The sequence below is a fragment of the Hevea brasiliensis genome, chromosome 15 (genome assembly GCF_030052815.1).
Source record: "Hevea brasiliensis isolate MT/VB/25A 57/8 chromosome 15, ASM3005281v1, whole genome shotgun sequence".
Taxonomy (NCBI): Eukaryota; Viridiplantae; Streptophyta; class Magnoliopsida; order Malpighiales; family Euphorbiaceae; genus Hevea; species Hevea brasiliensis.
In genome coordinates, this window is record NC_079507.1 from 57,085,543 (window position 1) to 57,157,631 (window position 72,089).

Below are 72,089 nucleotides of genomic sequence, written 5' to 3' on the forward strand. Positions count from 1 at the left end.
AAGATGTTGCCTACTTGGCTTCGACCTCTATAATAATTCAACTTCATTATAAATTTACCAATTACAATTAAGCTCTTTTCTTAAGAACTCAAGTGTAAGTCCCGTTTAATTTGAAAGAGTGCCCTTACCATGCAAATACATCCAATACAAAATACTTTGGATTAATTATAGTTAATTGCATTAATCAATATGACACCGAAAGGTGATTGTAATTATTTATCCTCAATTGCATGATCTGATGGAATATAATTAAGAAATATCATCCCATTTTGAAGTAATTCATATCCTCTTTTGACTTACTTTTTAATAGTTACTTTAAATAAATAGGTCGTTAGTCTACTACCCCTGATAAATAAGTTAGGTTGACCAATCATTTAAGCATGCAAATTTCTATGATTAAGACAGCCTACTTGGTGTATCTTTATATTTGTATATTCGTTATTAGTTCTCTTATAATATAAATAGGTATCAACCATTATACGTAACTTAACTTGATAATACTATTTATTCTATCTGTTACCCTCCTCTTATTTGGGTACCAAAGTGAAAAGTTTACTTCAATTATCCACTCTTACTAAGCTACTAGAAGTTAGGTTTGATACCCACTCCCTAGTGCCACTTGTAAGTGTTAAAAGTTTTCCTTACCCACATTGTAATACACAAAAGCAATCGTGCTCCCCAGAGAAGCAATTGGAAGTATACAAACACACTTTAAAAGTAATCAAGCTTTTGCATTTCCTGTAATAGTACCTAATCCACGTGTCCTTTATTTAGATTCCCCTAGTTATCAGTTGGAACTAAATTTTTTTTCATAAGAAATATAATGATTAACTTGTAATTTGTCTTATTTATTTTATAAAAACTTATTGAATTGCGGGTCCGAGAAGTGTGAGAATAAACAAACCAGCCTGCTACTGGGATTGGATCAATTGAGGTGACCTTTTTTTTTCCGAAAATTAGATGAAATTTCATTAATTAAAAGACGTGACCCAATTACAAAACATTCCACAAGGCAGATCTCTCATCTTAAACCTATTAAGGCTTGGGCAAAACAATAAAAACTCAAATCTGCAATTGGGTCAACTACTCGGATCCCTTGACCCGACAGAAAATAAGAAACTGCTTTATATTCGCCGTCGATTACACCCCTGCCTAAGAAGACGCATAAACCCATATTGGCGAAGAGAAGTAGATCTCCCAACTTGATGCCAAAGATGACAAATGGGCCGGCCTGCTGTTGGAATTGGGCTGGCTGAAAGGGACTCTGCATCATCAAAATAGGCTCTGTAAAGCCTGAATCACTTGACGTTTCTTTCTTTCTAGTCGTTTGAAATGCAAGGTTAGGACATTTGCTTCACGATTACCAAATAGGTTGAGCTTGTATGATAAAGTCGTAAGTTTTCAAAATGTCTCGATACCCTATCCTCTATTTTGGTAAACAAAAATGCTTCTTTGATCAAATTGAACCAGATCAATAGGGTAAATTAGTATTTTCTTCGTTTTAGTTATGTTTACATATCCATGAAATGATGAACACTACAAATTGTGCTTAGTCGCGTTTTAATTTTCATTGAAATTGATTTGATTTTGGTTTCGATTTTTCAACACATAAATTAAAAAAAAAATATATATATACATAAGTAGTAACTATTATTGTTATTTAATTTCTTTCAATACTCTTCATTTGTTCATATCATCTCCATATGAAAATTAAGAATAAAAAATTCATTTTTTTTTTTAAAATCTTAAGTATGCTTATAAGCTGTAGATCTTAAAATTGAGCATAAAAAAATTTGTCATCTCTAATATATTTAATTAAGTCATGTGTGATAATTAAAATATGTTATGTATACCTTAACTCCATATAATTAATATATAACACTCGTGTGCTTAGATCTTGCATCAATTATTTTTTATAATTCAATTAGTAATTAAATCAATAATAAATTTGATTTGTATATTGAATTAAACATTAGATAGTGTATGAATTAAAGCATACATTGTATTTATATGTGCTATGCAAGACGTAGTTTCACATAATTAGTGCATAGGACATGTGATAATTATAATTCAATTAATACTTAATTCAATTATGAAATATATTATAATTAAATTTACCATACAAATTTTAATTCCATATAATTAATATATAGTACTATAATATGTGCTAAATATTTCATCAATTGTTTCTTATAATTTAATTAGTACTTAAATCAATTATAAAACATATTATAATTAAGTGTATTATGCATACCTTAGCTCCATCTAATTAATATATAATCTTTATTAGTCTTTTTTTATAATTTAATTAGATATTAAATAGTACAAAACAATTTTGTTTTTTTAGAAATTTATTTTTTAAAATTTAAAAATAAAATAAAATTATTCAAAATGACTAAGGTTTCTCATGAGCAATTTTTTTAAATTAAAAAAGAAATATAAAAAGGATCAGCATGACTGTGTTTCCTGGGAAAATTTTAATATTTAAATATCACCCTACCAATCAAACATGTCTGAGGTGACAACTCTTCATCTTCAAAAAGATATGTTTCATTCTCTGCAAACCAAAGGAAATCATCTATGGCAAGGATAGTTTTTTTTTTTCTTTTTATTTTTTTATTTATTTTACAAATCTACATTATAACCTTGATGCAATTTGGGGAAAAAGTAAGAATTTCAAATTCAATTTGACTTATAAATCAGTAAATATAGATGGTTATAGGTTTAAAATTCAACTGGCCTCAATCATGATTTAATTAAATAAATATTATATATTAGTTTTAATATATGGTATAAGTAATTTTAGTAAAAAATTATAAATTTATATTAAAATATATAGATTTTATTAAATATTATAAGAAAATTATAAAATAATAGTAGAAAATTTGAATATAATATATTTATTTTCATATAAATTAGTTAAATACTTTATTAAAATTTAAAATTATAATGTGTATATAATAAAATATTATTATTTTATTTTATTTTATTTTCATAAAAATGAAATTATATATTTTATATATCATAATTTAATTGGTAAAATAATTTTATGCAGCGTCTTATTCTCTAAAAAAAAAATCTTATAAAAAATGAAAGATAATTCTATTTGTCTTCTTGACCTGCATCATAGCTCTGATGCTTGCATTATAGAAATTCTATAAGTAAAAATAATCATACTCAATTAATATAATAAAGAATATTATGTGATTGGACGCATTATAGTGAAAGAAGTTAACCCATTTAGGCACGATCAACCATAGAAAAAAAAAAGAAGGTAAATATTAAATTATTATTAAGGTTATGAGGTTAATTTCATCTATTTACTAATGTATTAATAAGACTTTGAAAATTACACTTTATAAAATTCTAATAATGACCCATTTGATTTCGATCAATTTGACCCATTTACCATCACTAAAAGAAAATGATCTTTCCTAAATCCTAACTATCTTTTCAACGGGAAACAGCCCTGCATTTTCCAGTGACGGTTCAGAGAACTGCCTCACGGTCACTTGTGTAATCATTGACTTTACGCCATTAGTGGCACTTTCGATAATCGCTGAGATGTGTTATGTCATAGGCGCAATTGGCCAAGGACTTCTTCATGACCCAATTTGTTCATGAAACAGTTGGCTAGGTAATCTGATCCATCATGATTAATTGTAATAGAAACAGTTATTAGTGCGTGCATTTAGGTCTCCATTAAAATATTTGATTTTAGTTTTAAATTTTCAATAATTTTTCTACAAATGATAATAATAGCTTGCAAGTTTATTTGTATTCCTGTAATTTTTTTTTCTTTCCAGAAGTTTAATAGCAATTAGAGGGCAAATCAACTGAAACCACCACCTGATAATCATGATCCATTTCCACGTTTATTATTTCTATATCCATTAGTTTAATCAATGTTTTCTCATACATAATTAAATTATATTAGAATAAGTTTTTATTTAATTTTTATATTTTAATAAAATTAATTATTTAATTTTTATATTTTAAAAAATATATTATTTAGTCATTATATTTTACTTTTATTAAACTATTTAGTTCTAATATCAATTTTTTTCATTAGTCAATACTGATCAAACTACTGTTCAATCCATATATTTTAATGAAACTAATTAGTTAGTCTCTATATTTTGAAAAAATACATTAATTAATTTTTACAATTTGACCTTGTTAACTAGTCTCATAATTATTATTTATACTTCAACTATTCTAATTTTTTCCTTCTTATTTCTCTCTTATTTTTCGTTATTTATCTTTCTTTATGTTTCTTTTCCTCTATGCCTGCACTCTTCTCCTATTTCATTCTCTCTTTGTTTTTATTTATTGATAAAAATGGTACGAGCTATCTACATAAAAAGTTAATCAATTTTTTTAAATTTCTAAGTAATTGAGAAAAATTATTTCATAATAAAGAAAATATAAAAATGTCTAAGAAATTAGAAATTTTAAAAAATATAAATATAAATTTACTCTCTACATAGTAAAATTTTTATTTTTATTTGATAATATATTTTTCAAAATATATTGATTAATTAATTAATTTTACTAAAATAAAAAATAAATAATATTTATTTCAAAATATAAAAATCAATTAATTAGATTCCTTAAAATAGAAAAATTAAATAGTAATTTTAATAGAATGAATAATGAAAAATTTAACGAAATAACTAAATGATTTAACAAAAGTAAAATATAAAGACTAAATAATATATTTTTTAAAATATAAAAATTAAATAATTAATTTCGATAAAATAAGTGGCTAAATAGTAATTTTTTTCATATATATACATATATATACAGAGAGAGAGAGAGAGAGAGAGAGAGAGAGAGAGAGAGAGAGAGAGAGAGAGAGAGAGAGAGAGAGAGAGAGAGAGAGAGAGGTGCATAATTTAAATATTTTTAAATCATGCAAGCCTTATCAGAGTATCTTGAATAAATATATTGTCACTTACTAATCCCAAAAAAATAAATAAAATCTAAATAACAAAATACTGAATAAACATCATAAATATCTCATAAGTAAACTGTGGAGTCTCTACAGATTTCAAACAAAAACTTAAACTGGTAATAAATTAAACTAATTATTAGTCCGAGGAAACATGAATTCGGGCATACCATGAGAACAAATCAAATATTGTCCCTCTCCAGAAAATGGACTGAATATTTGAATCAACTGCAGAATTCTACTGATCTAAAATAGATAACAGATACAGAAAACATGGTTTGAGCTAATACTCAGTGAATGATAATTATAGCACACAACAAAACAGGAGCAGACAGACGCTTGATTAATTTCGTAATAAATTTTTTATCTAATAAAATCATGCTCATGCTATCAAAATCATTAATAAAATAATTTCATAAATATATAAATAAAAGAAATTCATTTAATAAAAATTTTATGGTACGGTGTATCAGGGTGATGATAGCCCACATCACCAAATGTTAGATGGTAAGCGCGCTGCCAGATGGTAAGCGCTACAAGATATTAGATACATTCCTCTTCCTTAACAGATATCAATGCATATGATACTAATACAAACCATAAACTGCATGATGCATGACTCGAAAATGCAACCTAATACAGTGATAGTCCACACAGTGGTGCCAGATAACAGAAACAGATACTGGGCATAGGTACCAATTCAAAACAGAAAATCAATTTGTACAAATCAATTAAAATCAACAAAAAATTTCAGATAATAAATAATAACTGATAGTGTAATTCCAATAGTTTATTTCAATAATTTCAGAGAGTTAATATGATCAAATTAATCTCAAATAAATTCAGTGTAACACATCAGTAAATTTTGTAGTCAGATATCAATCAATATAAAGACACTAAAAGCCTGTTCCCGGAATCTTAATGGCTCTAATGCAGAGATAATTGACAAAATCAATTATTTAATCAAAATCGAAATAAAATTCAATAATAAAATAAAATTCTAGAAAATCACATCTAAAATAATTGTTAAAATACTGATTTAAAATTTCATTTAATAACAAATTTAATGCTAAAAAATTTTAAAATGGACTAAAACGGTGCCATGTACTATAATTATCACTCAAGTGGAACCTCCAAGACAATGGTTATTTTCAATGGATGAGAGACAATTTCAACTGACATATTGAATATTTGAATCTCCTACACACCCAAAATATAAAAGGGAAATATTAAATAACAATAAATAATCTAAATTCAAAGTTATTGTCTCACAGTAATTATGATCAACCCAATTCAATACCAATAGTCAAAGAGAAGAAAAATAAATTTATAGAATAGTTGTAACGATTTAAAGAGAGAAAATAAAATCAAATTCACCTATTATTGAACAAAGAACGAGAATTTTTACTTTGAAAACAGAATCGAAGGTGATGAATAGAGAAATAAGAATTTATGAATTCTCTGCGCACATTAAATTATAAATTGTAAATTATATATATATATATATATAAACGATAATGAAAATATATGTTGAGAGTATTTGGTAAAAAAAATAGGTGATAAACAGGCTTGAGAGCAAAGTTTAGCAGAAAGAGATGATTAGGGTATATATATTTGAAGAGTTCTATTAGGTATAGAATGGGATAAGAGTTATTATTGAACTGGATTGTTCAGATTGCAGATATATATTTAATTTCAAAAATAATATATATATAAAAATAAGTAAGCAGGCCATTCAATAAAATATTTTTTTATAAATATATTAAATTATTGTTAGCTAATTAAAATAAAATAATAATAAATAATAAATATATATGGGTTTCTACATACTTCCCTCCTTAAAAAAAATTTAGTCCCCGAATTTGAATAGACAAAATTCTAACCTGAATAATCAAATAATTGAGGATATTTGGCTCGCATTTCAGATTCTGCCTCCCATGTGGCCTCACTACTTAAGTGATTATGCTACAAGACTTTGACCAAAGCCACTTTCTTATATCGGAGTTTCCTAATTTGTCGATCTAAAATCTTTACTGGTTGTTCCTCATATGACATATCATCCCTAAATTGTATGGTTTGAGGTTGCAAAATGTAAGATGAATCTGGTACATACTTCCTAAGCATAGAAATATGGAAAACTGGATGTACATGTGCAAAACCAGGTGGAAGAGCTAAACGGTAAGTAACTGCTCCAATTCTCTCCAAATTTTCTAATAGACCAACAAAACGAGGGCTAAGCTTTCCTTTTTTCTCAAACCTCATGATTCATTTCATAGGTGAAACTCTCAGATATACATGATCACCAATCATAAACTCTACATCTTTACACTTAGGGTCAGCATAACTTCTCTGTCGACTTTGGACAGTCAAAAGTCTATCACGAATTAGTCGAACCTTCTCTAAAGTTAACTGTATCAACTCTGGTCTAGTAAGCCTTCTTTCTCCAACTTCATCCCAACAAATTGGTGACCTACACCTTCGACCATATAATGCCTCATATGGAGCCATCTCTATACTTGCCTGATAACTATTATTATAAGCAAACTCCACTAAAGGCAAATGATGATCCCAACAGCCACCAAAATCCATAACACATGCACGAAACATGTCCTCCAATGTCAGTATGGTCCTTTCTGACTGTCAATCTTTCTGAGGGTGAAAAGTAGTACTAAAGTCTACCCGTGTTCCTAAAGCTTCTTAGAATTTCTTCCAAAATCGAGAAGTAAACTGAGTACCACGATCAAAGATAATGGAAATTGAAACACCATGAAGACTAATAATCTTGTCTATATACAATTATGCAAGTTTAGCAAAGTCATATGTAGTCTTCACAGGAAGAAAATGAGCAGATTTTTGTTAGTAGTATGCCCTAGAGCATATCATTTAGTATGTATCTTGTACATATTTTTATTAATAAAAGACATTTTCATTTTTCCGTTTACATAATATATTTATGTGTAATAGAAAAGGTCCATTGATATTTTGTTACAAATTCTATTCTTAAGTTGTTAAGAATATGAGTGACAGTATTTCTAGTATAAAGTATCATAAATAGGTTCACAATCGAGGATACTTCACAATAAGGATATGACTTATCCAGAAAGATTGTAATCATGTTTGTTCCCAAGTTATTTATATGAGATGTAAATAAGATGGAATGGTGAGTCTCATACCATATAACAAACATGATAGGCACTTATACATGATAAGTAGGCCGAACTAGTGACATTTATGACAAGCACATGGAGTTTACTCTTATTAATGTATTGTCATAAATCATATCAGTGCATATAATCTTTGGACCTGAGATAGCATAGTTATCTTGTATATAGGTGGTTTGAGTTTGATACTGCTTTCATACTTGTACTGTGTATGGGTATATGGACATGTGTTGGCTCCTATTAGTTATATATGGAGGTAGGTGTTGATCAAGATGGAATCTGTTCCTCTAAGTAAATAGGGATAAAATCCTATGTTCATTTAATTATTCTTGATGTTTCAAGTTCCTGGCCAGGACAGATAGATTTAATCAGAAAAGAGTTTCTGATGAGAAAATCTTTTTAATCAAGAACTGGAATTAAAAGAAAATATAATATTCATAGCAAATGGATTTGATATAAACTATAACTCCAGCTCGAATTGGAATTTTGTAACAGAGAGATTTTAGTGTATAGTAACATATGATTATAGGTTCATTTAAGGTAAACCTTATTACTAATTGGGTAGCCATGGCATGCTATGCTAGGTGTTAACCATGGTCTATAAGGTGCATAAAATGATTTAGAGAAATCATTTATGGTAAGAAAGAGTTCTGATGATATTAAGAGTTGATATCATGTCTTATTGCCAATTAGTGATGAGCCAAGTAAGTCACACACATACAAAAGTAATCACCAAATTAAATATGATTTAATTAATTAATTAAAGAGTTTAATTGATTAATTAAATAGGTTTGGTTTGTAATTAAATTGCAAAGTCCCTAGCATGGCTTGAAACCAAATCTAGGTTATTGGATGTATAGTATAAGTTAAATTTATATTTAAAGTGTTCAAATATGAATTTAATTATGAGAAATTAATTAATAGAGATTAATTAATTTATTTATATTTGATATAAATTGATTAGAAGAAGAGAAATAATTATTTTGGGTTGAGAACTCAAAATTAAGACACATGGGTATTTTGGTCATTTCACAGGGTGACATGTGACACCATGAGATGGTGACATGTGTCACCATCATATGTCTTTTAATCATGTAAGATGATCAAAGTCAAGATTAAATATAGGTTTGACACTTGGCACAATGTGATTGGATCAATTAAACCTAGAACCAATCAGAGGGTGACATGTGGCAAGGGTTTTAAGTAGTGACCTAGCTATATAAGTGTAAGGATGAAAGAATAAAAATACAAGCTGCCATTCATCTCTTTGTGCCGCCACCCTTGGCTGCCATTCTCTTCTCTTCTTCTTCTTCTCTCATCAATTCAAAGAGATTAGCAAACAATCTCTTGAATTAAAAATACTAGAAATTGTTTCTAGTGTCCTGTTTACATCTATAATCTCTCAAAAGGCAAAACTTGATTTTCTAATTCATAGAAAAATCTTTAGAAGCTGTTCAAGGGCTGCCATAAGTGATCTTGGTGGGGACAAGCTAGAGGGACAACATCTGATGTCCTAGACGAATCCCAAAGGTGTTAAACACATTGTAGTGCATCAAGAGGTCAGTGCACTTGTTCTTGATCTAATCTAGGGTTCTAATGAATTAATCTGATTAATTCTAAAATCTTAAATGGCAAATGTAGAAAGTTTTAATATATTGTTTATCATTGAAATCAAATAAATAAAAATGAATCTTGCATGATGCATGTGACCCTAGATGAAAAATTTTGAATTTCAATTATCTAAACTTGTGTTTTTCATGCTTCCGCTTCTTCAATTTTGTCAATCTATCCACTATCACCCAAATTGCATTGTAACCACCTCGTGTACTAGGTAAACCCACAATAAAGTCCATAGTAATGTGCTTCCACTTCCACTCGGGAATAGGTAACGGCTGAAGTAACCCAGATGGTCTCTGATGTTCTACCTTAACTGTTGACAAGTCAAACATTTAGCAACAAAGTTTGCAACATCCCTCTTCTTGCCACCCCACCAATAATACTCTTTTAAATCATGGTACATCTTAGTTAAACCTGGGTGTACTGTGTAAGCAGAATGGTGTGCCTCCTCTACGATTTCTCTTCTCAACTCATCAATATTGGAGACATAAAGTCTAGTGCCATAACGAAGAACTCCATCATCATTTAACATGAACCCTTGAGCTTGGCCTTGATGAATATTATCTATAATCTCACATAACTGAGAATCCCTCTTCTGAGCAGCCTTAATTCGATCAATCAAGATAGACTTAACTCAAAAATGTGCTAAGAATGATGCAGCTACGATTTCAAACTCTACTCCCTGATCTAACAACTCATGTAATTCACCAATCAGAGGCCTCCTCTTGGTAGATATATGGGCTAAACTACCAGAAGGCTTCCTGCTTAGAGCATCAGCCACCACATTAGCTTTTCCAGGGTGATACTGTATGGTGCAATCATAATCTTTCAGCAATTCTACCTATCTCCTTTGCCTAAGATTAAGATCACGTTGGTCAAAGATGTATTTGAGACTTTTGTGGTCAATGAAAATTTCACAAGTCTCACCATACAGATAGTGCCTCCAGATTTTTAAAGCAAAAATTACTGAAGCCATTTCCAAATCATGAGTTGGATAATTCTGCTCGTGCCTTTTCAATTGACGAGAAGCATATGTAATAAACCATCCATGCTACATCAAAACACATCCTAAACCAATCCTAGAAGCATCACAATACACTACATAACTCCCTGATCCAAACGGAAGGGCTAACACTGTTGCTGTAGTTAAACGAGTCTTAAGCTCCTGAAAATTTTTTTCACAAGCCTCAGACCACTGAAATTTCACATTCTTCTATGTCAACTTAGTTAAAGGTGTTGTAATACAAGAGAAGTCTTGAACAAATCGTTTATAATACCTTGCTAAACCCAAAAAACTACGAATCTCTGATACAGTTGTGGGTCTAGGCCAATGAAGCACTATCTCAACTTTCTTCTTACCAACACAGACCCCATCCTTAGATACTGTATGGCCTAGGAAAGCCACACTATCTAACCAGAACTCACATTTTGAGAACTTGGCATATAGCTTATGTTCTCGTAAGGTCTGAAGGATAATTCTCAAATGCTGCTCATGCTCCTCTTTACTCTTTGAGTACACTAGAATGTCATCGATGAACACTATAACAAATTGATCTAAGAAAGGCTTGAAAACTCTACTCATGAGATCCATAAAAGCGGCTGGAGCATTGGTAAGACCAAAAGACATTATAAGAAATTCATAGTGTTTATACCTAGTCCTAAAGGCTGTCTTAAGTATGTCTTCTTTCTTGACCCACAATTGATGATATCCAGATCGAATATCAATCTTGGAAAAATACTTTGCACCTTGAAATTGGTCAAACAGGTCATCTATGAGTGGAAGAGGATACTTATTACGCACAGTCACCTTATTCAATTGCCTATAATCAATGCACATTCTCAAAGACCCATCCTTCTTCCACACAAACAACACAGGAGAACCCCATGGAGAAATACTAGGGCGAATAAACCCCTTATCTAGTAGGTCCTGTAGTTGTTCCTTCAACTCTTTAAGTTTTGTGGGTGCCATACAATAAGGTAGCATAGATATGGGCTCAGTTCCAGAAACTAAGTCTATACTAAACTCTATCTCTCGCTCCGGGGGTAAACCTGATAAATCTTCTGGAAACATAGCAGGAAACTCCTTAACCACTGCAACATTCTCCAAACCTGCACCTTCTACCTGAACGTCTCTAACATAAGCTAGATACCCCTTACACCTCTTTTGCACTAATCAGCTAGCACTCACTACTGAGATAAGATAACTAGAGGCTATACTGCGATCTCCCTGAAATTGAAATTTTGTTTCCCGAGGAATTTAAAAGAGTACAATTTTATTATGACAATCCAATGAAATGTGATAAGTGGCTAACCAATCCCTGCCAAAAATCACATCAAACTCAAACATATCCAAAGAAACAAGATCTGCAGCTAATTCTCTATCTCCAATGTGAACTATACATCCCCTATGCACTATATGTGTCAATTGCATTACCCATAGTTGTTGATACAGATAAATAATACTCTAACAAAGTAGGTGGCGTACTAAATATCATGAAAAAGTATGGAGAAACAAATGAATGGTTGTGCCCCAGTCTTAGCCATAGGCGTCTGTTCAAATGTCTGATTAATAGTTTGAGGTGGTATTTCCCTTGTTGGATCAAGGTTTGCACCATTAAGACCCTTGGCCCTAGCTCTCCTGTTACGTTTAACAGACTCAGGCACCTGTTCATTTTAATAAACAAGTATTAAATCTGAAAATGTGAGCCAAATTAAGACAGGTGAAAAAGTACGAAGAACGCAGATATCTAAAGCAATGATAAACTGAAAAGACGTTAAGGATCCTATGCTCTGCAAGTTAACTAGACCTCAACCGGGCTCTGATACCAACTTTGTCACAACCCAAAATTTTGTGTCGTTACGGGCTCATAATTTAAGTATTATTAAATCATGTAAGCCTTATCAAAGTATTTTAAATAAATATATTGTCACTTACTAATCCCAAAAAAATAAATAAAATCTAAATAACAAAATAGTGAATAAACATCATAAATATCCCATAAGTAAACTGCGAAGTCTCTACAAATTTCAAATGAAAACTTAAACTATTCAATAAACTAAACTAATTATTAGCCTGAGGAAACATGAATTCGGGCATACCATGAGAACAAATCAAAGATTGTCCTTCTCTAGAAAATGGATTGAATATTTGAATCAGCTACAGAATTCTACTGATCTGAAATAGATAACAGACAGAGAAAACGTGGTTTGAGCTAATGCTCAATGAATGATAATTATAGCACACAGCAGAACAAGAACAGACAGACGCTTGATTAATTTCACAATAAATTTTCTATCCAATAAAATCATGCTTATGCTATCAAAATTATTAATAAAATAATTTCATAAAACATATAAATAAAAGAAATTCATTCAATAAAAATTTTATGATACGGTGCACCAGGGTGATGATACCCTACATCACCAAAGGCCAGATGGTAAGATGCTACCAGTTATTAGATACATTCCTCTTCCTTCACAGATATCAATGCATATGATACTAATACAAATCATAAACTGCAATGATGCATGACTCGGCAATGCAACCTAATACCGTGATAGTCCACACGATGGGGCCAGATAACAAAAATAGATACTAGGTACAGGTACCAATTCAAAACAGAAAATCAATTTGTACAAATCAATCAAAATCAACAAAAAATTTTAGATAGCAAATAATAACTGATAGTGCAATTCCAATAGTTTATTTCAATAATTTCAAAGAGTCAATAAGATCAAATCAATCTCAAATAAATTCAGTGTAACACATCAGTAAATTTTGTAGTCAGATATCAATCAATATAAAGACACTAAAGGCCTGTTTCCGGAATCCTAATGGCTCTAATGCAGAAATAATTGATAAAATCAATTATTTAATCAAAATCGAAATAAAATTCAATAATAAAATAAAATTCTAGAAAATTACATGTAAAATAATTATTAAAATACTGATTTAAAATTTCATTTAATAACAAATTTAATGCTAAGAATTTTTAAAAAGAACTAAAATAGTGTCATGTACTATAATTACCACTCACGTGGAACCTCCAAGACAATGGTTATTTTCAATGGACGAAAGACAATTTCAACTGACAGATTGAATATTCTAATCTTCTACACACCAAAAATATAAAGAGAAATATCAAATAATAATAAAATAAAATAATTTTAATATATATATATATATATATATACAGGAACGAATAGGGATGCAGGACGCATGGAAACCAAAGAATGAGAATTTTTATCTTGGAAACAGAATCGAAGGTGATGAATAGAAAAGTAAGAATTTATGAATTCTCTGCGCACATCAGATTATAAATTGTAAATTATATATATATATATATATATATATATATATATATATATATATATATATATATATAATAATAATAATAATAATAAATAAGATGATGAAAATACCTGTTGAGAGTATTTAGTAGAAAAAAGAGGTGATAAACAGGTTTGAGAGCAAAGTTTAGCAGAAAGAGATGATTATGGTATATATATTTGAAGAGTTCTATTAGGTATAAAATGTAATAAGAGTTATTATTGAACTGAGTTGTTCAGATTGTAGATATATATTTAATTTCAAAAATAATATATATATAAAAATAAATAAACATATCATCCAACAAAATATTTTTTTTATATAAATATATTAAATTATTATTAATTAATTAAAATAAAATAATTATAAATAATAAAAATATATATGAATTACCACATAGTCCAAGTGAAAGAATCTCTGAAGGGGTGGCCATCGATTTGTAGGTCCAATCGAATTGGTGGAGGTATGCCAAGTTGAAGTCCCAATGTTATGGCAGCTAAAAGTCTCCTCCGTCCCCATTGGACCCAAACGGAAATATTAAATAAAAATACATATGTATATTTTGTCTCCTTCTGCCCGAGTTTGACCACCACTTCTCATATGATTTGAATGCAAGGACGTGTTATGTGTTAGAATTGTCATTGTAATTGACTAATAATATACTAAGAAGACCTTACAAGACTCAGAGATGTATTTTCTGATTTTTCTTTAGTAAAGCGTTGGTATACGACCTTAATTATAAATGATTAGTATTTATGTCGTTTCATTAATTTCTAATAAAAAAATAATGTGTTACTTTTAAAACAAAATTTACGTGGATATCAATCTTGAGTTGCAGTAATACAACTAAAGCGTGCAGATCCTTAAAGAGACAGGTTACCAGACACAATCGCTATCAATTTTCATAATGCTCGGATTTTCTCCAGTTTCGGATAAGAGAAATTGTGATTTCTTTCAAACTGCAAACCGACAAAACAGAGGAAGATGCAAATTTGCAAAATTTGCTTCCATTAAACCATGGTGCTTACAGACCGAGTCCAGGAGCTACATTCTTGAAAGCAGCACTGGAAAAACAAGAATACAGAAAGCGACCCAAGCAACATTACTAAAACTATTTTAAGTTTCAACTATCAAGTTCTCTTTGGGTTGAAAAAACAAAAAGTGAGAGGAAAGAGAGACTCTTTTCTATCTATAAAGACACCCATTGTTAGTTTACAATTCTATCTCATTGAGACAGAATCATGAACCAAATCAACAAGTGTAAAAAGACTTGAAGAAAATGACTAAATTGAAGAACTGGGTCTCCTAAAAATCTGAAGAAATGATCCAAGTTGAGGCATGCCAGACGTTAACCATGTCAAGGAGGGAAAACCTTTGAAGTGCTTCTCATTTTGCCAAAGCAGCGACCAACTAAAGAAAACATTTGCTTGATAGACCTCTTGAGCACTCGGCCTCGTTTAGGAATCCAGCGAGGAGCCAGCCCTGGACGAGGTAGTGGTTTACCATTTTGGATAGGTGCAGCAGCAGCCATGTGAAGCGGCGGCTGCGGAGGTGGCGGCGAACGAAAATAACAGAACTTGAAGAATCGCTACTTGCGTTGTATGATGAAAGTGGGAGGAAAGAGAACACCGACGTGTTATACAAATGGAAGAGCGTGGTTACCGCGTGAACCGAGTAAATCTACAAGCCGTGTGGCTTAGATCCTTGATTATATAGAGACTCGTTCTTGGCATTACCAACCTATAAAGAACTGTTTTGAAGATCAATATTGGACAAACCCAAGTCTCCTGCTCCTGTCTACTTCTTAAAGTCTCCGTCTCTCCCCGCCCTTTTCCTTTCTTTACTTTTGTTTTGAATGGGTCCTCGTTTTGCACACGCTTCGGCCTTCAGCTCTTTCATTTTTCCACATTTCCTTCTGGCGAGTGGCCACCATTTAAGCCTGACGTACTACTTGTCAACGACCCAGGTTAGGCCCAACTCCAGACCGTACAATCATTCCGTTATGTGTTGGATAGCGTTTTATTTAGAAAATTACAAACAGCTTTACTCGGTAGTCTGATTACAACAGCATAGTTTTCAGTCATGAAATATTTAAATTTATGTGATAAAAAACAGCTAATTGATAATGAATCTTACAGCACATTTCTGTACAATCCAGTAAATATGAATTTATTACACCTTGCTTTCAGGGGCTGTTTGTCCGGTAATGCTAATGCTCATTTGTACCACAATATTACTGATAATATCGTTATCAACAAATTGGGCCTCAAAAGGAGTTTATAGGTGTCTGATTCATTGTGGTTATGCAGATTCTCTAAATCTTAAAGGAAATGACTTTGTACGTCAAGTTACTGACAGCTTGTGGGAGCATGTACAAAGCTGCTCAGGGTCTTTACCATCTGATCCTCAAGAAGTTCAGAAGAGATTTCCGCCTTTGAAGAGGCAGAGATGGCTGGTGTGGTTCACATTCGAGGGAAGACGAGATTTTACATAGGAGACAACTGTGACTGCAGGTCTGCACTGCCAATTCTTGGTGTGCCACAACCACAATGATATGTAACTAAACATACATCCTCCTTTCTTATGCTTACTATCAAAATTTTCAGCATACGGTTCAAAGAATTAGATGCGGAGACGTGAGAACTAAGAAGCATTTGTTTTTTGGTAAAACACTGTACAAAACGCTTGCATCATAATGAGTTTACGCTTCATATCGATCAGTTTTTCTTTCTCTATTCCTTAGTGGTTTCACTAGGTCTGCTAGATTTCCAATGGCAGTTGAAAAGGAAGATTTGGCCAAGTTTTCAATTGCTTAAAAGAATTAAGAGTGTTTTAACTGACAAAGTGAAAAAGCTACACAAACAATAGTAAAATAGAAGCATCTCAATTTGACCCTAAACGCCATTTCTCAATAACATCAAAGTCTCTTGGCCTCCCTCCTGAGAACTTGATTTATTTGCATGTTGTACTAGGACTTCCCTAATTTATTTACTGAATGCTAGATCAAGAATAAGTGCAAATCTACAAATATCACGAACATTGAGTCCAGAAATCCAATACAACATGATTTTTTGATGCATAAATATATTCTAGTAGGAAAATCTATTCTCATGAAAATTAAGTAAACTGCTTTGTTTTTTTGCTAATTTTGGTGGATGAACTGCTCCATAAATTCCTCAACATTCTCCAATTATGCCTCAACTAAACAATCAAAACAAGGTTACTGGTTCTATCATAGATGATGGAAGCAAAGGTACAAAATTGAATCTCATGCTCAGCACCAATTGAGCTACTTTTCCTAAATCAGACGGCTTGAGGAGCCATCTTATTTATTCAGATGCCTTTGTACAAACAAATTTTTAAAGTAGGAACACAAAAATTCATGTAAACACAAATATCTACGATGGGGATAACAGGGAATGCAAATTTAGGTAGCCAGGCGGAAAGAAAGCCTACTTGGTGAGTCGATTCTTATTATGTGATCATCTTCGGCACCAGATTCGTCACTAGAATAATCCAAGACATGGCTCTCATTTGTGTCTGCCCTCTGCTGTGGGAGAGCAGTAACATTCCGCGAAAACCTTTTCACATGAAGGTTCTTCCTTAAAGTATTAGATCCTTCTGATCTAACAGAAACTAGCGGACGGCCACGAAGTGATGCAGCTCGTGAGAACATGCTATGTGATCGCTGGTATAGACTGCTTGAAGAACAATGGGCACGCCGTTGCACGTCAACCTTGAGAAATGAAAGAAATTGCAGTAAATTCAAAAGAACCAAGATGTACAAAAGAAAATTATTTTGCGATATTTTGGTTTGACAAAAGTAAATTATTTTGTGATAGCCATGAGAAATGATTTCTATTTCCATCTTTCATAGGTTCACCTCAAGGGGGGTACTTAAATGACATTTAGCAAACTGATATCAATGGGTTGACTTCCATCAATATTTCAGTGACTAGAGAAGGCCTTTTTAACTTACCCACAAGTAAAAACCAATAATTTATTGAAGCCAAACAAAAAGTCTATGTACCCAATAACTATAAAGTTGAATTGAAAACCCCCAAAATAGTTCATTGCGTGTAAACAAGTCTATGTAGAGTAATTATCCTAAAAGGGCACTTCTAAACAAATCCCAGCAAACAGAAGTAAATCAACCATACCATGCTGCCAAAAATGCTCAGCTGCATTGCTCTTGCAGGCAAACTATTTGCTCGTTCGTTTTCAAGATTCTGCTTGTGCAGTTTTGCCTTGTAGAAGTTTTCAGGCCAACTCATAAGACCATGTTCTCTGCTTAGAGGTCTATGGGGATGATCACCTGTATGCGGTATGAAAGAAGATGACCTTCTCAGCAGAGCGGTAGCAGTTTCAAAAGCTGCAATGTCAAAAATTATCACTCTTGCTCTCGTCTCAACTTGATACCGGGATCTTTCATGAGAGAAACTGGCTGTCCTGGCACCTGCATTTATAAATGTTAATGACCTGACTTCGATCTTTCATTCACCGTGGTTCACTGCCAATCAAAGAACTTAGTTGATAGCTCAATATATTAAATCAAAATGCATCTGATAAGTAGTTGCTTTGCTCCTTCGTCAAAATAGCAACAAGTAATTAAATGATTCTAAATTTATTTTTTTTTATCTATATGTTTCCAAAGGAGTTACCTCAGAGCATGTGCAGATTGTGCTTTTTAATAGTCATACTGCTAGCCATATATCCTTTGTTTTACTTCCAACATCTATGAGTCCATGACTTCAACAATTCTGGAATTTGGAATTACAAGCTTAATCTGCCCAAAAGATACGATTAAAGCATGATCCTAACTCACTCTAAATCCAATTGGTCCAAAAATTTTAAAGATTGGATGGGCTGTAACTTGGGAAACCCAGGTGACCCATATTATTTTGAGTATTAGCTGAAAAATTCCAAAAATTACAAAAACCAAGGAATCCAAACCAACTGGGTGACCTTAACACAACCTGAATTTGATTGGGTTAGGTGTTGGGATTTAACCCGAAACAGTCCAATGTGGCCTACTGCCACCACTAGGACCCAATCTAATTTGGTAGTGCTTTTAAATTTAGCCATCTTATTCTACTCTTCCTCGTTTTATTTTTTGAATTCAGTTGCCAAATGCAAATTTGAAAAGATAAACAACATATAATCTTTACCAGTAATCATCCATTAGGTAACATAAACTTAGATGTATATGATAACAAAGTATGCAGAAGCAGCACGTATAAACATCATACGACCCTGCCAAGACACTGCTTCAATCCAGTAGTAGAATAATGTACCGTAATTATTAGACATGGTGAAATAAAGGAGTACGAGACCAAAAATAAAATGAAATAAAATAAAATTATATTCAGCCTCCTCTTTCTTTTTTTGGTTTCTTCCTTTAAGTTCAGCATTTAAATTACCATTTATTTCTTCATTTTGAATGTTTTGATTTCCATGTGCATTTCCAAAGCTCTGATTTCCGTGCCGAGGTAAGAGCGCTGCAGGAGATGTAATCAATTCTTCTTGAAAGCCATGGGATCTCACAAATCCTTCTAAGAGAAAACCAATGGAATGGTGAGGTATTTCAATTGATTCTCCACTTAAGTGTATATTTATCATTGACCAGTCTGAAACAAGAGCTCTCAAATCTTGCATCGCCATTTTCTCAAATATTTGAGGAAGCAAAATTTTGGCGAGTATGATAGCACTTTCCTGAAAGAGAAAACAGTGCACTCAAAATAGCTTGAATCTGTTTAACAATAGAACAATAATCATGTCCTATACATATTTGGTCATTTTACCTAGACATGTTAACCAGACAATAAAAAGCAACCAACAGCATACACTGGGGAAACTTTAGAGCCTTTGGATATTCAGAAATGTCATAAGTAGTTTGATCAACAAAGAAATATATGCGCATATATCCAATGTTATCACACCTGAAGGAATGCCCTTCTTGTTTATTCATCTCATGACCACTCTAATTTTTCATATAATAAAGTTTGGAAAACTATGGTAACACTAGAAGTTAGCATTTTTGTTCAAACAGCAGTTTCTAGCAAGGTGAATAGTCATGAATTGCTTAGAAAAGGAGTCATAGTAAGCTTTATCCCCTTATTGGTTTGTCATTATAAGCATAGTGAGTCTTATTCCCATTAGCATTGCAAGATGGCATGGGTAACTTGCAACGACCTTTCTTGTCTTTTAAGGAGAACTGGGTTTCTTTAAAGACTTTTGTAGGCTTAAAGTGGCAAGGAATTGGTGGTAGAACAGATGCAAACGTTATTATGCTTTCCGTGCAGTAATATGAAGATTTAGATGGAAAGAAATGCTCACTTTTTCAAAAACCAGTTTTTGTCCTTTAATTTGATGTGGAAGAAGGTGGTTTTTTGACTTCTCCATCGGCTTCAGCTTCAGGGGCCTTTCAAGGGATGTCTTGAAAAGTTATTCAGTTTAGTTGGATAGAGCTGCAGTTTTAGCAATGTCTTTTAAGGAATGTTTCTGTTTTTTGTCCTTGTTTGCTGATTTAGGAATCCTCATCAACGTTGTATTTCCTCTCTTTCTTTACTCAAAAAAGATTATTTTTGCCATCCAAAAAAAAACAAAAATTACCTTCCACAGGAAATCTTCTATTTTGGCATCTGACCTTCCTGCTGAAAGTATTTTGTCACTTTCAACAAAAAAACAGAGTACCACAGAATCTGTTATCATGTCACAGATGTAAGGCTTCCCAACTAGTACTTCGTATATGCCTAGTGTGCTCCCATGTGTAAAAGTTGGATGCAAAGAGTGCCTGTTCCTTATGCTGTTGTTCCTCCACTGCCAAACAACAATTCACATTTATGACATGCTCCAATGCAATCAAACTGTTCTGTTTTTAACTAAAAAAAGAGAGAGAAAAAAAAGAAAGAAACATATTTCTTGTAGCCTAACTTGCTCATTTACCTTGACAATACCATTAGAAATAAGCCAAACTCCATTTGGCTTGGAGCCCTCTTTGTAAAGCAGCGCACCACGTGGTTTCATTGTTCCTTTGGTGGAACCTTCAAGTGGTTCACGTACTGTAGGAGGAAGGGCCCCTAACAAAGGATGGATGCTAATCAGATCAGTTATTTTGGGAATCTTTACTAAAGGAGGATTCCTTAGAAGCCTTTTCAAGTCAGTCTGCAACAAAAAGTATGATAAATTTTCTGTTAAATGTCAAGAAGTACAATCAAACACAATGGCTAAAGACTATAGATTATAATTACAAAACACAAGTACCTGGACAGCATCATGAAGATGAAGCATTTCCTTTTCCTCCAGCAAGCCAACCATCTCAAGATTTTGGACATAATTGATTAAATGGTTCAGCACCGAATAAGTTACTTGTCTGGTTTTCACGACACGCAAAACCTGAAAATTTGCTTAATAATAAATTCATATTCTAAATAATAACAATATTATTAAAAAATGAAAGTGCACCAATTAGCTAAAATGTAGGGACAAAACAACATATGAACATCATATTCCACACAGACCTCAACCAACTTATCCAAGAACAATTTAGTCTCACTGAACAGTGAACACAATACAGGAGTAGTTAGATTCACAAACCTCAGGAAATGAAACACGAACATCTTCCAAGAATTCTCTCGCTTCTTCTCCTTCTGCCTCACTTTCATTAATGACTATAGAAGCAAGATCACTGTCACCTAAAAGTGCATGAAAGAAGTCAAGCATCTCATAAAATTGTTAAAAACAATAAATCCGATGTTTCAGTAAAGAGGAAAAAAAAAATATCACATCAAAAGCATATTAAATTATCATCATCACCATTACTACAAAAGTATTTTAAGTTATTGACAAGAAGAACATTTTTGATAGATAAGAGGATGCTTTCCGGGGCCAAATAGTTATTGTAGATTAAGTGTAAGAGAAAAGCAGGAATCTTCAAGCCAAACCAATTATATGATCAGATTCAATTAGATCACAGGTTTATCAAAGATAGAAACTGTCTAAAAGGAATGATTAGACCTAACTTAAAATCTGTGAAGAATTACTACATAGAGAGACTTCTAACTGTGGAAGAATTACTACATAGAGAGACTTCTAAAATACCTGAAAGCCAACTTACATTAAAAAATACACCTATTTAGACTGCAACTTAAATGATCTGCAGCATATCTAGAAAACTACAATCTTGTCACTTAACAAAAACAAAAAAACTTCAGATCATTGAATCTTTTTGCCCACAACAGGTGTAGGGATAGCATATTCAACTGAAGAATAAAGACCCACACCCACCATCAGCAACAATAAGAGCCAGGTTTCAGAGATAACCACCCAAGGTTGGGGTATCTTTTCCCCCATAAAACAGAAATTGAATCATCCCACCACACTGCCTGCTCTTACAAGATTAAACTTTTCCTGTAAATTTCATTCCATAGTTACTGATTCGTACCCTAAAATTCTCTCTAAGAGGAGATTCAATTGTGAATTTCAATCAGAGTTCCTCTATTTTTTTTCTCATAGACTCGATGCATTACCTTCTTGCAAACTTCATAGATGCTCAGTCTTAAATCTGGAACTGCCATCTCCCTCTCCTTTAACCCACACGACCCTCACACATACTTTGCAACTGTCAACAGACTATGCTTGAACTCTCTCTTCCAATTTTTCAATAGTCAAAGAAAAAATAATTTTTCCCCGGATAGCTGGATCTCGAAAGATGATAACCACAGAACTTTCATGACACAGGGATAGAAGGTCTGATGGACCTAATCAAATATCATATTTGGACACCAGAAGAAAACAGTGAAACAGTTTCCTTCTGTCTTCATCAGCTGATGTATGCGAAAAAATTTGAAAATCCAGGAGAGTTTTAAGTTCCATAATCACATTTAGCAATGGCCAAAGGCACCACACAGCTACCACTATTACAAATACATGGTCAGAAAAATCTATAAAGGCGCCTTAGTGAAAAGAAATGACCACAAAATTCCGATAGCACCTCTGGTAACAAAAACTCTTACCACAGTAGCAGTGAGTTGGATGCGATTGCTATACTAGAATCATCTAAATTTGAAGCATAATAAGTCCCTAAAAGGAAAAGTATCATAATGTGACCATAATAATTGTGGGAGGTCCAATTTCCTTGCAGCAATTTAGTTTTGTAAGCAGTGGCAGTATAAGAATTAAATGCATGCTGAACACACATACAATACATCATAACAGCATATTCATTTCATAGTTCCCAGTTGCAAGAAATGTTTCAGAACTATATCTTGTGAATGATACAGAAATCTGCAGAATCCATCTAAAGGAGAAACCAGAACTAATAATTTTGTTCGTTGGAAAAGAAACTAATAGCCTAAACCAAAGCTATACTTACCTATAAAGTCATGCAGTTGTCGTCGTGCAATTCTGTGGGCACGTAGAAATGCAGCACAAATGTAGCAAGCAGATTCCAATCTCCCTACAATAAAATAAGTAACCAGTTTTCGGGGGCAAATGCTTGATTGAAGCAACCTGTAGTAACTCGGGAAATGAACATTAGCTTTTAAGCCCTTCCAATCACATAAAGGCCCAATAGAGGCCATGTCAATTGCTTCATCTACAGATTGCATCAAAATATTTGCAGTCATTTGTGTTATCCTTCCCTCATCAAGCATTCCCCAGTAAGCAGCTTGGACACCTAGTACAATAACATATCTCCCCATCAGCAAATTGGCCTTTTACAGATCGAGAAAGTTTCAAATTCCAAAAAACAAAGCACTTGAAAAGTGGAGGCTTTCGGTCTTTAATTATAAGAGATATTTTAGCTGCTACTGTCATTTGAAGAAAACACTTGATGACATAGAAGTTACAGACTGTTAGTGAAACATCAAATTCCAAACAGATATTTGCCCAATAAAGGAAAAAAGCGAGAGAGAGAGAGAGAGAGAGAGAGAGAGAGTTCTGTGGCAGCAGTGTTGGGGGCAGTAGCAGTGCATTTGTTACAGATATTAGGTCCACGTATTTTAGAAAGAAATTTAGGAAATAGTTTATTTGGGTATGTCAATTATTTATGATGTTTTTGGTAGTTGACGTAGGTCCACGTTCAAAATCTGCCCAGCTAACATTAAAGAATCCAAAAATAATGCTTATACAGAGAAATAACCCAAACCCTAATAATAAAGTCAAATACCAAAAATACCTGAATGAATTAAATACCCAAATGCAAGTTATTTCCTAAATTTCATTATATTGAGGAATCACAGGACCATAAACCATGAACTTGATTACACACGAATACAAATTACTTTTGTATCAACCTTAAACTCATTGATCTTGCCAAATATCGCAGCCATAGACGGAGGACAAGTATGAGAGAGAGAGAGAGAGAGAGAGAGAGAGAGAGAGAGGAAGAAGAAGAAGAAAGAAAGAAAGTACAGAAGCAACAAAACAACGGACTTACCATTTAGAAGGCGTACACGAATATCCTTCAAATTTGTTGGGTCCAGATTAGTGTCAGGTTCGGTTGCGTTTTGAGGTCCTTCCAAATTATTTAAGCTTGCAATATATCTTTTAACAGTTGGCCAGTCAGCAGGTCCAAGTTCCTCATCATCTCCAAGGTCACCAAAAGCCGCCAATGCTTTGTTCAACATTTCATACTTCGTGTATTCCAATATACGTTTCTGTAGAAGAAAAAAGCAAATCTCACAATTATTGAATGAAGTAGATAGTGCTATGAAAGATAATGCAGATAGCACAATTTAAGTGGTAAATTATAAGCAAAGATATTCTTATTTACAATGTAAGAGATGTCCGCAACTTTTGATACCACAATTACTTGCATAATTATCATAGTAAATGTTCTCAGTAAAATATACACAGTTATGAAAAAATGTCAGATATTTTTCACATGACTAATGCCACTGTGCAATTTTTCAAGTAAAACAAAACCAAACATGCCACCAAAAATTTCTGCAAAGTAAAATGCTTCATCTAAAGAATTGGAAAAAAAAAATGTTATGTGGATGCCACCATAAACCTCACCTTGGCAGCCGACAGCTTATCCATATCTAGAAGATGCAAAACAAACTGCGTAGTTGATCCATTCACAATAAGTGTCAGAAATACGATTCCACCGGTGAAGAAAACAAACTGTGAAAATGGTGAAGAAAACATCAATTAATTAACAAGCATATGATAATTGGAAGGTATATGATGTAATCCCATTTAATTGGAAATTGTTATATCATCATCAGAACTTTAAAATATTTAGAATGCAATTAATATGTATATTCCAAGTGGGAAAAAATTTTTAAAAAAATAGTATACGTTGCTAGAACTCACCAGAGTTCCGGTTTCCGGAGTGAGATATGTTGAGCTGTCACTAGTGCGCTGACACAAAAAATTTTAGTAAAATAATTGAGAGGCAGGAAATATGCATAAACATATTAAATATTTTAAGCAAAGAAAATGACTTCAGGTGGCTTTGGATAAAAATTATTGTTCTAGCATGCTTGTCTTATAGGTCACCTTTTGCCTTCAGATCCATAAAGATCATTTTTTCTCCACAACTAGCCACATATGATCTCACGGCCACAAAGAAAATACTCAACCATATAACAAAGGCCCAACAAAAAAAGTAAATAGTGTAGGCACAAATATGATGTTGTAGTTACATTTATATGGGGAAAAGAAAAAATCTAACCACTCAAAACAACCTCAGAAAAGTGAATAATCTCAACCTATGGACTACCAAATCCATGATTACTTGCCTTAACAGATAGTGAGAGTGATAGTGCAACAGCTCCGCGCAAACCTGACCATATGAGAATAGCAGCTTCCTTCCAATCTAAACCATAGCCAAAATATCGTAAAAATGGATACAATACTCCAACAACTATAAACCGGGATACTTGCACAAAAACATATAGAAGAAATAGGTAGCCCCATGAATTTCCTGAAACAGAAACAACAAGTGTCATAGAGAAACTTTAAGAAAGCAAGATTTAAACATTTAGTAAACAGAAAGAAGCCATGGTAATCAGAGAACTTTCATGACTTCAATGGTAAGGCAAAAGAAAATTCAAAATATGAATCAAACCATTAGTCCAGAATATTTGTTACTTTCTTTCCACATGAAGCACAAGGAAAAAAAAAATAAGGCACTACTAAAGGTCAAAATATAAATCATAGTTAAGACTACCAAATTCAAATTTCAGAAATAATTTCCAATGAGTACATTTGATGAAGATATTCAGGCACATTCTCGTTTGGCATTTTCTTATAATTAGTGGATTTCATGACGATAATGCCTATCCGTAAAACATGACTTGAGGATCTTTAACTATCACCAAAAATCTTTTTAAACCAAATAATTATTGATCAGAAAATTGCTAAAAGCCTCAATCTTGGATTCATGTACACTGTAGAGACTAAACTAGAATGTCAAGTAGATTCCTTAACATCAACCACACTTTTGGTCACAAACTACAAAAGACTAAATTACATTCTCATAAAATCCATTAACGCCTTGTACATACATATATTCACCAATTTTAACTAAGCCCAATAATTTTAATCAAATATCATATCATTTATGGTGTTTCACAATTCAGCACTTCTTTCCTTTGTAGCTAGAAGGATTAAGAGGATCATGCGAGGTTTCCTTTGATTTGTTTGGAATGAGGAGAACAAGAGAAATTACCAAGTTGTATACTTGTTGCAAGCTTAAAGCTCAAGTGTTGGAATCACATTAAAATCCTTGCATTATAGGGATTATTTTCTTTCCTCCTTGTTTGTATTTGTTTCCTATTGTAATAGCTTCCTCATTAGTTAGTATCTATGTATAAATAGGAACATGTGTAAAGTCATCAAACATACTGAAACATACAAAAAATTTCCCAAATTTGTATGTTCTAACATGGTATCATAGCCTTGCCAGTATTTCAGGTCAAACTTCTAGGCGATTTCCAAAAGGGAGCTGGTTGACATAGCCTGCTCCAAGAGGAAGCCTAGCGGCCAATCGGCCTACCGCTAGAAATCCATCCCTGTTCGGCGAAGCGCATGGTTTCATGCATCAGCGCATGTACAGCTTTTCCGACATCTTTTCCCAGTCATTCCTTTTTCGACGACATACCTTGTGACTCATGCCTCTAACCTGCACTTGTTCCTACCTTGGTTTGCCACTTGTTCCTACGTTGGCTTGCCTCTTTTCTTCCTAACAGTATTTTTTTAGTTTTTGGGTCTATTTTGGGTATTTATTTTTCTGTTTTTTGAACCATGAATGATGGGAAAAAAACTATAGCTAAAGGGAAGATAGGTTTCGTCAATGAAAACCCCTCTTTCTAAGTAAGTCCCGTAAAACTTGATAGGACCAATTATCTGGCTTGGTCCAAATCTTGTTTGTTATTCATCCAAGCTAGAGGACTACATGGGCATATTATTGGAGATAACCAGAAAGCAGAAACTACCAGTCTACCTACAATCAATGGGAATCCAAAAACTCACTTGTGATTTCCTATCTCATCAATTCTATGCAACCCCAACTTGCCTGTGGGTAATTATTGTTGTATAGTGCATCCTCAATTTGAAATGCAGTCTCTCAAACTTATTTTCAAATGGGCAATGATGCACAAATTTATGAACTATGGAATGAGGTTCACAATACAAAGTAAGGTGAGATGACCATTGCACTGTACTTTGCTGAGTTGAGTGCACTATGGTAGGAATTGGACTATTATCAGGATTTTCAAGCTACATGCACTAGTGATGCTGTTAAGTTCTAGAAATTGATTGAGAAGGAGCAGATCTATGATTTTCTTGCTTGGCTAAACATAGGAAAACTTACTCTTATGTCCAACAGGAGGAAAGTAGAAGAAGTGTTATGGTTCATGCTACACCCATTGATAAGTAGGGATTTATTTTTGCTGAACATCACTTAGCTCTGGTCCATCAAACAAAGATCATTTGCACTGTGACTATTGTGGGAAATCTAGCCACACGAAATAACATTGTTGGAAACTTCATGTCTGCCCTACCAAGGAGTGAGGAGGGAAAAGAGGGGGCTCAGCAAGACCATAAGCTGATGTGTCTGCAACAATAGAATTTTCTGAGGACAACTATTACTGGAATTCTTTCCAATGAGGAAGTCCAATCCCTAAAATGTTTGCTATTATAGTTGGAATCTCAATCCACTACAGTTACCTCTTTCAACTTTGTCAAATCAGGTAATGCTCTTCTAGCCAATCTTGAAAAAACCTTTTGAGTTATGGATTCTGAAGTAAACAAACACATGACAAGATCTTCAAACAAATTCACAACATATAACCATTCTCAGGAAAATAAAAAGTCCGCATAGAAGATGAATTCCAAGCTAGTAACTTAGGAACAGATTCTATTAACTGCACCCCCTACTTTGAATCTCACCTCAGTTTTGCATATGTCTAACTTTCCTATTAACCTCTTATCTGTTAACTCTAGCACAAAAGTTATTAATCATAAAATCTCATTTTTTTTTCCTACTCATTGTATTTTTAAGAACTAAAAACAGGAAAAACGATTGACAGTGGTAGACTGCAAGATAACCTATATTTGTTGGATGATCGTGGTGGTTACTCAAATCCTAGTACAAACCAAGCTTTGTTATGACAATCTGTGAGTGCTGACCAAGAGATTCTCTAGTGGCATAAGAGATTAAGGCATTCTTCTTTTCAAACTTTAAAGGAGCTATATCACATTTTGTTCAGAAAATGCAAAAAAAAAAAAAATTAACTTTATGATGTTCGTGTACTAGCTAAACACACAAGAAAATCTTATCTTTTAATAAATAATAAAAACTTGATTCATTTCATAACTATTCACTCTTATGTATGGGGCCTATACAATCTGTGTCTTTATTTGGATATAGATGGTTTGTTACTTTCATTGATTGTTGCACAAGATTATGTTGGGTTTATTTGATGAAAACAGAGAGTGAGGTGTTTATTGTTTCCAACAGTTCAATAAAATGATTTGTACCCAATTTGATGCTCAGGTTAAAATTTTAAAAAGCGATAATGGTACAGAAGATATGAATAAAATGTTTCAGGCTTATTTGGATTCACATGAAATTTTACATCAAACCAGTTGTGTTAACACTAGTGTACAAAATAGGGTGCCCGAAAGAAAGAATAGGCATTTACTTGAGGTTGTTAGAGCTCTCTTGTTTACAATGAATCTGCCCACGTCTTACTAGGGGGATGATGTTCTGTCTACAACAAATTTAATTAATAGGATACCTCTTAGAACCCTAAATTTTAGAAGTCCTTTGGAATTTATAAAGAAAAACTCTCATATTATTCCGCCAAGATCTTGGTTGTGTGCGCTTTGTTCATTAGATAAATGCTAGGAAATTAGAACTTTGGGCTCTTAAATGTGTTTTTGTAGGATATTCTGATACTCAAAAAGGTATAAACGTTATCACCCACCTTTCTAAAATATTTTTTGAGTATGGACATCACTTTTAGGGAATTTTAACTTTATTTTTAAACACCTCTTTAGGGAGAGCATAAGAAGGAAGAGGTGATTTTTCCTTCATCTTCTTTCCTTCCAAGTTCCAATTCTTCAGGGGGAGCTTAATGAGAATCAAGATCAATTACCTCAGGTTCAAGTTTAAGAAAAAGCACCTCAGCCTATACAGAGATTGAATAAGTTGGATTTGAGAACTTACACTCATCGAAACAGAACAAGTGACGTCATTAAGGATGATACATCAAATCAATTAGAATTCCTGGATTCAGATATTGAACATCTCGAGGTACGGAATGAGTCCCCTTAATTTTGCTAGTTCTAATCCTAATTCTAACTTTGATATTCATATTGCTCTAAGAAAAAGAGTAAAAGCTTGTACCAAACATCCTATCTCTAATTTTGTCCTATAATTCATTATCCCTGTCCTATAGAACATTTGTCTTGTTTGTTTCTTCTGTTTCTATCCCATAGGATTGGAAGGAAACTTACCATGATTTAAAATGGAAGGTTGCTATGGTTGATGAGAAGAAAGCCTTGCAAAATATTATGGAAAGTCAATCACTATATTATTTCTCTGTATATTCTGTATTCTGTATTCCTATTTAGGATTTCTTATTTAGGATTTCTTCTTAATTAGTAAAACACAATTATAGAAATCAATTGTATATATATATACCCATGTACAGATTAATTGAAATTAAGGAGAATCATCTCTTTCTACATGGTATCGGAGCAGGTCATCTATCTAGGGTGACTATTTGTTCTCACCACCCAGGTCAGGAGAGACCTTGGCCACCGACTGGCCGTTTCGACTCTGATCAACATCGCCGACGTCGCCTCAACCCCCTCATTCCACCACTGTGTATTGTTGCCTGATCCAGTACACCATTAAAGGACTTCTGAGGTTTGGCTCTCAGATCCTATTTCGGTATTTGCTTAATTTGTGATTTTTGATTATTTTGCTGCTGTAAGCACTTTGGATTAACGTTTCGGTTAGTTTTCTTTGTCTCAACAAATGACAAACAATAAGAATGTTATTTCTGATGTGATTCCGGTGATGACTAAGAACACGGAACACAAACTTAATGGTTCGAATTACCTAGAGTGGAGTAAGACTGTTAGGGTCTATTTGCGTACCATTGATAAGAATGATCATCTTACTAAAGATCCACCTATGGATGATACACAACAAACTTTGCTAAGGGAGGATGTTTGGTTGTTTTTGCAGCTTTGGAACTTGATTCACAGTGAGGTAATTAGTTTAATTAATCACTGTGAATTTGTTAAGGAACTGATGGATTACTTAGATTTTCTATATTCTGATAAAGGGAATATCTCCCGTATTTATGATGTTTGTAAGGCATTCTACCGTACTGAGAAAGAGGATAAGTCTCTCACGACTTATTTTATAGATTTTAAATAGGTATATGAGGAACTTAATGTATTGTTGCCTTTTAGTCCTGATATGAAAGTTTAGCAGGCCCAACGGGAGCAACTGGCTGTTATGAGTTTTCTTACAGGCCTTCCTTCAGAGTATGAGACTGCTAAATTTCATATTCTCTCCAGTTCTGAAATTTCCTCTTTGCATGAAACGTTCACACGGGTCCTTCGTACAGAGAGTACCCAATCTTCATAGCCTGCCAGTAGTGCTCTTATTAGCCGTAATCCAAATGGACAACAAGGTAATAGAAGAGAAAGTAGAGGAGGAATTACAGGCAACAGAAGTAATCAGCGTAATGGAGAGGCTAGTTCTAATCAGGACTCAAGAGGAGTCATTTGTTATTATTGCCATGAGCCTGGCCATACAAAATATAATTGTCCGCAACTTCAGAGGAAAAATCAGCGATCACAGATGGAAAATATGGCAGCAGAGGATTCTACAATATCTTTCTCTAAGAAAACTATTTTGATATCTGCAGAAGATTTTGCACAGTTTTCCCAGTATCAGGCATCTCTAAAGCCTACCAGTTCTCCTGTCACTGCGATCGCTTAGTCAGGTAAGTCCATTATATGCCTTGTGTCTTCCTCATCCAAATGAGTTATTGATTCTGGTGAGACAGATCACATGACAAATAATTCTTGTCTTCTATCTGCTTTTCAGTCAAATCTCACTTCCTCTACTGTTACTTTAGCTGATGGTTCTAATTCTTGTGTCATGGATTCTGAAACTGCGAACCCCACTTCGTCAATTTCTTTGTCATCTGTTTTGTGTCTACCAAAATTCTCTTTTAATCTACTTTCTGTTAGTAAACTTACTCGTACTTTAAATTATTCTGTTTCCTTTTTTCCGGACCAGTGTTTGTTTCAGGATCTTACAACGAAGCATATTATTGGTAGAGGACGTGAGTCAGGTGGTCTCTACATTCTGAAAAATAATGTACAGCGGTCGCTTGTTTGCTCCAGTACCTTAACACCTCTTTAAGCTCATTGTAGATTGTGTCATCCTTCTTTGTCTACCATGAAGAAGCTGTGTTCTCAGTTTCAATCTTTATCAGTACTAGAATGTGAGTCGTGTCAGTTTGCAAAAGATCATCGTTTGCCTTCTGTGTCTAGAGTCAATAAACGGGCTTCATCCCCTTTTGAGTTAGTTCATTCTGATGTTTGGAGTCCTTGTTCTGTTACTTCTAAAACTGAATTTCGTTATTTTGTTACTTTTGTTAATGATTACTCTCATGTTACCTAGTTATATTTAATGAAGAATCGTTCTGAGTTATTTTTTAATTTTTGTGCCTTTTGTAATGAAATCAAAACTCAATTTAATATTTCTGTGCGCATATTAAGAAGTGACAATGCCAAAGAATACTTTTCAGCACAATTTCAGTCTTATATGACACAAAATGACATTCTTCATCAGTCTTCTTGTGTGGATACTCCATCCCAAAATGGCGTGGCCGAAAGAAAAAATTGGCATCTTCTTGAGGTAACTCGTGCTCTTCTTTTTCAGATGAAAGTTACTTTTGGGCGGATGCAGTTTCAACGGCATATTTTTTTATCAATCGTATGCCGTCTTCTGCCCTTAATGAGGATATTCCTTATACTACTTTGTTTCCTACAAAATCTTTGTTCCCTGTTGAACCCTGTATTTTTTGTTATACCTGTTTTGTGCGTGATGTTCGTCCACATGTTACTAAATTGGATCCAAAGTTTCTCAAATGTGTCTTCCTTAGGGTACTCCCCGCTGCAAAAAGGGTACCACTGTTTCTTTCCTACTCTTAATTATTATCTTGTTTTTGCAAATGTCACATTTTTTGAGTCCACTCCATTTTTTTCCTCAATCATCTGTTTATGAGAGTCAGGGGAAGGAGGATAATCTTTTAATATATACTATCCAACCAATGTCTAGTCCTCTCCCACAGCCTGTTTCTTCTGTCTCTAGACCTACTCGACCTCCCGTGGTTCATGTTTATTCCAGGAGATTGGAGATTCCATGACTCAGATCCTCCACCAGCTACTTCGTTGGGAGATCCTGTACCTCATACTGATCATGATTCTGATCTAGACTTATCCATTACTCTTCATAAAGGTAAACGTTCATGTACTTACCCTATCTCTTCTTTTGTTTCTTATAATCAATTATCTTCTTGTTCTCGGTGTTTTATTACTTCTTTAGACTCTGTTCCTATCCCTAATACTGTTGGTGAGGCACTGTCTCATCTTGACTGGTGTGCTGTTATGAAAGAGGAAATGGAGGCTTTAGATGCTAATGGTACATGGGAACTGTTGCCTTTGCCCATTGGTAAGAAAGCTATTGGTTGCAAATGGGTATTTACAGTAAAGGTAAATCCTGATGGTTCTGTGGCTAGGTTAAAATCACGCCTTGTAGCAAAAGGATATGCTCAAACATATGTGATTGATTATTCTGACACTTTTTCTCCTGTAGCTAAACTTACTTCTGTTCGCTTGTTTATCTCTTTAGTAGCTACATATGATTGGCCCCTACACCAATTGAATATCAAGAATGCTTTCCTTCATGGTAATCTTCAGGAGGAGGTGTATATGGAGCAACCACCTGGATTTGTTGCTCAGGGGAAGTTGAGTAAAGTTTGTAGGCTTCGGAAGTCTCTTTACGGCTTGAAACAAAGTCCTAGGGCCTGGTTTGGGAGATTCAGTGAAGCAGTACAGGAATTTGGTATGCAAAAGAGTAAGTGTGATCACTCAGTATTTTATAGGCAATCTGAGGCTGGTTTAATTCTCCTGGTAGTCTATGTGGATGACATTGTCATCACTGGGAGTGACTCTGCAAGTATTTCATCTCTTAAAACCTTCCTCCAAACCCAATTTCAGACCAAAGATTTGAGATTGTTAAAGTATTTCTTGGGTATTGAAGTTATGTGAAGTAAGAAGGGTATTTTCTTGTCTCAAAAAAAATATGTCCTCGATTTATTGACAGAGACAGGAAAATTAGGTGCCAAGCCTTGTAGTGCACCAATGACTCCAAATTTACAATTGTTAGCAGGGGATAGTAAGTTGTTTAAAGATCCAGAGAGATACAGGAATTGGTACGAAAATTGAACTACCTTACAGTCACTCGTCCTGACATTGCTTATGCCGTTAGTGTAGTAAGTCAGTTTACATCTTCCCAACTGTTGCTCATTGGGAAGCCTTGGGACAAATCTTGTGTTATCTGAAGGACACTCCAAAAACAGGTTTATTATATGGTAATCATGGGCAGTTGAATATTGAATGTTTTTCAGATGCCGACTGGACTGGATCTAAGGTTGACAGGAAGTCAACTACTGGATATTGCGTTTTTGTTGGAGGAAATTTGGTGTCTTGGAGAAGCAAGAAGCAGAGTGTAGTTTCTCAATCTAGTGCTGAATCCGAATACAGAGCCGTGGCACAATCAATATGTGAGGTAATATAGATACTTCAATTATAAGATGAGATAGGTTTTAAGACCTCCCTGCCTGCGAAATTGTGGTGTGATAATCAAGCTGCTCTCCATATTGCTTCTAATCCGGTGTTTCATGAGCAGACCAAACATATTGAGATTGATCGTCACTTTGTTCGTGAAAAGATTCAACAACAGATCATCTCAACAGGACACATCAAAACTGAAGAGCGGCTAGGAGATATTTTCACAAAAGCTCTAAATGGAGCTAGGATTGACTACATTTGTAACAAGTTAGGCATGATTAACATCTATGCTCCAACTTGAGGTAGAGTGCTTTGGAAAGTCAATCACTATATTATTTATCTGTATATTCTGTATTCTGTATTCCTATTTAGGATTTCTTATTTAGAATTTCTTCCTAATTAATAGAACACAATTATAGGAATCAATTGTATATATATCCATGTACAAATTAATGACATTAAGGAGAATCATCTCTTTCTACAAAAAAAAAGGGCCATGGCATCTAGTTACTCTCCCTGTTGGCAAAAAGCTAGTTATATGCAAGTGGGTATTCACTGTGACGCATAAAACAAATTATTCAATTGAGAAATACAAAGCCAGATTGGAGGCAAAGGATTTCACACTGACATATGAGGTGGATTATCAGAAAACCTTTGCTCATGTTGTAAAGATGAACACCATTAAGATTTTATTGTCATGCATAGCGAATCCTAAATGGCAACTATAACAGTTTGATGTCGAAAATGTCTTTCTACATGGAGACCTTAAGGAAGAGGTGTATATGAAAATATCTCCAAGATTTGATGATGAGAAATCCAGAGAAAAGGTCTACAAATTAAAAAAGGCTTTGTATGGCCTGAAACAATCTCCTAAGACAAGGTTTGACAAATTCAGTAAGACTATGATTTCGTTTGCATTTTGTCAAAGCAATGTTGATCACACTAAAACATTGTAGAGATAAAATCACATTACTTATTTTCTACGTGGATGATATAGTCATGACAGGTGATGATAAGTAAGAAATTGTACATCTAAAGGAACGCTAGGCACAGGAATTTGAGATTAAAGATTCAGGCAAACTAAGGTACTTTCTAGGAATGATGTTGCCATATTAGATAAAGGGATCTTTATCTCTCAGAAAAATTATCTATTGGACCTCCTGAAAGAAATAGGAATGTTTGGTTATAAACTGACAAAGTCTCCTATTGAAGAAATCATAAATTGCAAGCTGAAATTGGAGAATCGATGGATTTAGGAAGATATCAAAAGTTGGTAGATTGATTTATCTTTCACATACTAGACCAGACATAACTTATGCTATAAGTCTAGTGAGTCAATATATGCATGACCCTTGTAAATCCAATTTAGAAGTTGTTTTCCATATTTAGAGATATCTGAAATCTGCCCTTAGAAAAAGACTTCTTTTTGCAAAGCATAAATAGTTTCAAATAAGGTTACATATGCAGATTGGACTGAATCACTTGATGATAGGAGGTCAACATGTTACTGTACTTTTGTTGGTAGCAACTTGGTCACTTGGAGAAGCAAAAAGCAAAATGTGTCAGCTAGATCTAGTGCAGAAGCTGAATACAGAGCCATAGCTCAAGGCATTTGTGAATTGTTATGGTTACATAAGTTAATGGAAGAGTTGAAATTGTCATAAATAAATGAATTGCACTTGCCATGTAATAACAAAGCTGATATCAGTATAGTTCATAATCTAGTACAGCATGACAGGACCAAACATATAAAAATTGACAAACACTTCATAAAGAAGAAAATAGTGAAAGGGTTGTTGAATATCTCTAATGTGCCTTCAAAAGATCAGTTGGCCAACGTGTTTACCAAAGGATATACATGAACCAGCAAAATGTTTCATTCTCAAGTTTGCAAGTTGAGCACGTGTGATATACATGAACCAACTTGAGGGGGAGTGTTAGAATCACATTAAAATCCCTGCATTATAAGGATTATTTTATTTCCTCCTTCTGTATATTTTCTTCCTTGTTTGTATTAGTTTCCTATTGTAATAGTTTCCTTATTAGTTAGAATCTTTGTGCATAAATAGGAACATGTGTAAAGTTTAAACAAACTAAAATATACAAAAAACTCCCCAAATTTATTTGTTCCAACATGAGTCTTGGAAGTTCTCCAAAAATATTGCTCAAGCAGGGAACTGTTAAAGGGATTTCCCTTCAGAATAGACTCCATAACATAAGATGACTAGAAATAAGTACGGCTTTTAGCAAAATGGATGGAATTCAAAGTTGGGCATTGATCTCAAATAAGAGACATTAACAAGTCTAATTCTGAAAAGAGAACTAATTCTCAATTATATTAGTCTTAGAAATTTATCCTAAAAAAGTTTGAAAATTACCTAAATAACTAGGCCTATTTATAGTGTTTGTATAACCCTAAAAACATTAGGATTAGGAAACCTAATCTAGTTAGAAATAAACAATCATAAATCCCTACAATTTCTACTTTCTATATTTTTTTCCTAAAATAAGTACTCCTAAAATCTCTAGGAATAAGATTTGCATCACTACACAACCCAAGAACATACTTCATTACTGTTAAGAGTCTCACATCTAAAAGAAACATCAAGTCTACAGAGTTTACAAGGGTCAAGGGCCAACCAACTAGTTGATTAATTCTAACTTCTTAGCAATTCTAACTTCTTAGCAATGTTTGGTCCAAACCCAAGTAAGCCAAATCTTTATACTTCATGGACTCTTGCCTATAGCCCATTCATTTGCCTCCACTAAGGTTTTAAACCTAGCCCAATCATTGAACCGGTAAAGGCAGAGGACTAAGGATTTAAAGTTCTACCTAGATTTAACCAGTAAATTAATAAATAAATATTATAAAATTAAAAATAATGCTTCATTATAATTAACACTTTTATATATTTCATAAATAATTATTAAAATAAGTTCACTTAAATTTTAATATGTATAAATTTTTTAGAAAATAATTTAATTTTTTAATTAAAATATTAAATAATAATATTTAATTATTCATAATAGAGAAATATTTAAAATTAAAATTTTATAATAATAAATTTATTCATACACAAAAGAAAAATAATTGTTATATTAAAATTATATAACATAATAAGTGGAAAATTTTTTATATACTTTTTATTGTATAAAAATAATAAAATAATTTAATAATTTAATTCAATATACTAATAAAATAAATTATTAACATTATTAATTATTTAAATTGCAAGTGAGTGAAGTTCAAACTTTTATGTTTTTCTTTACAATAGTTATAGATTAAATAGTTATAAATTATTTTATATTAATATAATATAATTTAATTAAAAAATAATATTATATATATGTTGTTGTAGAAGATTGACAAAGACCAACTATGGTTAATGTGCTAAATTTGACCATAAAGCTACCTTTGGTGCCAAGATCAAGTCCCAGCACCATTGACTGCCAAGTTTTTTGTTAAGGTGAACTAGTTTGATCAATTGTTTTGATTTGGAAAATCCATTTCAAATCGATTAAGTTTCAGGCTAGCCAGTTACCCAGCCGATTCACACTGATTTACCCCGATTTTAGCAAAATGAGGGTTTTATACTTAAATCAGAACATACCAGGGTCCAGTCCTCAGTGAAGGCGGTCCGACTGGCCAGTCTAGTTTGAATTTGAAAACCATGACCTCCACCTCTCAATTCAAAATTATAATAATTATCAACACTAATGAAAAACTAATTTAAAAAATAAAAATAAAAAAAAGACATGTTTCTACTAACAAACATCAAACCAATCTATAAAAACATAATCCATAGCCCACCAAATCATAAACAGTAGCAGGTTATTAAATCTGTTCTAAAACAAATTTGCATAATAAAAATGAACTTTGTAAAGAAACTACGCTTACTGTAAGCACACAAAGATATTGGTAATTGAAAAAGTGATTAGTACCATGGTTATGAAAAATATTGTCACTGCTAAGAACGCTTTCAGCTATAACAACACCACTGCAAAGCAAAAGAGAAAAGAAATTGTTAGTATGCATTAGAATCAATTTTAAAAAAAAAAAATTTCAATTGGTAAAATTTGAATTTAAGACCTAACCATCACCCCACTTTAGCATAAGAATTGAGCTTCAAAAGCAAGTAATCTCAACAAATGGCATTTATCTTAACTGAACATTAATCACCCTAATATTTTGTTAAGGCGAAAAGTCCATCCTAAGCTACAATATGAGACAGGTGCATGAGATGTCTCCAACTTACATGGGTTTTATTGGTTCTAAAAAAAAAGTTTGAAATCTAAAACAAAATCCTAATTTCATTCAATGTCTTGATGAATGGAATGGAACAAAAGAGAGCTTTTGCTCTTCTTCTTGACTTGATTGACATCCCATTTGGTTCCTTTCTGATCTGATCAGGGTGTTAATGTTTCGAGCACAAATAAGATTCAATTGTGATCTACCAATATGGAAAGCAAATGTCCCCCTACAAATAAAGCCTTAGCTTGAGCAAGAATCATTTCATCTCTAACTTCTCATTTACATGTTTATTGATGTCGTCTTTTTTCTCTTTACTGTTATTCCCTTCTTAACAACATAGTCATTAACAATTAACCAATCATAAATTACAACAAAAACTTTGAATTTGGTACTAAGCATACATGATAGAAAAAAGAAATTAAATAATGATAATTTAATTACTTACCTCAAGATGAAAATTAATGTATTTGCAATGTACGCAACCATTTCCCTGGGAAAAAAAATTATGCAAATGGATTAGCATTACACCACAACCTTGATTGAAAAATTTAGTCCACATGTTAACAAGAAAAACCACTAATTTATCTTAGCAGCAACAGGCAATCAGGGATGTCATGTTATGTAGCGGCCATTATTTATACAAAAATTGGTCTAGACACTAAAATTACCATTAAGGCTTTTGAATAAAGGAATTCTAAACAATGGGGTGTCGTGGCCCGTACGGCAGTTAAGTAATGGTACGTCCATTACAGATTATTACGTAACGGCCATAACAGCCATTGTTCTGGAGAAGCAGCATCTTTTGGCTCTTTTGTACACTTTTATCACATGGGACAGCAGCTGGAGTGTTTGTTTTGGGCAGAGGCAGTATATTGACTTTGTTTCTTCAACTTTCTACACTTTCTTTGTAGCATTTTTCTCTCCATTTTATCAAGTGAAAGTCATCTCTTTATAAATTTCTGAGCTCAATAGCTTAGATCATCAAATAGAATAAGTGGTTTTGACTAAATTGATTGATTAATGCTAATGATATCTAAGAATGATGGATTTAGTGTCTTTATTTGATGTATTTATACTTACTATTTAGTTGCATACCTTAGTTTTAATTATATCTTCAAATATCTATTCACTTTATGAACATTGCAAATTTCCAAAAAAAAAAAAAAACATAGCAACAAGTTGTTATCATTATATTATGACCGTACAAGCCTATTTTTGCTGCCACGACCGCGACTGCAAAAGCAATTTAAAACCATGACGGCTCAATTCATATTTTTCATTAAATTATAATAAAATTTATAACACATTTATTCAATTTAAAGTTTTATTTTCATTAATAATTTATTTAATTTTATCACAAAATAAATTTAATAACTTAATTAATTTTGATAAATCATTTAATTATGAAATTTAACATGTTCTCAATATTTGCAATAATTGCTTCACAGTAATAGGTATTTTGTCAAAATATAGTAATTAGAATCTTTTAATTATGAATAAAGTCTAATTAAACATAATTACAATTTAATTGATTTAATACATTTATAATTATAGATTATTAAGAAAAATTAAAGAGAATAAGAAATGGTATAAGGTCTAAATAGATTTACTATAAATTATATACAAATATACTTGTAATTATACACACACATAAATAAATAAATAAATAAATATATATATATATATATATATATATATATAATTATACTGAAATTATATAATGTATCTAGAAGATATTGAAAATAAGGTAAAGTACAAATTAGTCCTCTGTACTTTCGCGCTTTTTTCAATTCAAGGATTAAAGAAAATTTCTTGACAAATCGAGAATTGAACTATTGCGATGTTAGCAAATCGAGGAAAAAGTAGCTAACACCATTAAGTGCACTTATATGGCACTAATGTGTTATGTTGACATTAGCACCACGTCTGACGTGATATGCATAAGTCAGCGTGCCCCAATGATGTGGCGTTGACATAAGCATGCCATGTCAGACACTGTGTAACATCAGCATGCCACATCAGCGTAGTTAATGTCATTAGCTACTAAATCCCTAAAGTGTTAATGGCACAATAGTTCAATCCTCAATTCGTCACGAAACTTTCTTCAATCCTTGAATTCAAAAAGTGCAAAAGTATGGGGTACTAAATCATACTTTTGCCTTGAAAAGATATGTATAAAATTGGTTATAGTTTTACTTCTTCTATTCTATAATTGGAAAATAATCAAAATTGTACCAAAATAGTAAAATAATTCGGTTCAGTATGGGTTGGTTCCTATAGTGTCAATTCTTTTTTGTTTAGTTCAAGAGAACCAATAACCATACATACCCCTAGCATGCAATACATAACCCTCAAATAAGCATTAAAATGAGTTAAATGTCAAGCCTTATTTATCCTTGTCAAAAGTCAATCACTCTCAAACAAACATTTTAAATATTGAGAAGCCTCTACCTTGATTACTTCTCTCTTTTTTTTTCCTTAGACTATACTAGAGTCTTCCAAAATAAAAACTAAAAATATTACCCATGAATGCCAAGAAGTTTTTCATTTTTCTTTGATTATCTCCCATGCTTGAAAACTATTGGATTTTGGCTACCTCATGGCTTGATTACAAAAGAGAGATTCCATTTCTCTATAGTCTACACCACCTTTTTTTAAGAATCTTAACCAATTAATTACTTTTGGAGTTAAAGCTATTAGAAGATAGTGCAAGAATGTGTATGTCATATACAAGGAAAGATTCCTAGTAATGTAAAAAAATTCCGATTCGTATGGTCGTATGCTATACTCCTTCAAACAAAAAGCTAACCTTTCTCTTCCTCCATTTTCATTTTAATGATCAAAAAGATTCTGTTGGCTGATTTCACCTTTTCTATCCATAACTAGAGGCTACTACATCAATTAAAACAGAGACAATGGATTTACCAAAAGTGATGCAAGCTCTGTTGGCCATCACCCTTGAAAGCAGTCCTAGCAGCTGCAGAATAAAACCTGTCCAAAGTGTAATATCTCATGATTTCACTTCTCCAGATAGCAAAGGAACTATTGATACTTTATCAACTTACATTCCTAAAGTCATCACCGCCAAAACACCAGAAACATCAGCACCCTCTTGCGCCTATCACATAAAAATGATTATAAAGTTTGTGAATATATAATAAAGGAAGAACTTGATTTATAAGTTTATAACAAAAGGCTAGCAATTTGTATATGCTGTTTTCAACTGCATTTCAATTAAGTTTGAGAGAAACCCTGTAATGCACTAATTAGTAATTACATTGAGGCAACTTAATAATGGATTTCTCGATTTATTTCACAAACGTGCTAATTGACATTTTAATTTCATCAATCACACATGGTAAACAAACAAATTTTAATGTTGTCCTTAGTTGGAGAGGGACATACAGTAAAGTATTAGTTGGAGAGGGACATACAGTAAAGTAAGCAATGTAGCTCACAGCAAGTGTCAAGGAAATCTCTATCACGATGTCATTGAAAATATATCCAAGCCACAGAACAGATGCAATTCCAAAAGCAAGACCAATGCCTACACTGGATCAAGAAAAGAATCTCATAACCAGAGAAAAGTGGCTTATCAATATTGAGTAGAAGTAGCAGATACCTACGCTCCAAGAGAGACTTGTGCCAGAAATTTAACTATCCGTCCCCAGTTGGAGCTCTCTCCAAGGACCATACGATAAAACAACTGATAGACCACAATTGCTGTCCTGGACATATAAAATAAAGTGCATTCAGAGAAGAAAAAAAATATAAAATAACATGATAAGACTGAATTTATCTTGGGGGAAAAAACACATATATTCTGGACTGATTTCACCTATTCAGAATCCCAACTAATCTACAGTCTGTCAGACAAGAAAACAAAGAAAGATCAGTAAGAGTTAATTACCCATCATTCATCAAGGATTCGCCTTCAATTATTGTACTTAATTTTTTGCTTGCACCAAGCTCTTTCAACAGAGCAACAACAGCCACCGGATCAGTAGCACTCAGAAGTCCACCCAGCAACAACGATGTTTTCCAGCTCCAGTTATATGGAAAAGCAAGCTGCAGAAATTGCAGATAAAAATTTTGTAACAACAGGATTATAGCTTACAAAATAGTTTGTTGTCTTGTAAAATACCTTCAGAGCAGATCCAAGACAGAATGTTGAGATCAGAACTCCTGGACCAGCAAGTAGAAGCATTTGTGCCATACATCTCTATAGAAGAATTGGTAAAAGCATTGCTCCCTCAGAAGTACAGAAAACTATAATCTATTACCTAATAACTTGCATAAAGTTGCACCTACTTCCGGAGTATATAGGATAAATTTTACAGATTTTTCTATTAAGGATTTCAAATCATAATGCAGTGTCAAACAAGTAAATAATATGCCAAAAGAAAGCCAACTATAAATCGCAAGAGAAAGAACCTCAGATAAATACACACACATACATTGTAAAACAAAATGGAGCGAAACGATGAAAAGAAAGAGAGTAGAAAAAACAAAAGACCATGCATCTGAGCAAAGTAAGCCTTTTATCTCTTACCAGGAGAGCTCAACTTCCCCAAGATGCATGTGCCTCATTTGAAAAGCACAACCAAAATCCAAAACAAATTAACAGCTCTCCAAACTAAATATATACATTTGACCCCCAAACCATTCTGAACTGCATCTAGTTTCAGGCTTCATCAACTGCACATTTTGCAGAACTTTTTCATCAAGCAGGTGGTCATGGCAACTGCCAGAGCATGGCTATTTCCAATCCAATTAACCAAAGATGAAAAACAAACGGGGTTTTCTGTAACAGTCATATGATTATAATGGATTTGGAAGTTTAACCAGTTTCTTGCACATTAAAGGAAGAAGGAAATAAGTTTGAGATACAAAAGGTGATATGGATGAAAGAAATGAGTTTCCCTTTCTGCACGTTAACAACCTTAGACTCCTTGTTCAGTTAAACGTTTTGTTTCAAGTCCATAATTTCAGGGTGTTATTTAATATTTACGTCTAATTGGGTTAGTATTAAACTAGAATTTTCAAACACTTAAAAAGAGAGTAAACAAAAGACCTTGATTTGGTGCATTTCCATGGAAAAAGAACTCTCAAAAAGAAGGGCAGGAAGGAAAACAGCCAACAAAAGGTCAGGATCAATGTGTGCCCCTGCACATAAACAACAGCAGTTTATTTTTATAGCTAACCACGTTTGGTAAGCTAAAGTAAAGAAAAAGCCCAGGCTGCACTTACAAATACGAATGCTGTCCCCAATCTTTCCCAAGCGATGACTTGTACCATATTCTGCACATAAATCCTTCCTTGAGATTTATGGTCAACCAATTTATCATTGATGGCAAATACAGAAATGACTAACACAAACACTACAGGAAATTACTAAGACAAATAAAATAAATTCATCCAACCTTTAAAAAAAAAAAAAAAAAAAAAATACACAGACACACACACACACACAAGCAATCAATTTCTATTTAACTATCACCATTATTTAGAATGTCTTGTATATTTTACTACTAGAGAACAAGCGCTAGCATCTAGGCTATTGGAAAAAACATTGAGGCACTGTCATTTTCTTGGATTTGCTTCGATAACTTTTCTCCTTGAGTTTTATTCCATTCAAATGACTCATTATCATAATTTTTCAAAGCTAAATAAGTTACAAGACATGGTGAATATAAAGAAAAATAAATTCATCAATAAAAACATTATGTTGTGATAAAGGGAAAAGTAGAAAGTATAAATCAAGAAATGCAAAATTCAAAGGAGAAAACCAAGAAAGCACTCGTCTCAATACTTGATTGATCACAAGTGATTAAAAGACCACCAGTTAATTGGATTCAGATTTTTGAAACAAAACCTCTATGTGATAGTATGATCAACGTAACGTTTATCCTGTAAAGTTCATACATTTTTTAACTTCAAGAAAGAAATATTAAAAAAAAAAAAAGGAAAAGCGAAAAGATCAAGCTTTAAAGACTAAATCATTCCTTCAAAATTAACATTTCCAAATAGAAAATTAAGCAAGTAGGAGAAAATGGATATGGGTAAACCTAAGGATCCAATAGCAATGCCGATGACAAGCAGAGCAACAGTATAAGGAACTCTAGTACCACGCAAGACATGCCTGGAAGCAATCCCAAGCACCAAACTGAATCCAAAAAAAATGACGGCGTCTGCTGGATTGGAATTCTCAGAAGAAGAAGAAGAAGAAGAAGAAGGAGAAGAGCTATCCTGAGCCAAAATTCTGTACGGAAACTGACCCTCGATCACAGTCGCCATTGAGTTTCAGTTGAAGAGGGTTCCCTCACAGAGGGAGACGTAACCAAAAAAGGTAAAAAGATAGAACGCTATCGTTGGTCGATAATGGAGCTTTTACTTGGCTAGACAGACAAGCGAATAGAGACATATAGGACGGAAAGTGGGCAACGATGAAAGGCATGCTTTCTGTAGAGTTTTCAAGTTGACATTTCAGCGTCTACTACTTGGTTTGTCTTTTAGTAAATTAGAGTATTTTTCAATTTACTTAAATTATAGTTTAATTTCTTTATTCTTTATAATAAGTAAATTAATTTTAATATTATTTTTATTAATTTAATAATTTCATATTAAAATTTATCTCAAATCAATAGCAACTAAAATAATTAATTTAAATCTAAGTGATTAAATTATTATAAAATATTAAAATTAGAATGGTTAAATTAATTTAATAAATTATTATAATTTTTAATTTATTAATAATTTTTAAAAAATAATATTTTATTAATAAAAACATATTAATTTTTAATTAACGAACTTTTGTTAATAATATTGAAGTAGTTTTCAAGTTTACAAAATCTTGAGTTCACAACTTTGTTAAAATTAATATAAAAAATTAACTTATTTTTTTATAAAAGTTATTTTTTCAATTTTAACGAAATACTTTAGTTTTATTAATTTAAAAATAAACTTTTTATATTGTTTTTAATTTTAGTATTAAATTGAATTAAAAACAATTAAACTCATGATTGTTTTATTTCAAATTTAAAATCGAACAAATAAAAAAAATAAATGTTTAATATAAAATGTTAATAAATAATATAATTAAAATAAATTTAATTATAATTTTTAAAATAATAAGTATTTGATTTAGTAAAATAATATTTTATTTTTTTAAAATAATTATTAAAATGATAAAAAAATTTAAATGATTAACTAATATTAATAATATTACAAATATTTAAACTATTTTTATTAATTAAATCGTTTAATTAAGTTAATTTTTAAAATTAAATTTAATATAAAAGTATGAAACTAAATTGATAAAACTAAAAGATTTTCTTAAAATTAAAAGAAAAAAAAAACTTATAATAAAGTTTTGGGTTTTAATCATTTATCCTATTTTATTTAACTTAGTTATTTACACATATAATTTATTTTATATACTGATTTGTAATACAAATTAAAATTCAAGAACTTTCATTAATTATTTTTTTTTCTATTTCATCTGTAACGCCCTCACTTTAGATAGTTCATACATTATATTGTTCCGACGATTAACGTCTGTCCGGACGGCTAGGATGTCTGGAATTATAGTTAAACTAAAATGAGGAAACATAAATTGAATAAATATACACAAAGAAAAATTAAAGAAAAGCAAAAGAAACGAAGTACGACTCGGTTAAATAAGCCAGAGTCACAGCGATGGTTGACCCGATTGGGAAGCAACTGCGAAGGCAATTGCTGACCCTAAATTCGCAAGGAATCCTAGAAAATAATTTTTGAGACCTAATTAGAGATTTATTGAAGTGTAAATGACATCAGAAAGGTCAAAGAAAATTTAGGGGAATTCAATTATCAGTACAGACCAAAAATAAACCGACAAGCATAACAATGACATTTTGATCATTTTAACCTCAGAGTTAAAATTTGACCTGAATGTCAATTAAAATAATAGAGATTAAAATACATAAAATAAATAAAATTAAAATTTATGAATTTAATTATGGAAATAAGAAAAGAAGAAAAGAAAATTAAATGAAATTAATGACATCATAAAATTTTCTAACCAATAGGAATTCAACAACCAATTAAGAAGAGATAAGAAAGAGTTAAAAAGAAGACAAATTGAGTTAATTACAAAAAGCTATCTTCTTCATTTCTTCTCCATATTGCCGTCCACCATAGCCAAGAAACCTTCTCCATTTTCTTTTTTTTTTTTTAAGCTCAATTTTCCTAAGCTTTCTCTACCTAAAACCCTAAACACCCTTCACAAAAATTAATCTCCACATCAAGAGGAATATTTTGATGATCAAAAAGTGAAGAAATTCCAAAGATTAAGTAAGCTCAAGAATTGTTTAAAGAGGTTAGTGTACTAATTCACTTCTATTTCTTTTCTAAGCATGACAAGCTTGCTAAAATAAGTTAGATTGATATGAAATTAAAAGAAATTCATAGGGATAGGAACTTACTAAATTTCGGCAGCCATGATAAGAGTTGTGGTTTGATAGTTTTGATGAAATTAGTTGTGTTTATTAGTGATATTGATGAGTAATTGTGATGATCAAATTGATTGGCATGTGTTTATATGAATTGAGAAATGTGAGTTAGGGTTTTTGACCTAACTTTAGGGAAATTGATGTGTGACTTGAAATTAATAATGTTGAGATGATTTAATGACCATTAGAAGTGCCATGTATGTCAAATGAAGTTTGTGGTGTTGGAAGAATTGAATTTGGGAGTGTTGATTTTTATGCAGGAAATTCGGACATTTGAGTCCAGTGTATTGTTTGAGTTATAACTAGAGTTGTGTTGCTCCAATTGGTGTGAGGCTAATTGGAGATGCAACCTAGGACAAAATGCACCGTTTTTCATGAAAAAAACTCTGCTCAAATTCTTTCAAAATCTTGATCAATTTACTATTCCAATCCGGATATCCAAACACTGAACTCAGAAAAATGACCAAATAAATAGTACGTGTTCATTTGGCCATAACTCCCTCTAGACAAGTCTAAATGACCTGAATTTTATACCATTGAAAAGCTTAGACATAGGATTACAACTTTCATTGAGAACACCAAGCCTAGAAATGTCTCAAACAAAATGAAATTGTTCCCTCAAATTATGACACCAAACTGACCTGCACCATTCTGCCCAGAATTTCCTAGACTAGAGCTCACCTGACCAGTTTTGACAAAATAGCCATAACATAGTCTACAAAAACCCAAATTTAATAAAACTAGTGGCAAAATTTCTATAAGACATAGATCTACAAAATTGGTCTTTTGACCCAACCCTAAAAACTAATGAAAATAGGTCAATTGACTATGTTAAGTTAACATATAAATTTTGAAAATTTCCAAAAGAATCATTTGACCCCAGAACACTCATTTAGCTATATCTCCTACTAGAAAACTCTAATTAGGTTGAGCCATACTGATCTGGAACCCTAAGAAACAGGGCTCCAACTTTGTTTTAGACTTTGTCCTCAAATTATGAACATAAGAACCCTAAAATGGCAGTCAAAGTTTCTGATCTGAACATGAGTCCTGGTAGAACAGGGTACATAAGTCCAGGCTAGTGATTTGGCCATAATTAATTTTACAAAACTTAAAAAATTGTAATAAAAATTTATGAGTGACTAGAAGAAATAGGGTAACAACTTCTATGAAGAACCTTAGGAGTAAAAATGACTATAACATGATCAATTAATTAGACAAAAACATACTCTAGAATTTGCCAAATTCTGGACCTTGAGAAAGGTTCATAAAATAACTTAGCCTATGATATGAAACAAAATAGAATAAGTTGTTAAGCATAAAAACAACATGAATTAATGAAACTATAAGTATGAAATAACACTATTATGCCCAAAGTACACCTAAACTCATTTATATAGCTTGGATTGATTGGTATACCAATTAGAGATAACATATTGCAGTATTGTCCACAGGAATAATCATTAACAGACAATATATGTCTAAGATGATTGTTCTGCTGGCTTTATACCTGCCAGATGGCCATAGTGCCAATTTTCATTATTACTGGCTTATGCCTGCCCGCTGGCCCTGTGCCTAATATGACCGTTGTATAATGGGAAGACATACGGATGTCTAACTAGTATACTCTCGTGTATCCAGTCTTTATAGTCTGTCATAGGTTATTTGGGCACAGATAAAAGCAATAAGCCATAAAATTTGAATAAGTACATGAGAAAATCATTAATATAAAATTCATAAGACTGAATATAAGGTACATGCACAGTAAAGATTCTTATTAACTTATTTACTTCCAAAGCTTTCTAAACACGCAAAAGACTATGAATTTATAATGTTTTATATTTTATTATAAGATTATATGTAGAATAATTATTTTAGTTGTTTAGATTATTTTTCCTTTATATTATGCACCACTAAGCGTTATGCTTAGCGCATTGGTTTTTCCATCGCATAGGTACAGGAGACCCACAGCTGCAGCAGTAAAGCTTAATCTGGATTTGATTAGATCTGTTACACGGTAGATTGTCACCTCAGCAATCCATTTTGGTAGGGCTCATGTAGATATTAGATTTTACATTTTTGTATTGTACATAATTAAACAATGATGTAAATTATTTTTGGAATGTAAATAAAAGTGTAAATTGTTGTATATGAATTTTATATATATGAATGTAATGCAGTATTTTATTTTCTTGAAAATTGATATGAGCATGAGGAATAATATGATGAATGAATAAATGTAAAGGATATGAATTATTTTAACAGGTAACATGAAAATCACCATGCACTAATAGAACAGAGGAGACTTTGTCTGGGTCTCCCTAAAAATGAAATGGGATATAAAAAAAAAAATACAAGTGAGATAATAAAATTAAATGAATATTAAATTAATATTGTAAACGATAAGACAGGATAGGGTGTTCTGGCACCGAATGTAGCACGCCTTATTTGGCTACACTGTAGATCAGGTAAGGGGTGTTATATTTATTGGTATCAAAGCAAAGGTTTAGGCGTTCCTAGGCATAGGTAGATAGAAAGATATAGTATGCATAACATGCATGAGCCCTTATTTAGCAGTCAAGGTAACACTAATGCAGATTTATTCTTTGTTTGTTTTATAAGATTGATGGAGTCCGATCCTTTAGAGGAAGGGTCTTACAAACCAGTGGAGGAGGAGGAGATTAGTAGTCATGCACCTGTTCGTAGTCAGGGGCGAGACAGGAGAGAGGAGTCATCCCAGAGTACAGCGGGTAGAACACAGCAGGCGTTTTTGGAGCAAATGACTTAGATGCTCCCCCAGTTTACCAGAGCCACCCCACATCCTACACAACGGTCCCCACTAGAGAAGTTAAGAAAGTATGGGGCCGTTGACTTTATGGGTAAGAAGGAGGAAGACCCATCCACTGCTGAGCATTGACTAGAGCAGACTGAGAGAGTGCTGAAGCAGTTACATTGCATGCTAGAGCAGCAGCTAGAGTGCACTTTGTCGTTACTACAGGGGGAAGCCTACCAGTGGTGGGATATAGTGTTTGGAGCGGTACAGCCGACGAAGCTTACTTAGGATTTCTTTCTGAATGAGTTCAGAAAGAAGTATATTAGTCATATATACTTAGAGGCCCGAAGGAGAGAGTTTCTGACCTTGAGGCAGAGACAGTTAACGGTGTCTGAGTATGAGAGGGAGTTTATGAGGCTGGGTAGATGTGCACAGAAGGTAATTCCTACAGAGGCAGAGAGGTGCCGTAGGTTCGAGGATGGACTGAATGATAATATCAAAATTATGATGGCACATGAGTATACAGATTTCTCCCGACCAGTGGCTGCATCACTAAATGTAGAGAGAGTACGAAATGAGGAGCACTCTAGGAGAGATAAATAGCGAAAGAGGAGTTATGGACAAGGTCAGTCCAGTACACCAGTTTCTTAGAGTAAGAGGCCCAAGGTTTCCTAGGGCCAGGGCCAGAGACAAGGGTCTCAGTTTACTCAGAGGGGAGGACAGTCCAGAGCATCAGTGGAGAGTTCTCCAGGCACCGCAGTAGAGGGATTTACCCCCATACTAGTTGTCGAAACCACATTTTGGCCGATCCCCAAAATTAATAAACTTTGAAACCGATCCCCAGTACTAAGTCTCCCTTTGACAGCTAACCACATTTCCGATCTCTCTTTGTTAGATAACCATATTTCTGATCTCTCCTCACAAGGAATTGAATCAATGCTAAGTCCTCACATCAGTCAAAGCCTTACCGGTCTATTAAATCACTCACCGATCTCTCAAACCCATTGTCGAATCTCCTGACCAGTCAAGTATATTCCTGATCTCTGTTGACATACGAAATTGAACTGACACTAGATCTTTGTTACCATTTTTGTTGCCGACCCCCTTTCAAAAGTTTAAGAATAATCAAAGGTTCCGTTCCGGTTTAATGATGATCCCGATCTTAAATGTTCAAGCCAAATTTCTAATTTTAATCAAGTCCCGTTTAGCGATGGTTCCCTACCGATCTCATGCTTATTGTGTTTTCTGATCTGTCATACTTAGGTTAATAATCACTTTCAGTTATCTCAACATACTCGGACAATCAAGTGTTTAAATAATTTAGAAATTTTCCGATCACAACCATTCATCGAACAAAAGAGGCATTCCATTTCATTTCATTTCAAGATTTTGTACAAGTTATTCAGCTGGAGGATCACCCCCAGCCTGATTTACATTTTGTCCGTCCCCTCTCTCACCCTCAGCCTACTCCTCACTCTCCTCACCTTCATCCTCGGGAGCCAGGTTGGCCATCCAGGAGAAGTCCTCTTCAGGGTAACGCTTCTTGAGCTCAGCTAGGAGATCTCTGTGAGCATTCACATAAGCGCCGGCCACTCCAGTCACCATCTCTTCTTCTTTCACCTTGAGCTCCTCAGCAAGGTGAGCGAGTTGAGCAGCTTCATCGGCCCGGAGCGCTTGCACTTCTTCAAGAGCATGAGCTTGCTCGGCCAGCTTGTCTTCATAGTACTTCATTCGCCCCTCAAGTTGAGATATGTAGTCCCGAGCGGATGATAGTTGGGATCGGAGGGAAGCTGCTTTATGCCCTACCCTCTCGACCTCTTTACCCAGGCGATGCGCCTTCTCCCGTATGATGTGCTGGTTCACCAGGCACTCCACGTTCAGGCTCATGGATCGGGTCAAGATATCATCAAGGTTATCCGGAGACAGCCTATCCCGATCTTCTCGAAGACAGATAGAAGACGCCAAGACCTTAGCGAAACCAGGTTCTCTCGAACCGTACGATTCTTCTCCAGCGAGTGGATCAGAACTTGAGCTCCGCGGGAAAGGGGCCTCACCTGTTGTTGGGAAGGACCCCCTTCCGCACCCGAAGTAACTGGAGGAGGAGGAGGTGGCTCCTCCTGGCGAGGGGGTGATCGGACCATTTCTATGATCGGCGGTCCTGAAGGTTGAGACGAGCCTTCTCGTATTTCTCCGGGCTCATGACGAGGTGTCTGCATCTCCTCGGCCCGCTTTATCTCCCGTACCTTCCTAGAGATCTCCCTCTTTCATTTCCGGCTCTCCTTGGAGGCTTCGCCGCTTGCCATACCTGCACAAAGAAGAGGTCAGGGAGATCGCTAAGGTCCTGAGATCTGAGATGTAAAAAATACCGATGCCGAGGTCAGAGAGCTGAAGCCCGCAATCTTTGCCGGTGATCAATTCCATAGTCCAATGGTGCAGTTCGGCGGTCACTGCATCCAAGCAAGAGAACTTCTCTCGGGACGCCTGCTACTTCAACTCCATCACCATTGCGCCCTCTTCCCTATTCAACACGAGACGCTTCGGAATTAAGGGGCCTTGGTAGCTACCACGAGGGAAACCTCAAAGCCGCTCGAATTTTACTCCTTAGAATGAAGAAGCGGTTCTTCCAGCTTTTTCAGGAGGAGGGCGATCGATGAAGAGCCCGCAATGTGGCTTCGCTGAAAACCAAGACTGCCATCCTTTCGACGAGTTAACCTATGCAATTCGGAGACTACTTAAGGCGAAGGACGAAATCCCATAGCTCGGCAGAGGCCTCATAAGGCTACTAAGATCCGCCACGAGTTCGAGTGAACTTGAGCTATGCACACTTGGAAAAATTTTAAGACTTCCTTAAAGAAGTCGTCAAGAGGGAACCGCAGCCCGGCTTTCAACTGTTCTTCGTATACCATAATCATGTCGTTCTCTTCGAAGAAATGATCGGCCGGAGATCGCCGTGACACCGGATAAGTTCATATGAATCGGGCTCAATGTTGTACTCCTGGCTGAATGACTGCAGATCGATTTCTTGAAGGACCGATGGCAGCTCGTCCATGGGAAGATTCTCTCTCCCTGAAGAAGACGCATGCCTTGATAACGTCACTTGTTCCCGAGCTAGAACGGAGACTCTAGGAGGTTCAGGTCGCGCCCTTGGCCGGACCACCTCTACTTCATCAGATGACCACGAGAACTGGATGGAAGGAGGGCTCGCCGCTCTCTGACCTTCGGCGCCGCTCATTTTCAAAGGAAATAAAGAATTTGAACTAAAAGAAGGATCAAAACCCTTACCGAAGCTTGATCGGAGTCGGAAGAGCTTGAGAAAATGAGAGAATTTTGAAGTTGTTCGCGAGAAGCTGAAAATGACACAAGAGAGCAAATGGCTAACCCCCACCCCTATTTATACTCGTCCGAGCATTTAATGCTCACGGCATCCCAGGCGGTGCATCGATCAGTGAGATCTGCCAGCTGTTTTTGACACGTCTCATGAATATTCCGGAAATTCTATAAAGAGATCGGCTAACTAGAGATCGGCAGATTAAGATAAATCTTTTGAATTGCGGATCGGTTTAGGGTCATTTAAATTAAAGGTCAGATCGAGTAAATACTTCAGAGATCAGAAAATAATTAATGCAATAATAATAAGATGATAATTGACAAAATAAAATCTTTATTTCCAAAAGGTCGGATTACATCATTTGGGCGATCTCTAGAGATCGGATTGCATTAAAATTGGACTACATCATTTCGGTGAGATCAGATTACATTGAAAATAAAATATATCATTTGGGCGATCTCAGAGACCGGTGGAACATCCCATCTAAAGGGCCTATGTCAAAGCCAACATTGTGACTGATCCAAAGAATGTCATCGACCGGACCGAGCCTCTGTCGGAACACCCAATGTGGAGGAAAGCCGCTATCGGAACACCTAATGTGGTGAGAAGCCGAATAAACTTGGAAGAGCAACCGCCAAGGGTCGGCGAAACATTAATAATCTTCTCGGCCGAAATCGGTTCGTCGATTATACCGGTCGAACGACTCGAGATCGGCACGATCAAGGTCCGCGATCCAGATCGGATAATTGGTCCATTTCTCTCATCAGATAAGGTTATCACGATTATTCGAGCACCGGGGTCATAAATTTTCAGTCGGGGAATAAAGAGGTCCATCGAAAAGGGATCATGACCACAATCATGGCTTAACTTCTGGAGCATGAATCGAAAAGTAAGAAGGAAGAGAGGAAAATCGAATGAGGAAAGTCTCTTCTGTCAGGGGTATATATAGGGCAAAATCGGGCATTTATTGCTAAGCAGAAAACGAGGAGGACGCTTCGGGAATCGAGGGGAATTAATGCTTTGACCGGATCGGGCCTAATCAAGGGAAATATTGGAATAATAGAGATCGGAAGAGGGGAGACCGATATGAAAGATCGGAGAAGGATCATGTTAAGAAGATCGGAAAGGAAGAGAGAGCAGAAAACAAAAAGAATAAGGCGCCTACCGCTGTCATCATAATCAGAGCCGAGATAGTTAAAGCGATGCAGGAGAAATCTCAACCGCACGCCCCGATCGCTCGTGACATCGACAGTGCGAATATGTCATGACAGTGCTGTACCTTCCAATCTCCACCGTTGATCCAACTTGTAAGGACGAGCCCAGGGCCCTTGGATTAAAAAAGAAGACGACAAAACCAGCGCCTTTCACTCCTAACCCTTGGATCGCCCTGGAAAAGAGAATTTGGGACCGTCAGATTAGAGGAGGAAGAAGACAAATATTCTGGAGTGGATCTCGGCCGTCTATTCTGATTCTCTTTAATTCTTGAGCTTAGGATTATGTCCTTTGAAATCTTGACCCTCCATCTCCCTCAAGATAGATCCTGACCCTTCAAGGGGAACACCCGGTCCCTATAAATACCTGCATGAAAAACTGTTCAGGGGGGGACAAAAAAAAAGAAAGAAGTTACTATAGTGGAAGAACTCTGAAATTTAATTCAGGTCGTTACTCTGCTTTCATAAGAAGAACTTTTGGAACCAGTTTTCTGAAGTGTTTTCTTAAAAGATTTGGAACGCTGAAACTCTCCATTTTCAACTCGTTCATTATCCCGTAGCGTTCACATTTTTCAGTTCTTTGTTATCTTTATTTTCACTTCCTTCGCCCATGCTCAATCTCATTTAAACTCGGGTATAATCCTGACTCGATTGCATTTAGTGAGGCGCTCTTTGTTCTAAGGCGAACCTTAGTTTCCCGGCTATCAACTTGCAATCTTATTGCGTTTTGTGATTCTCGGTTAGTTCACTAGAATCGACTCCTTACAGGTCAGTATTCATGTTGCCATTTTATTAAGTTTAGTTCTTGTTTTACACATTTCCATTCTTCTTTCTTTATGTATGTTATTTTCTTTAAGTTCATATCACGCTAGAAAGATACAGAGAAAGGTTGTGCTCTAGTTTATTTCCGTGTCGATATCTTTGTTAACCTTTATTATTTCTGAGCGTAAGTCATCTAGTTCCAAGCGATACATAAGTAGTTGGATGAGATGCAGGTAACGGCAACTTAAGAGTCCTTTTGAAATAATGAAAGGTTTGAATAATAAGCCTGGAAAATGGTAAAGCTGAGTCACTAGAATAACTCAATAGGTCATAGGGCAAGACGTCATAAGACAGAGTAAAACCAAACCCCGAATAACTAAATGGAATAGATCGGCTACCAAAAATGCTGGTGAGGCGACCATATAGGAAAGTCGGAGGATTCGATTCGGCATTCCCTGCCCAATCCTAAGGTACCAATAAGTTAAAGAGGTCTTGCGCAGACCCCCTGACACTTTTGAACATCAGAACCCTTAGCCTTAGGTCCTCTCGATAGGTAAAATTTAGAGAGATCGGAAAGACCCTTATCCGACTACCGTTTAAATAGAAGAGAGCAGAAAGGAGTCTTTATCCGATCCTCAACCAGAATTTCAGCAAATAATTTTAAAAGAGATCGGAGGAGGGTTTCTTATTCGATTCTCACCTAAAGCTTTAACAAACAACTTAAAAGAGGTCGGAGGAGAGTTCTTATCCGATCCTCGAGCTAAAATTTTAATAAATACTTAAAGAGGTCGGAGGGGAGTTCTTATCCGATCCTCGAGCTAAAATTTTAATGAATATTAAAAGAGGTCGGAGGAGAGTTCTTATCCGATCCTCAAGCTAAAATTTTAATAAACATTAAAAGAGATCGGAGGAGAGTCCTTATCCGATCTTCAAGCTAAAATTTTAATAAACATTAAAAGAGATCGGAGGAGAGTCCTTATCCGATCTTCAAGCTAAAATTTTAATAAATATTAAAAGAGATCGGAGGAGAGTTCTTATCCGATTCTCAATTCAAAATTTTTAAAAGAGATCGGAGGAGAGTTCTTATCCGATTCTCAATTCAAAATTTTTAAAAGAGATCGGAGGAGAGTTCTTATCCGATTCTCAAATTGAATTTTAACCAAATAGCCCCCTTTAAACAAAATTAACAATACAATAATAACTCACTAAGGTTGTCTCATTTACTTATGTATTTGGGTAATCCGAATTTAGTGAAAAATTAAATATTCCTTTTTGTTAAAAGGATTAACATTTCCATTCAAGTCCTCCTAACTAATTTATAAAGAGTGCGAAGTTAAATCTACTTACCCTAATTAAGGGACGAGGTAGGGTGCCTAACACCTTCCCCACCCGTTTACGGACCCCGAACTTAGAATCTCTGTTTTGAAGTGGTTTTATTTCACCTTGTCTTCACAAATGGTTTTCTTTAGTTTCCCTCAAAACTAAGGTGGCGACTCCTCATTCTTTTCCACTTCGGTGAGGGTTCATTCAGGCGATCGCAAAACTCCTTGCGACAGCTTGGCGACTCCGCTGGGGATTTTTGTTTTAACTTGACCCCGGTCCAGAGGTCTAAAAGTAGATCTAATTTCTCAATCAAATTATAGTTAGGTGGGCTCACCCGGTAATATTTTATGTGTTAATTTTTGTTTATTCCTACTAACTGTTCCGCTTGTTTTGCTTGTTTTACTCCTTGCAGTGCTCTTCGTTTGAAAAAAAAAGGAAAAAAAGAAAAAAAAAAAGAAAAATAAAAATCCCCCTGAATTGGGAAGAGGTAAAGATGTCCCTTCACACACTGAACACTCACACGATGTCCTCACACACTTCAGCCCTATACCCGGGCTTTCTTACCCTTTTAGGAAAGTAGGAGGGGGTCATGTAGCGGTACCCGTGGGTTCTACCCCGTTAGTATCCGTGAAGGCTTCTGCTAAAATTGAAACTCGTTCTATTCACTGTGATATCCGTGGAATTTTCCCGACAATATCATGGGGATAGAATGAGGCTCTACTGTTTACAGTAGGGGCAATTTGGGAATCTGTGGCTCTTAGAAAACTAGATCCTGAGCTAAACTATCACGATAGCTGAAAGCCGTAGTAAGCTACCTTATAAGATAGAACTATCCAATTAGGTAGCACTCATCCAAGATCGAGTCTCCTATCCTAGGACAAAAGGGGCATACTTACTCTTACCCTATTCTGTTTATTTTATTTTGTTCTTATTTTTAAAGGTAATCTTGAATCATATTGTTAAGAAAACCTACACATTTTCCTACTTTGATAAATGTGCAGGTACCACTCTGCCAACAATATAATACAAGATTACCTGAATTTATCCTACTAATGAGTTTTTCCGCAGGCATCACCAAACCAAAAGTCTGTAAAAAGGATAGGCATCATTTTTATCATGGCATCCTCGAGTCAGTCGGCAGAAGAAGTTCAGAATGCTAAACTTTGGTCCAAATCAGCTCATACTCCAGTACCCCCGCAAAATGATGTTTCCAAGGCACATGCTAGCTTGCTACCTTCATTGGATTTGAATAAAATTGAGGTCAGAATGAATAGCCTCGAGGGTCTGTCTAACGGTTGGAGGTCGCTTCCCGATCAGGTCAAGCACGATTTGAGAAGAAGTACGGGAGGATTGCAACCCTAATGCGAGTCAATGTCCAAATCCCGGCATTAAAGGCCATGCTGTTGGTTTGGAGTCCTAAGTACGGAGTATTCTCTTTCAATGATATTGATACAGTTCCCACTATGGAAGAATATCAGACATTACTAGAGATTCCTTACCTGACGCAAAATTGGATCTACCTTCATCTCGAGCATAGGCAGGCTTGGAAACGATTGGCACATATGATGGGTATTTCCCCAGAAGAAGTAAAGTCAAAAGAAACTGTCAAAGGAAACATGCATGGTTGGTATTGGACACATCTCAAGAAGTGGTTAGATCAATACATCCAAGAGAAACAGTGGGATCGAGCTTCAGTGACACTCGCCTTGGGAATCTATGGCCTGATTTTGTTCCCGGGACCATCGGGAATCATAACCCACAGCACGGTGGAAGTATTCTGGGCAATAGAAAAGCAGGAGGTCAATCCGATACCGGCAATTCTTGTGGAGACCTTATTAACCCTTACCTACTGCAGACAACAGGGCAAAGGGTCCATTAAGTGTTGTTCTCAATTGTTGTACCTCTGGATTATCAGTCACATGTGTCCTGTGGAGACAAAAGGATTGACTTGGTACCTTGACCAGCCTCCCATCGAGAAGATGACCCGGTTGGTAATCAGTCCGAAGAATGAACAGTAGTAGCGGGAACGGATTTTGAGTTTCAATAGCCATGATTATTGTTGGAGGAAACTGTGGGCGTCAGGCCAATCCGTTTTGATCAGCACGGGAGGTAATCAGTCGGTATCCCTAATCGGAGTGACCGGATACACAAGTTACACTCCGGCATTGGTAATGAGGCAGTTTGGCTCAACACAGTCCAGAATCAACATTGAAGAATACCACCAAGGTCATTTTTACCATGAGCTCAAGGAAGAGGAAGGGTTGAAAATGGCTCGCAGATCTTGGGAAAACATCTCTCTGATGGAAAGGTCGCCTAAAGGTCTAAGTGCCACACGTGATTATCTTGAATGGAGGGCTGACAGGGACCGAGAACACTCAATTGCAGAATTCGAAGACAGCGACCCTCACCGAAACGTCCTATTAGAAGAAGCTGATAATCGTCTGGCTGACTCACTACAAAAGGCAAATACCGAGAACTCACAATTGCAAGAACAAATGAAACAGTTGGAGAACCAACAGCAGAACCTTAAAAGAAAGGTGAGAAGACTCAGGGAAGAGGCAAGGGTCGAAAAGATAGGGTTCGAAGAGCAAGAGGAACGATGGGAAAAGGAAAAAGACTCTCTCCAAGCTGTGGTAAAAGAAGTAGAAATACAAAATAGTAAGTTTCAGGAAAAAATAAAATACCAAGAAATACTTGTTGAGGAGTATAAACAAGAAAACAAAAAGAAGAAGCTCGAATTGAAAGAACAGGCACTACTCATCAACGATATCTTGAAAGAATGTGCTAAGGAAAGGAAGGAGAAAGAAAGACAAGTTGCTCTTTATCAAGAGCTGAAAGAGAATGTTGACCAGCTGGAGAGAACGATAGCACAGGGAAAACAAGAATTATTACCTAAATTCGAGTATGCTCTGAAAGCATTCGACCCTGCCAAACAAGAAGAAAGGTTATATGAGTATCTCAGAAAATGTCATCTCATTATAAAGAACCTCCCAGAGCCTAGGCCGATGTAAAGAATACGGTGTACAAATTATTCAGTTAATGAAATGATTTTTGGACCATTGTTTAGCAAATTTGTGAATGAATAATATGACTCCCGTAGGAACTCCCTCGCTAGGGTTATGTGAAAAATTGAATGCGCTATATGGACAGGTATCATAAATGCGCATTCAATCCAGTCATTCACAGTCAGACTATCGAATGATGCCATGATAAAGTTGATGCAACCATCCTTTCGCAGATTTCATTCTGGCTCCCAAATACCACTGTATCCTTCGTCCGGACCAGGACTTTTAGCTTTTTTTACGAAATTCTGAATTTATTAAAACCTTTTTTTACTCCTTACAGAAAATCAACATTGCTTCAAACAAGGCAAGTCTGACCAAGCACACGGTTCAACCCAAGCGAGTGTACTTAACAAGATCTCGAACAAAGAAGATAATGGAAGATCAGGAACAAGTACAGAACCTACAAGGGCAGGTTTCTGAATTGAAGGATCAGGTCTCAGAACTTATGAGACTAATGAGGGAAATGTCCCAGAATAAACCTGCTTCAGAGCCTAACTTACCACTACCTCCTCCACCTCCTACAACAATGGATCCTCACCAAGCTTCAACTTCTTTTATCTTTCAGTCGCCTATTCCGGACCCGACAATCACTGTCAATCTGGCTACCATGAATAATGACCTACCTTACTCTTATTACCTAACCGTTTCAAACACCGACCCATACCCTTCAATTCTAATCCCTCCAGTTCACTCCACCCCTCATCTCCCAACTGGGGGAGCATTTCATGCAGTGGGAGGAGAAAATAAGACAAGAGAAAACGAGAAACTATTTGATCAGAGCAATCGAAGAGAGATTGAGAGCAATCGAAGGACTGAATATGTATGGTTCAGTCGATGTGGCATCGCTTAGATTGGTTCCTGATGTGGTAGTGCCGCCCAAGTTCAAAGTCCCTGATTTTGACAAGTACACTGGGAATTCAGACCCTCGCATTCACTTGGCCACCTATATCGTCAAGATGTCCGCTCTGACAGATGATGACAGACTGCTAGTCCACTTCTTTCATGAGAGCCTCTCCAGGGCAGCCCTGAGGTGGTGCATTCAGTTGGATAGAAGCAAACTGCGCTCCTGGAAGGATTTAGTTGATGCCTTCTTAAGACAGTACAAATTTAATTGTGATGTGGCCCCTACAAGGAGGGACCTCCAGAACCTGGTGCAGAAAGACAGGGAAAGCTTCAAGGAGTATGCCCAGAAATGGAGAGAAAAGGCGGCAGAAGTACATCCCCCGGTGACCGACAATGAGCTATGCTCTCTGTTCATCGAGACTTTGAAAGCTCCTTACTTCAACTTGATGATTGGAAACACTTCCAACAGCTTCTCCGACATCATCCAGGCCGGTGAAAGAATAGAGGCCAACTTAAGAATGGGACGACTGCAGGAGTTGGCTGAGAACCCTACAAAGAAGACTGCCAATTTTGGCAAGAAAAAGGAGGGTGATGTGCATTCCATCACCCGACAGAATAATTACTCCCTAGTTCCCCAAAATAACTACCGGCCATATCCTTCCCCTCATGGCCAAACCATCGCAAACATTCCGCCTCCTTTCCCAAATTATCCACACCCGCGCCCACAGTATCCCCCACCTACAAATTACCAACCTAGACCACCTCCTCCTCCTGCTCAACCGAGACCACCACAAAACAACCCAAGACCCCCAAGAAACCCTGATCCACCTCTTCCCCTCTCGCTCAGTGAAATATACCGGTACCTTGTCGGTATAAACCAGATTGTACCAGTTCCTCTAGACCCAATTCAACCTCCATATCCCAGGTGGTATGATGCCACTGCCCGTTGTGAGTATCATGGAGGGGCACAAGGGCATTCAACTGATAATTGCGGAGCACTCAAGGGGAGAGTGCACGCTTTAATCCAGAACGGATGGCTGAAAATTGAGGGAAATGGTTCCCTCCCTAATGTTACCTCAAACCAATTGCCCAACCATAATGCGGGCAATGGTGTAAATATGATAGAGTCTGACGGAGAGAGGTCGGCACCGAAGGTAGACGAGCTGATTCCTCACTTTGAGGATATTTTTGCCGTGGCAATGAAGGAAGGCTACCTTTGCCCATAGGCATCAAAGTCAGTAGAGGATACGGGATGTCCTTACCATGGAGGGGCAGCTGATCATGAGCTGTAGGACTGTGAGGAATTCAAGCAAGAGGTTCAGAACTTGTTATCCCTTAAAATTCTGAGATGCCGGACAAGGTCGAAGACGGAAGGGGGAGTGAACACAACTAGATACAGCCAGAATGCTTCTACCTCTAAACCCAGAATTACCTTCTCACCCCCAGTAGCCTCACCGTCAGTAACCGTTATCCGAACTCTGCCTCAGCTCTCTGTCACCAATACTCACGCTATCCCTTGGAACTATAATTTCCAAGTTTTCACTCAAGGAGCGCCAAGCAGTACATCAGCTCCTAATCTTGCCTCACCTCCGGCACCACCAAAACCATGTTTTACTCCTCATGAGCATTTTAAAATGACTTATGCCGGACCTACCAAGATTACTCCCAGTTAATCTTTCACCGTTGCTGCCACAAAATCCTCCTCGCTTGAGCAAGAAGTCAAGTTCATAACTCGAAGTGGAAGGTGTTACGGGAACGAAGAGAAAGAAAAGAGAAAAGGGAAAGTAAAGATGGGAGAGTCACCGAAGAATATAGAAGAGGAGGTTGAGGAGACAGGGGAAGTAGAGCCTGCCAGACATAAAGAAGAGGAGGCGCCGCTGCTCCAAATAATGAAACAAAGTGAATATGATGTGGTGGAGCAGTTGAGAAAGACACCTGCCCGAATTTCACTGTTATCGCTGATCCTGAGTTCAGAAGTGCACCGACAAGCCTTGCAGAGAATCCTGGATCAGGCCTTTGTAAACTCCGACATCACTCCGGGGCAATTTGGGAAGATAGTGGGACAAATCCAGGCATCCAGTTTTGTTACTTTCTCGGAAGACAAGATAGACCCAGCGGGTTTAAGGCACACTAAAGCTCTGCATGTAACAGTGAAATGTAAGGGTTGTATAGTAGCCAAGGTACTTATTGATAACGGATCAGCTCTCAATGTACTCCCTAGTGCTACCTTGGCTAGGTTGCCAGTTGACCAATCAGATATACGTCAAAGTGCTATGGTGGTAAGAGCCTTTGACGGTACCAGAAGAGAAGTGTTGGGAGATATTGATTTACCACTCCAAATTGGCGCATGTACCTTCAACGTCACATTCCAGGTGATGAATATTGAGCCAGCCTATACTATGTTGCTGGGGAGGCCTTGGATCCATTCTGCGAACGCCGTTCCCTCAACTCTGCACCAGAAGATAAAATACAGTATGGACGGCAAAATCATCACTGTAAGAGGAGAAGAAGCCATTTTGGTCACCAAGCCACAATCACTCCCTTATGTGGAAGCGGTCGAGGAGTCGTTGAAAAGTTCCTTCCAGGCCCTTGAGTTGCAAGAAACCAGAAATGAAGGGGCTATGGCTATGGTAGCTAAGATAATGTCGAGGAGTGGGTACAAAGAAGGCAAAGGCCTAGGCGCCACATTACAGGGAATCGTTGAACCCATACCGGCTATCCAGAAGATAGGCTGCTGCGGTTTGGGATATGAGGAAGATGCCCTTATGAATGGGCGATTCTGGATGAGGAAAATGCTTCGGGATCAAAGATTTGACCAGAAAACGGGAAAAGGAAAGGTAGTCCCGAGAATCACAGAGGTCTTCACTAAACCGGTCATCGAAAATCCAACAGAGGTTGAAGAATCACCTGATGAACCATCCATTGACGTCATCCACCTAGATTCCTTGTATGAGGCTCTGGTATCGCCGATAGCTGAGGGGCAAGAGTTGGACAACTGGACAGCAGAGGACATCCCTGTACTTAATTTCGAGTAAAGTACCTTTGGTTATCTACACTTGATCATTTTGTCCATGATGACAAGTGTAACATTGTAAATGGACCCTTTTCTTATGTCATAAATTTTTAATGAATTAATAGCGCATTTATTTCCAATTCTTTTCTCCATTTGAATTCCATCCTTATAATATATTCTATTTTCGTTCATTCAGGACCATTCATCAATTAACACCTAATAATTCAATAGACTCAGAAATTCCTCTGGTTAATTTTGAAACCCCTATAACTGCCATTACTTCAAGTGATTCTGAGGTGGAGCTCACAGAAGAAAGCGATGAAAGGGATGAACTTTCCCTAGTGCCTTGTGGCAATGAAACACGCACCATAAACCTAGGCACGGAAGAAGTGAAGAGGGAACTTAAGGTTGTGGAGAGTGAAGAATTGGGAGATATGATCAGTTTGCTTAGAGAATTCCTGGACGTATTTTCCTGGAGCTATGATGATATGGTTGGCTTGGACCCCCAGATAGTGGCACACAAAATTCCCCTTATTCCGGGGACAATCCCGGTGAAACAGAAACTAAGAAGAATGAATCCTGACACATTGCTCAAAGTTCGGGATGAAGTCAAGAAACAGTATGATGCTGGGTTCCTGGAAGTAGTCAAATATCCCCAATGGATAGCTAACGTTGTCCCGATAATGAAGAAGGATGGGAGAATTAGGGTGTGCGTTGATTACAGGGATCTTAATAGAGCAAGCTTAAAGGATGATTTCCCTCTCCCCCACATTGATGTGTTAGTAGACAATGCTGTGGGATTAGGCAGGTGTTCATGCATTGATGGGGCATCTGGGTACAATCAAATCCCAATGGATGAGGAAGACAAAGAGAAAACTGCTTTTATCACTCAATGGAGAGTATTTTGCTATCGGGTCATGCCTTTCGGGTTGAAGAATGCCGGTGCTACCTATCAACGCGCTATGGTCACATTATTCCACGATATGATGCATAAAGAAGTGGAGGTGTACGTGGATGATATGATCATCAAATCTAGGGGGGAAGAGAGCCACGTGCAGGTGATGAGGAAAGTATTTGAGAGACTCAGGAAATATCAGTTGAAACTGAATCAGGGAGGAGGGCAGATCGATGAAGAGCCTGCAATGTGGCTTCGCCTGGAAAAACCAGTACTCGTCGTCCTTTCAACGAGTTAACCTATGCAATTTGGCAAATACTTTAGGCGTAGGACGGAATCCCTTAGCTCGGCAGAGGCCTCGGAAGGCTACTAAGATTCGCCACGAGTTCGGGTGAACTTGAGCTATGCACACTTGGAAAAATTTTAAGACTTCCTTAAAGAAGTCGTCAAGAGGGAACCGCAACCCGACTTTCAACTGTTCTTCGTATACCATAATCATGTCGTTCTCTTCGAAGAAATGATCGGCCCGGAGATCGCCGTGACACCGGATAAGTTCATATGAATCGGGCTCAATGTTGTACTCCTGGCTGAATGACTGCAGATCGGTTTCTTGAAGGACCGATGGCAGCTCGTCCATGGGAAGATTCTCTCTCCCTGAAGAAGGCGCATGCCTTGATGACGTCACTTGTTCCCGAGCTGGAACGGAGACTCTAGATGGTTCATGTCGCGCCCTTGGCCCGACCACCTCTACTTCATCAGATGACCACGAGAACTGGATGGAAGGAGGGCTCGCCGCTCTCTGACCTTCGGCGCCACTCATTTTCAAAGGAAATAAAGAATTTGAACTAAAAGAAGGATCAAAACCCTTAACGGAGCTTGATCGGAGTCGGAAGAGCTTGAGAAAACGAGAGAATTTTGAAGTTGTTCGCGAGAAGCTGAAAATGACACAAGAGAGCAAATGGCTAACCCCCACCCCTATTTATACTCATCCGAGCATTTAATGCTCACGAGATCCGAGCGGTGCATCGTCGTGAATCCGCACTGCTTTCGACACGTTTCATGAATATTCCGGAAATTCCATAAAGAGATCGGCTAACTAGAGATCGACAGATTAAGATAAATCTTTTGAATTGCGGATCGGTTTAGGGTCATTTAAATTAAAGGTCAGATCGGGTAAATACTTCAGAGATCGGAAAATAATTAATGCAATAATAATAAGATGATAATTGACAAAATAAAATCTTTATTTCCAAAAGGTCGGATTACATCATTTGGGCGATCTCTAGAGATCGGATTGCATTAAAATTGGACTACATCATTTCGGTGAGATCAGATTACATTGAAAATAAAATATATCATTTGGGCGATCTCAGAGACCGGTGGAACATCCCATCTAAAGGGCCTATGTCAAAGCCAACATTGTGACTGATCCAAAGAATGTCATCGACCGGAACCGAGCCGCTGTCGGAACACCCAATGTGGAGGAAAGCCGCTGTCGGAACACCCAATGTGGTGAGAAGCCGAATAACTTGGGAGAGCAACCGCCAAGGGTCGGCGGAACATTAGTAGTCTTCTCGGCCAAAATCGGTTCGCTGATTATACCGGTCGAACGACTCGAGATCGGCACGACCAAGGTCCGCGATCCAGATTGGTTAATTGGTCCAGTTCTCTCATCAGATAAGGTTATCATGATTATTCGAGCACCGGGGTCGTAAATTTTCAGTTGGGGAATAAAGAGGTCCATCGAAAAGGGATCAACAGCCACAATCATGGCCGGAACTTCTGCTGGAGCAGCTAGAACTGAAAAGTAAGAAGGAAGAGAGGAAATCGAATGAGGAAAGTCTCTTCTGTCAGGGGTATATATAGGGCAAAATCGGGCATTTATTGCTAAGCAGAAAACGAGGCGGACTCTTCGGGAATCGAGGGGAATTAATGCTTTGACCGGACCGGGCCTGATCAAGGGAAATATTGGAATAATAGAGATCGGAAGAGGGGAGACCGGTATGAAAGATCGGAGAAGGATCATGTTATGAAGATCGAAAAGGAAGAGAGAGCAGAAAACAAAAAGAATAAGGCGCCTACCGCTGTCGTCATAATCAGAGCCGAGGTAGTTAAAGCGATGCAGGAGAAATCTCAACCGCACGCCCCAGAATCGCCCGCATTACTGACAGGTGCCAGAATATGTCATGACAGCGCTGTACCTTCCAATCTCCACCGTTGATCCAACTTGTAAGGACGAGCCCAGGGCCCTTAGATCAAAAAAGAAGACGACAAAACCAGCGCCTTTCACTCTTAACCCTTGGATCGCCCCGGACAAGAGAATTTGGGACTGTCAGATTAGAGGAGGAAGAAGACAAATATTCTGAAGTGGATCTCGGCCGTCTATTCTGATTCTCTTTAATTCTTGAGCTTAGGATTATGTCCTTTGAAATCTTGACCCTCCATCTCCCTCAAGATAGATCCTGACCCTTCAAGGGGAACACCTACCCTATAAATACTGCATGAAAACTGCTCGTGGGGACAAAAAAAGAAGGAAGTTACTATAGCGGAAGAACTCTGAAATTTAATTCAGGTCGTTACTCTGCTTTCATAAGAAGAACTTTTGGAACCAGTTTTCTGAAGTGTTTTCTTAAAAGATTTGGAACGCTGAAACTCTCCATTTTCAGCTCGTTCATTATCCCGTAGCGTTCACATTTTTCAGTTCCTTGTTATCTTTATTTTCACTTCCATCGCCCATGCTCAATCTCATTTAAACTCGGGTATAATCCTGACTCAATTGCATTTAGTGAGGCGCTCTTTGTTCTAAGGCGAACCTTAGTTTCCCGGCTATCAACTTGCAATCTTATTGCGTTTTGTGATTCTCGGTTAGTTCACTAGAATCGACTCCTTACAGGTCAGTATTCATGTTGCCATTTTATTAAGTTTAGTTCTTGTTTTACACATTTCCATTCTTCTTTCTTTATGTATGTTATTTTCTTTAAGTTCATATCACGCTAGAAAGATACAGAGAAAGGTTGTGCTCTAGTTTATTTCCGTGTCGATATCTTTGTTAACCTTTATTATTTCTGAGCGTAAGTCATCTAGTTCCAAGCGATACATAAGTAGTTGGATGAGATGCAGGTAACGGCAACTTAAGAGTCCTTTTGAAATAATGAAAGGTCTGAATAATAAGCCTGGAAAATGGTAAAGCTGAGTCACTAGAATAACTCAATAGGTCATAGGGCAATACGTCATAAGACAGAGTAAAACCAAACCCCGGATAACTAAATGGAATAGATCGGCTATCAAAAATGCTGGTGAGGCGACCATATAGGAAAGTCGGAGGATTCGGTTCGGCATTCCCTACCCAGTCCTAAGGTACCAATAAGTTAAAGAGGTCTTGCGCAGACCCCCTGACACTTTTGAACATCAGAACCCTTAGCCTTAGGTCCTCTCGATAGGTAAAATTTAGAGAGATCGGAAAGACCCTTATCCGACTACCATTTAAATAGAAGAGAGCAGAAAGGAGTCTTTATCCAATCCTCAACCAGAATTTCAGCAAATAATTTTAAAAGATATCGGAGGAGGGTTTCTTATCCGATTCTCACCTAAAACTTTAACAAACAACTTAAAAGAGGTCGGATGAGAGTTCTTATCCGATCCTCGAGCTAAAATTTTAATAAATACTAAAAGAGGTCGGAGGAGAGTTCTTATTCGATCCTCGAGCTAAAATTTTAATGAATATTAAAAGAGGTCGGAGGAGAGTTCTTATCCGATCCTCAAGCTAAAATTTTAATAAACATTAAAAGAGATCGGAGGAGAGTCCTTATCCGATCTTCAAGCTAAAATTTTAATAAACATTAAAAGAGATCGGAGGAGAGTCCTTATCCGATCTTCAAGCTAAAATTTTAATAAATATTAAAAGAGATCGGAGGAGAGTTCTTATCCGATTCTCAATTCAAAATTTTTAAAAGAGATAGGAGGAGAGTTCTTATCCGATTCTCAAATTGAATTGTAACCAAATAGCCCCCTTTAAACAAAATTAACAGTACAACAATAACTCACTAAGGTTGTCTCATTTACTTATGTATTTGGGTAATCCGAATTTAGTGAAAATTAAATATTCCTTTTTGTTAAAAGGATTAACATTTCCATTCAAGTCCTCCTAGCTAATTTATAAAGAGTGCGAAGTTAAATCTACTTACCCTAATTAAGGGACGAGGTGGGGTGCCTAACACCTTCCCCACCCGTTTACAGACCCCGAACTTAGAATCTCTGTTTTGAAGTGGTTTTATTTCACTTTGTCTTCACAAATGGTTTTCTTTAGTTTCCCTCAAAACTAAGGTGGCGACTCCTCATTCTTTTACACTTCGGTGAGGGTTCGTTTAGGCGACCGCAAAACTCCTTGCGACACCAGTATGCACCTACTGTGAGAGGAGACACCGAGGAGAGTGCCAATTATTGATCGGGGGATGCTTCCAATGTGGAGCTACTGATCATTTCCTACGGGATTGTCTCCACCAGAGTGTTCCCATTGCCCCACCATCGACTGAGAGATCTGCCCCCGTAGCTCAGAGGGCTAGACGACCTGTGAGGCCAGAGGTGACGGTTACATCACAGAGATCGGCTTCTAAGACAATTAAGCGACCCGAGGCCCGAGTAGCACCTCGTGTATATGTTATGAGGGCACAGGAAGAGCCAGAGCCGGTAGAGGCTATCAGAGATATATTTTTCATTATAATATTTTAGTATATGTAATAATAGACCCTGTATACGAGATGAAAGAGGATAGGTGCAGTTCCTCGACTATTTACACCCAGTAAATTTCGAGGACGAAATTTTTATTAGAGGGGAAAAATTATAACGCCCTCACTTTAGGTAGTCCGTACATTCTACTGTTCCTGCGACTAACGTCTGTCCGGACAGCTAGGATGTCTGAAACTATAGTTAAACTAGAATGAGGAAACATAAATTGACTGAATATAGACTAAGAAAAATTAAAAAAAAAAAGTAAAAGAAATGAAGTACGACTCGGTTAAACGAGCCGGAGTCACAACGATGGGTGACCCGATTGGGAAGCGATTGCGAAGGCAGTTGCTGACCCCAGACCCATTGTCACACCTTACCCCTCTGTAAGGTATAACATGATCCCATAGAATACCTAATGAACTACCGATAACTCATTAAGTACCCTACAAGGGATTTTAAAACAATTTTCTTATTTTTGATAAGTGGTGAGCATTTCTAATAAGTATTTTAAACATGTAATTAAGTTGAAAGCTAGTTGGAAATTTTAGCCCATTTTATTTTTCCGCAAATTTTATAAAAATTTTGACAGAGTTCCCTCTGTATTTTGAGAAAACAGTTCTTCAAATACCTGTAAAAAGCACTTCTAAAAATTTTCTCAACAACTGCTTCAATTTCAAACTCAATCTCAAACAATTTCTCAACACATTTATCAACTTTCAATTTCAAATCCAGTATCCAATGATCATCAAAATACTAACAATCAATTTCATTCGAATTAAATAAAATAGTTCCATTCATATTTCATTGGAAACAAAACAATTTGAATAGATCATTACAAAATTTACATTAAGAGAATTTCAAACTACTATATATATTACAACTTTATACAAATTTTATACAACTGCTCAAGACCCATTTTTTACATGTCCATACATTTATGTGCAATATATACATCAAAAGAAATATTTACAATTAGGGTATAAATTATACCCGAAGACTTTAGGCTGAATGATCCTCAATCTTTAGCAGCTCAGTCTGCTGCTCCTCTAGTCTCTGTATCTGCGACAGCAATAAAAGCTATCGCTGAGTACTAGGACTCAGTGGTGCACAACATACTAAAATAATCTTTATGTAAAAATAAAATCACATTTATTCAAAAATTTGACTAAACATGAGTATTAAACACAAAACATGAATTATGAGATTTTAATGCAAACCACGTTCATTTCGAAGTATCAAAACACATTTTATAAAACCCACAGTTAGATCATGCCATTCGAAACAAATAGAATCTCAATAGCCAGAGGCTAAAGAGAAATCACATCACAAGGCTAGCTAGCTCAAATATATGTCTTCTACTGGCACACATCAACACTTCTCCAGAGAAGGAATCAAAATTCGAAACTAATTACCCCCACTAGTCGTGCTAGTGAGGTGTTAAAAAATATGGTCATGACACTGTGGTTTCAAAACTTATCTTAACAATTTGCTAAACTTTGTCATTTCAAATATACACAATAACTTTCACAATTTAAATCAAACATCATAAATAAGGTCACAATAAACTTTTAACAATTCAAAGCAAAAGTAAAATGCATATTTCATTCACTTTATCAATGAATTTTAAAGCATAGTGATGTTGTGCACAAACCTCAAGCGAGTCGTCCCTTAGCCTCGACTCGGTTCCTCGGGTTCCTTCCCGATATTCTTTTCAACTGAAACACACAATGTTACAATGTTTCAGTACTAGAACTTAACATAAATCCAAAATAAATTTAGCTTCACATTTACCTAGTTCTAACGTGTTAAATTTGACGTTCTCGAAATTTTTGTGTTTCGGATTGCTATTCACTACACTATTCAAGTCAAATAGTTGACTTTCTAAGGCTTAATAGGTATGGGAACTCCAACTTCACCCACATACCACATTTTGGTCATTAAATTTGTTGGTTTTGGTCATTTTCTCAAAACTTAGGTCTTTTAGGCAAAATTGCCAATTTTCAGTTTTGGAGTCCTAAGTTGCACTATTTCATTGGCCCTTTTACTGTTGAAATTTGGCAAAACTTCCTTCATAGAAAATGTTCCTTATTGTCTTAAGTGTATTCTCATTTTTGGATCACCCCAATTGGAGTTTTTTAGCTCAAGTTATAGCCAAAATACAATTACTGTTCACGTGCACTGTTCATGCTGCAATTTGGGTTCTGGCAGATTTTTTATCGAACTTCATTCAATAATTTGATTAAGTTAAGTCCATAATTTAGTCTAATTTCCTTCGTACGAAATGTTCTACTACGTCTTAGGTTTCCATCGGTTCAAGAATCGCCTAAATCGGAGTTTTCTAGAGAGAGTTATAGCCATTGGAACTTTACTGTTCAAATGGAAATCTGCAGTTTTGCAGGTTTAGTAACTCAACTTTGCTCAATCATTTGATTAGGTTAATGGCATAATTTGGGTTGGTGTTCTTCATGAAAGTTTTAGATATATATCTTATCTCATTACTATTAAAATTTCAGGTCATTTTAACCTTCCTAGCTCGAGTTATGACCAAATGAACAATTACTGTTCATTTGGTCAGTTTGTGCAGTGGCAGCCTGCTCTCATTTCACTTTGGTCAATTGGTTCACTAAGTTTTGGTCAGTTTTTGGCCATGATTCCTTAATGAAAATTGTGCTATTTTATGTCTATTTTCATCCCCAATTGGTTGCATATCAATTGGACTTGTAAAATTTTCGTTTTGGTCCTTCAAAGTTGGCTTGGTCATGCTGCCAGCAGCATGACCATTCAACCTCCGAATTTGGCTTCACTTCCAACAATTCAAACACATCTCCTTTGGTCATTATTGACCATTTTTCAGCTCACAATAGGTCAAAGTCATCATTTATGCATTTCTCCAAATTTTGGTTCACAAACCCTAACATTCAAACCCTAATCTCACTAAATCATTGTATTTAACTACATTTAATGGTTTTAATGCTAATCATTCAACTAATTAAGGTTTCTAC

The 72,089-nt window shown here is 35.6% G+C and overlaps 1 protein-coding gene and 2 long non-coding RNA genes across 7 annotated transcripts; 2 read left to right on the top strand and 1 right to left on the bottom strand.

The window, feature by feature from the left end:
- Positions 1-15,805: 15,805 nt before the first annotated feature.
- On the top strand, positions 15,806-16,782 carry LOC110668890 (uncharacterized). The gene is made up of 2 exons (XR_002497593.2): positions 15,806-16,028; positions 16,372-16,782. It is a non-coding gene; the product is annotated as an uncharacterized LOC110668890 (long non-coding RNA).
- A 482-nt stretch (positions 16,783-17,264) lies between these two features.
- Positions 17,265-45,100, bottom strand: LOC110668889 (sodium/hydrogen exchanger 8). Of its 5 annotated transcripts, none has more exons than XM_058136383.1 (23): positions 44,723-45,099; positions 43,905-43,955; positions 43,729-43,820; positions 42,799-42,876; positions 42,565-42,722; positions 42,281-42,382; positions 42,089-42,206; positions 41,720-41,772; positions 41,580-41,645; positions 39,100-39,144; positions 38,345-38,400; positions 25,810-25,994; positions 25,382-25,429; positions 25,082-25,189; positions 24,501-24,720; positions 23,436-23,738; positions 21,659-21,756; positions 21,326-21,457; positions 21,008-21,226; positions 20,675-20,881; positions 19,523-19,774; positions 18,223-18,552; positions 17,265-17,798 (listed from the first exon to the last, which is right to left on the bottom strand). In XM_058136383.1, the coding sequence occupies exons 1-23, from the start codon at positions 44,949-44,951 to the stop codon at positions 17,490-17,492; spliced, it is 3,459 nt and encodes a 1,152-aa protein (XP_057992366.1). In that variant the 5' UTR covers positions 44,952-45,099; the 3' UTR covers positions 17,265-17,489. The 5 variants fall into 5 exon arrangements, 3 of the variants coding, with proteins under 3 accessions (XP_057992366.1, XP_021685970.2, XP_021685971.2); XM_021830278.2 differs by having other exon boundaries at positions 18,223-18,518; positions 19,483-19,774; positions 44,723-45,098; XR_002497592.2 differs by lacking the exon at positions 17,265-17,798 and adding an exon at positions 18,724-18,848 and having other exon boundaries at positions 18,372-18,518; positions 19,483-19,774; positions 44,723-45,100.
- Positions 45,101-46,843: 1,743 nt separating this feature from the next.
- Positions 46,844-49,345, top strand: LOC131174165 (uncharacterized). Its single transcript, XR_009144412.1, has 2 exons — positions 46,844-47,013; positions 49,101-49,345. It is a non-coding gene; the product is annotated as an uncharacterized LOC131174165 (long non-coding RNA).
- Positions 49,346-72,089: the final 22,744 nt, after the last annotated feature.

Bases quoted from the DNA above. Each gene is read 5' to 3' on its own strand.
- LOC110668889 (XM_021830278.2), bottom strand. From the start codon at position 44,951: ATGGCGACTGTGATCGAGGGTCAGTTTCCGTACAGAATTTTGGCTCAG. The intron at 43,821-43,904 runs GTAAGTGCAGCC...GTTTATGTGCAG, and splicing joins TGGGGACAGCATTCGTATTT to GGGCACACATTGATCCTGAC. The intron at 41,773-42,088 runs GTATGTCCCTCT...TTTATGTGATAG, and splicing joins GCTACATTGCTTACTTTACT to GCGCAAGAGGGTGCTGATGT.